This window comes from Excalfactoria chinensis, chromosome 13 (genome assembly GCF_039878825.1).
Source record: "Excalfactoria chinensis isolate bCotChi1 chromosome 13, bCotChi1.hap2, whole genome shotgun sequence".
Taxonomy (NCBI): Eukaryota; Metazoa; Chordata; class Aves; order Galliformes; family Phasianidae; genus Excalfactoria; species Excalfactoria chinensis.
In genome coordinates, this window is record NC_092837.1 from 6,083,818 (window position 1) to 6,152,333 (window position 68,516).

Below are 68,516 nucleotides of genomic sequence, written 5' to 3' on the forward strand. Positions count from 1 at the left end.
CTGGTCCAAAGCATTTGTTCCATCTACCTGCTTGTCTTGCAACGCTTTGGACACCAGCAAGTCAAAGAGTCAAGGTCTGAAGCTCAGGCACAGCATGCCTTGTGCCAGTGTGTTTTCCACTGCTGGAAACCCTTACGGTCTTCACCTCTCATTACCAAACATGAGTTCTGTCATCAGCTGCTCCAAACACCTCTACAAGTCACTTTGTGTTAATTATCGCTATTTTTAGTCCACTTTCTTTTCCTTAACTTTAACTTCAGTCCTATGTAAGCACTAACATGGTCGGAGCAATCCAAGCTAGCCTGCTTCCATGTCCACAGCTCTCGGAGTCATCTCCTGTCTCAGCTCTTGCCACATCCCAGAAAAGGCTGACAAGCCCTCCAGTGCTCTGTCCTCCTCCAAAGACATGATCACCATGGTGGCAGGTCACAGGGAGCCCAGCTGGGCACGCAGACATCGACGGCATTGTGGGCAGCAGTGCACCTGTGCCAGGACTGGCTACCTGTGACATAAAGATGTGGGATGCGGCCTTCAGGTCTTCAAAAGCCTTTGATCAGTGACGGGGTTAAAAAAAAAAATAAAGAAAAAAGAAATAAAAAAAGAAAAAGAAAAAAAAAAGAGGAATAGGACAAAAGCGTGGAAAAATGTTAACTTGTAATATGTATTTTTACTACACTTTTCTTAAAAATAGAGTAACGGTCAAACTCTTAAAGACATTGACATTTTTTTTCTCAACAGGAATCCATATTTAACAGTTTTGGCTTTCATTAAATTTTGCTCTTTGGTACCTGGATCTTTTATTTACCAGCTATATTTATTTTAACTCTTTTTTTTTAATTTGATTTTCCTTTCTTTTTCTTTTGTCACTTCTGCAAAGGATTTTGCTTTAACAAACTGAACGGTGTTTTTATTTTCACATTCTCTTTTCGACACTTTTATTGGCAATTATTATTTACACAAGAGTGAAACTATCAGCTGGAATTTTAGCACCACGGATCCATGATCCATTTTTCATACCTGTCCCATGCTGTTTTGTGCCAGTGCTGGATGTATGGAAGTGAAAATGATGTTACCCCTCAGGCAGTATTACCCAACCTGAATCAAACAAAATTTCCTTGATTATTGCTGTGTCTGACTTGTGAACAGCAGCCAAATAAACTACTTCAGGTTGAAATTGGGAATCTATCTAATATTTTCCCAAGAGCCAGGAAGCTGAACATTCACTGGGTTCAAAGTGAAGTATTTTAATTCTTGTTCAGAGTTCTATGAGGTTATTTTCTGAGGAGGGCAATTCCAGGATTTTAGCTTGTTTTTACTGAGGGAAGATCTAGTCAGCTGAGGGAGAATTCAGAACCAGCACTGGTCCAAAAATCCATGCCAGGATTGGTTTTCCTGGGAGCTGTCATGCTGTTTCAGAAGCTCAGACATTCAAGATGTTTCTCACTCAACTGTCATGCAATTAACCTGCTTAATTCCTCTTTCAAAAGTCTGCTGAAGTGGGAAATAGAGTGGGATTTAAAGCATCGTGGACAGCTGCCAATGCTAACTACTAACTAATGCCAACTCTACACTAGTGCCACGCTCTGAGGTAGCCCTTGTTGTCACAAATGTGGAAGGACGTCCCTTCCCCATGGCACCATTCCTGCGTGTTGGCTGGGGAAGCCGAGACACCCAAGTGCCTTCAGCCAGGCATCTCAGCTCACCCCGCAGGGCTGTGGTTATAGACTCGAGGTCTCCAACATTCCCAAGGGGGTTTCACCCACTGGTAAGTTTAAGGAGGAGAATCAGCAAGGGTCAGAATTAATGGAAATGGGTTGTGAACCTTCGGGCTTCAAAGCACAAGAAACTCCAAATCAAGGGGCCTGAGAGAGAAGTTTTCCATAGGCAGACTATGCTGCATCAATCCATTTTGGTCTTCCACGCTTGTTTGGACAACCAGTACTGTATGATGAGCTTGGACCTCATCTCAAAATGGTCTCCTTGTTTCTTTAGTGGTTTGCTCTTCATTCCCAGTCAGGCTGCAAATATGCACAATAAATTTTCCTTTATCTCTTGTCAAAAGCAGGACAAAATTCCCTTTCTGCAAAAGCAAATATCCCTTATGAGAAAGTCTCCAGCAAAAATAAAACTATCTTCAACAGCTGATGAAACAAATAACACTGTATACTGAACAGACATATCACCCAATCCATCCTTTTGCTATGGGATCATAAACTAGGCACCAGGGCAGAAGGCTGGGATGAACCAAAAGGATTTGTCTCAACTTGTTTGTGTATGCATATACCTGTCAGCAAACACAGCAAAAATCTCTCTCTTGTCCAAACTCAGTGAAGAGACAGGGCAGGGGCACATACAACAACATTTGCTGTAACCCAGTGGTCACCATTAAATGTCTTGATGCATGATTCTAATACACTGGTTTAGGACAGAGTCACAAGTCAAAGCTCAGGTGACCCGTCATAGTGGGGTGTGGATATTCTTCTCCTACATGGCATGGAGATTGCTCTGAAGCTGCACCTTGGAAATAGGGTGGATAGGTTCAGGCCTTTTCTATCAGCAAATGTACCAGATTTACTGCAAATACGTTTCAGAAACTTGTGGCCTGTTCTTTCATGATTGTTGTAGCTGCAGATATCTCTACATACTGCCTCTATGTTACCTATGAGCTCAGATCAGTTTGACAAACATTACTGCTGGTTCTGTGGCTTGGCAGCCTGCTGCTGGTGCAAGACCTCATGCCTGCATCCCTGGTAGCCAGTTAATCAATTAATAGAAAAACCGTGATGACACTGCCATTCATGGCAGCCCACCTATCTGCAGTAGGGCAGGGCTTTGCAGGGCAAAATCCACATGCAGATCCCAGTTCAAAAGATGCTAGTGCCAAAACTGCTTTTGCTCCAAGGAAACTGTTGGTCATGTTGCTCCAGCACCACCCCTTATATCTCCATCCCCATCTCTCCTTCCTTAGTCCATCAGTCCCACCTACAGGACTGCAACATGCAGTCGGCTGTACTATGTATGCACATGGTGGTGGTATTCTTATGGATAGCTCTGTAACACTACATAGACAGCACATGAAGTCCTTGGGATGGGAAGAGAGATGTGAATCCAGCTCTGCCTAAGGCAGAAGTGATCCCACAGTCTATCACACTGCTGGGCAGCAAGGAGACATCAGTGGAGTGATGCACACTTCAATGGCCCGGCTGCAAACAGAGTTGGGAAAGGGTGGCAGAAGGTAGCAATGGCTGTAATAAGCACATTCCATATCTACAAATAGCATGTGAAACCTGGGTGGGAAATTAAAAAAATGGCAATCCAAGACTGAGCTGTGTAGCAGTCCTAATGCCAAGGACCTCATCCTCAACAACAAAATTCTGGTAGAAATGAAAGAGAAAGCTGAAAGAAAGAGAATACAGTATTTTACTAGCATAAGTAGGATGGATTTACAGGAGTCACAAAGGAACGGTGACCCCATTTCTCTGCAGGAATACATCTTCCAAGTCACTCAAAGAAGGGCAGAAGGACACAAGAGGGGACTCCTCACAGCTTAGGGCACACAGCACTGCATCCACCTCCATCCTGTGCAGAAAACAAGTCAAGGTGGTGCACACACTCCCAGGGAGTCATCACTGCCCCGAGTGCTCCCAGCTCAGGGCATCCTCTGCACTGGGCTGGTACCGAGGGAGCTCCTGGCCATGGGCAAAGGGAGAGCTGTCCCCAGAGCAGGGAAATACAGCAATCCTCACCTCAGGGGATACTGAGAAGTGTAATTAGCCAGTGTTTGCACTAATTGGGTAACACACACACATATACATACTCATAGATTAAGAGAAGCTTTTGATGGCCCAAATTAGCTGTCAAGGTACCTCTTCATTCCTAAGGATCAATATTGTATAATGTAACAGCACAGAGTGTGTTCATTACTCCGCAGAGCTGGTTTAACATGCTGTCTGGATCCCTTTGGCAGCATTTCCTCCTCGGTTTGAGCTGGCATCAGAATTAATGGCATGTCGTGTTCTGTAAGTCCTGACTTTTTAGATGAAAGGTGCACAGTGTTGTTCGCATCAGTATTACAGCGTAATAAATCGATGCTTTCCTGTTGGAAGGGATTCAGACAATTTCACAACTTGCTCTCAGGAACTCAAAAGATGACCTATCTGCCAATGGGCCGCTGGAAAACAAACAAACAATAGTAATAACAGTTGCAGTATGCTGTGAGTAGGGCTCTGGAGCCAAATATCAATCCCAAAGCTCCACCAGGCCCTGTTGCACAAGGTAGCGCACAGCTCAAGGAAGCGATTTCTCACCACCAGGAAGTTGTGGGGCAGGGACAAAACCTGATCTCATTCACCAAAAAGGAGCAGAGACAAAAGCAGAGTGCCAGAGCTTCCAGAAAAACAACAGGAAAGGGGAACAGGAGCAGAGACCGAGCATGCCAGAGCAGAGCAGCAGCAACCACTGCTGGGCACTTATTTAATGACATCTTTACAAAGTAAACCATAAATTCCTCTGATCGCAGGAGCTCGTGTGCAAGACGGGGAGAGGCTGAACTTAAAAGAAAAGCCGTTTTGCTGCCTCAGATTAGCTCAAACTGTGTGACAAGCTTTCCCCACTTCAAAACCAATGTTGTTAGCTTCAAAATCTGCATTATTAATATTTCAATGTAAGTCCCATCAGGAGCTGCCAAAAGAGCTCTCCTGGACTTGTGACAGCTCATCGTGTTTGGTTCTAATCATATATGAATGCATGAGTTAAGAAGACATCATTAAAAGTACATTAAGTTTAATTATGCTAGCAGCCACAGACAGTCGGAGCATTGGCTTAATGCAGGATGCATAATTACATCAGAGCAAATCCATGGGATTCATATTTGTTAAAGAAAATGCTGCTGGTCTGGTTGTGTCACTACAACGGGATCGAGTTAAGGGAATGGCTTTGGGGGCTGCTCCCACCCAGCCCTCCTCGGTACCCCTGCACACTGCTGAGCCCTGGTGCAGCTCATTGCACACCACGCTTCATGAGAGCATCACAAAGCACCAAGGGGAGGAGGAGGGGTGCTGCCGGGCTGTGGAACCAGCCCAGGTCTCTGCAAGGGGCTGTCAGGGCCGAGCAGCTCATAGACATGGGAGTGGATGCGTGGATGGAGTCACAGCCTGGTGCAGAGGGGATGGAAATAGACACTCCCAGCATGGCCGCTGCCCTTCTGTAGGTTCCAAGCACTGTTGGCTGCAAAGCAGGTCCAGACAATTCGCAAACAATGAAACAACAGAAAGAAAACAATACAAAAAGAAACAAAACAAAACAACCAAAGAGCTTCAGCTTCTCCTAGGGCCGTTGCAGCTCCCTCTGCCAACATAGCAGGAAGCAGCAGGGCTGTGGAACAAGGAAGGTGACACATCCTCACAGCCAGCAGCACAACCTCACAGCCCAACTGCTGCTTTTCTCTGCAAAGCCAACAGCTGAGCCCCCCACCCACTCACCCCATCAGTGCTGGGAGCGCATCCCTATAGGAGATGTTTGTTCCTGAGGTTCCACCCAGCCCTCTAACATCTGCCCCAATGCTGACCACAGCTGCTGTTGATGCACTGTGGCCCTTCGCTGCCTCCCCTCCGAGGGGTCAGAGCTGCCACTGGGAAGCTGTAGCACAAAGGCACAGCAGGGCAGGGCAGATGGGCAGGAAACATGACATAATGGAAAAAAATCTTGATGGAGCAGAAGTCTCCAGCAGCCAAAGCTGGCTGCAAATGGACAGCAATTACTGGGTAGAAAATAACAGATTTCTAGGAAGATTTCCAAATAAAGTGCCCCTGAACTTAGTTTGGAGGAAATCTTTGTTTCTGTTTAGCTTGGGTTTGTTGTTTGTTTGTTTCTTTTCTTTTTCCCTTTTTTGAGAGAGAGAGAGGCAGAAGATCCCCACCACTCAGCCCACTTTATCCATGCCCATTTCCATCCTGGCTAACTGCATTCCATCCTCACCCTGATCACACAGATGGGGGTGGCATCACACAGGTGAGGCTGTGCCATGGGACAGGACAGGACAGGACAGCACCCCGGGACCCAGCACCATCCTGCACAAAGGGGCTGGAGGACCCCTGGGTCTTAGTTGCCATAAAGGTGGTTTCCATGCTCTCTGCTTTTCAGGGGTTTTAATTGACAAAAAAGGTCATCAGCATTTCTAATTTCAATCTAATAAACATGGGGAAATTCCGGCTACAGGCTGTTGTGATTTTATTTCCCATTACAGTGAGCTGAATTGAAGCTGTTTGCCATCATAACCGTGGCTCAGCTGAAAGGTGGGAAGAGATGTGGCACGGACACAATAAAACTTTCTTTTTCTAAAGAAACAGTTGGTTTTAAAGTGAATGGGCACACTCATGTCTTTTCAGCTGGGGGAAGGAATACACGGATATTGAGAGAGGTTTTAAAGCAATCCAACATCATAAGGTTCTTTAGAGAAGGCATTGATCTTTCTCAATGGGCAGCAATTGATACGTTCAAAGTGAGCTTTGTGTGCGTGCATGTTTGTCCCCACACAGGTGAGCACAGTCTGTTATCTGAAAAGAAAGAATCAAAAAAAGCAATCAAAGCTGAGCACAAAGAGCAGCTCTTCGGGGAGAGAAGTGTCAGGACCTTTGTATCCCCTATGGCAGCTCCCTTTGGTGTGTTAATGCTACCATAAGAGGAAAGAACAAACCAGGTGCAATTAATTGTGCTTTCAGAGGCAAACAGCCAATCAGCCAGGGCTGTGCACACTGAGGGCTCATGGGGGATTATAAATTAACCCCTCTGTGGTTGGTTTGTTGTAGGTTCATTTTGGGAGGAGTTGTGGTGAGTGCTGTAGTGCTGGGAGCCTCAAGCGGTCACTTCCCAGGGACCTACAGGCTCTAACAGCACTCTGCAACCCTAACGGCCACCTGCAGAATTCAGCAAGCTGCCTGAAATCTCCGTCTATTCTGCAGCATGCTTTGGTGAGATCCCAACGCAGAATACCTTTCTGTGAATGGACTTTGTGATGATGTGAGTCAGTGCCAGGTGAGAGGAAGGGTCTGTGGTCTGATGCTGTAAGGCAGGCGGTGGGATGTAAAGGCATTCACTTGCCTTTAATAACTCAGGGAGGAGAGTTTCTCTAAGATCCCAGATTATGGGATTTGCTGGATAATTCCATCAGCAGGGAGAAGTTCCTCAGCTGTTGCCAGAGAGCTGAGGCTGCTGTGTATAAATAATGGGATGGTGATCAGAAAGGGTCAAAAGGTATCCTTGCTAACTGCTGAGTAATGCACCCGGGGCTTCCCAGGAAAGTGGTGCAGTGGTGGAGGTGTAACTTCTGGTAACAGTACTGCGTTGGGTAGTGCTGCATGCCAGGAAGAACGAATCTCATTGTGTCTGGGCCAGGAGGAAGAACTGTGCTCATGCCAACAGTCTGCAAATGGGAGAAACAGCACTGAGTGCTTTTCCAGAGCCAGACCGTGACAGACAGCTGTGATTTGCTTTGTTTGTCTGTTTTTTCTCCTGAAGATGCCCATGTTTCTGAGGGAGGGAGGTGTGGTAGGTTTTAAAAACATTTGATTCTTGTGGGGGAGCTCGTTAGCTGAGAGGAAGACTATAAAAGAGAAGTAGTCAGTGTGAGACATCTAAAGAGAAGATGATGAGTTGTACTGCAAAGCAACACTGGGTGGAAGAAAAAGGTACGTACAGTTTTCTGCAGAGGATTTTATCTTGCAATCTCTGTTAAATCCTATGAAAAATGTCAAATCCAGGGGATAGAAAAAGCGCTGAGTCATACCAAAAACATCTGGCCAGGCACCATGCAGGATGCTGACCTGAAATGGGACAACTGGGAGGTCAGTGGTGCAAGAGATCCTACCCAGGCCCAACAGTGTGGCACCGAGGAAGGGAAGAATCTGCAGCTGTAATGCTTTGAGCAGACCTGTGGGGCTGCCCCCATGCTCAGCCTGCAGGCAGGAAGGAGGGGGTTGATCGTAATATAACTTGAATAGGAATAAAAAGTAGATTTTTGTGACACTTGGCTCAGCAGCAGCGGGGTGAAGAAGGGAGAAGATATTGGGTATTGTCTGGGTTGGTTTTTTTTTTTCATGCATCTGTCATCTCCCTGCTAGAGACTGGTTGGTAACTGCTGCCTTCTACAACTCTGATGTGGATTCCACAGTAAGGAGCGGGCTGTTTCCTGCAGTGCCCTAACCTGTACATTGAGGAGCAGCTGCATTTGCTGGAGTCTTTCTGAGTGAGTCAGTAAGTCTCACTGCTGTCCTCATGGTACAGGGAGGTTCATCAGGTCTGGGCCAGGTGCTGTGTGTCCCGGATGTTCCCCTCACCATGGTCACAAAGCCCTCAGTGATTCTTGGCCACTGGTGATGAACAGATGTTGTTCAAAGTGAAAGTCAGCCTGGGAACCAATGGGAGACCTGGGTGCTCCTCCATGTCTCAGGTCAGTGTTCAGGGAATTCCTGAAGCTTCCTATGTCTTGCCTGTCCCCATGGGATTGGGGTAACCTGGGAGATGTGCAGTTGCCAGCTCACAGGGGATCAATGGAGCAGGAGCCATGTGGCTTCCTCATGTTCAGCTACAGCTGGGCAGTGGTGGGCCCAGACATCCCCAAAGACCCTGTCCAGCTGTATTTTCCTTAGTTGTTCTGAGCCACGTAGCAGAGGGCTGGTGAATATTGCATGGAATCTGCTGTCACCTTGCACATGGCAGCAAAAGCTCTCCCAAAGGAAAAGAGGAAGATTTTGTACTTAACCACTTGGTTTTAAAGCCAAGTTTGGGTCCCATCAATAGGAAAAGTCCTGAAAACACCTTCTTGATCTAATTTGCTGTTAGAGCCATTGAGAGCTTTCTCTTCCAAGATGAAAGTGGGATAAAAGCAGCTTCAGGACACAACTCAGTATGGTGAGCTTCTACCAGGAGTTTGAGCGAAGCCTGACTATGCAGTCAGCAGAAACAGCCTCCAAATGACAGGGGCCAAGCAATGGTGATAATTGTTCTCCCAGCAATAGGGTGATGCCATGCATTTAGGCTTCAATTAATTTTCTGGCTCTAAATGAACTGCCTCCTACCTCTTTCAGCAATTACATCTTGCTAATTGAAAATAGCATTCATCTTATCTCTAGAAGAGGACTGGACAAAAGTAGGGCAACAAAATCTGGAGTGAAGGTATCATGAAGGAAGAGGGGGAGGGGGGGGGGGAAGGAGGGAAGGGAATGAAGCTAAGGGAGGAAGGCAGCCAGAATGGCTGAAGGGGCAAGTCCAGATCTTTGTTTTCTTCTATCAATTTAGGCTGTCCTGGTTCAAAACAGGGTGTTCTTCCTCAAGCCTCATTTCCCAACGAAAGCCCTTTGGAAAGGAGATCCTTTCTGTGCTGCAGTGCTCAAGGAACGATCCCAGCTTCTTACCTCTAAAGGAAGTTGCAAGCTCCTTAAGAGAGAACCAGCATAGGTTTGAGTTTTATGTGGTTTGTTTTTCCTCAGTCTGGTTACTTAAAACTCCTCTGAGTTTTCTGCCAACAGAACCTAATGAAGTAAGACTTGAAGAGACTGAGGAACAGGCGGCTCTCTGGTTTTCACCTCCCTGTCTAAGAAGTGAGGAGAGAATGGGCAGCATTAACAAGCTGATAAGCTCAAATTGATCCAGAGGGAGAGAGGTGGGTCCTGCTAATCTCAAGGCTAAACTGCAGCCTTTGGGCAGCTCTCCTGATCTCTCCAGCACCTGAAATTCCTGTACGATTGTAAAGCAGGGCTGATGGCCTTCATTTCTGTCCCCTTATGGCTCACCTCAAAAGTGCATTTAAACAAATCTCACAGCATTTCCATTGCTTTTCTGACAGATTCTGACATCTCTTAATCTGGGGCTAAAAAGTTTTCTTTTGTTTTTGCTCCTTTCCTTTAATACTAATCATTCCAGGATGGGAGGAGGCAGTTGTACTGGAGCGGCTCTTCATTTTGTGCACAGCCAGGTGAAACACAAACAGTGACAAATTGATGATGGAGTGGAACACATTAGCGTGAAAATCCTCAGATGCCTCATAAGGTATTTCCTCTGAGTCTGCTGAAGTGATAACACTACTGCAAGTGGCTTCTCCAGAAAGGAAATAGTCCCTTGTTGGCAATCGGTTTGATTGGATTGCGGTGAAGCTTCACATCAGTACTGAAATACAATCTGTAGAGCCAGCAGAAGTGTGTTAGGAAACAAGGAGAGGATTGCTGTGCAAGTTGTCTTTGCCTGGCAGCACGGGATGAGCTGGGGGCTGGCACCAGAAAGGACAGCAAGTGGAAAGGTCTAAGGAGTGTACTCTGGACCTGCTGAGAAACCCAAAATGAAACCATCTCTAGTTCTCTCCTTGCCCCCTAGTGTCCATTCACGTTAAAGATACTGGTTCATCCCTGAGATTAAAGCAGTATTTGTGCCTCTTGTGCAACTATCAGGTTTTTTTTTGGTAACTCTCCAGGTGGATCTTTGATCCCTTAAGAAAACAGAGGAGAATACGTCTGCCCTTCAGCCCCGACTCATGCAAAGCTTGTGTGAACCATCTGAATGTCATGTCCCCAACCACTTGGGAGCACACACCATGCTCACCCCAATCTCTCACACCCATGGATATAAGCCTCTCCTAATCAGGTGAAAGCAGTCGGTAGGCCTTTTGTTACACTTCCAGTTCTAGGATTCAAGCAGCTTTTAATTCCCAAGTCAATTTAGCTTGGGGCAAGAATCAATTGTGCTACCCTGGCTGGTGCATGCAGCAGCCCACAGTGCTGCTCTGCCCATCAGCTGCTGCAGGAGATGCGTTGGGAGCTGCAGGCAGGAGCTGAAGAAATTGAGGTGTTTGATGTTTGCTTGTTTATGTATTTAGCAGCTGCTGTCTCCACAAGAGCCCCTTTCTGCAGAGGAATGATAAGCCATGCTTGACTCCTGCTTGCCCACCCCTGCTGGCTCCTGTTTGCTGCCATCTCATCAGCAGGCACCAAAAAGCCCCACTTCCATCCCTGCTGGGCTGCCCTCCCTGCCCTGCTCTGAAATGCTGCCTGAGTGTTATGGGAACAGCACATGGAACTGCCATGCACAGGAAGGAAGAGGGGAGCAAGCCAAGGGAGCCTGGTAAGTCCCCCAGAAACCCACAAGGCAGCTCCAGAATGACACTCATATTTGGAGTGTGAGAAGCTGCTGCAATACGTACAGTTAAGTCAACATGCTCGCATGGCACAGATCTGTGGCTAAGTGTGGGTGCAGCACATCTGGAGCTGCACCAGGGATGAGTGGGGCTGCTCAGATGTGCTGGGCTCCCATCTCAATTTGGCCACAGATGGGCCGGTGGTCATGGATAGAGCTCTCTGAATTGCACTGTGTGGGAGTGGGGGCTGAGAAGGACACGGTTCCTCTTTGAGAGCTATAATTAACGTTGGGAAGCTGCTGGCTGCTCTGGCAATCCCAGTTATCCACGTTGTCTGTGCAGTTCACGTATCCCTTCTTAGTTGAGCATACTTATTATTATCTTTATTAATTACGCACAGCAGTGTGCTTAAAGCGAGGCGGTGGGGTGGGGGGGTGGAATGGCCAGCGTTTTCCCACCACGGAGAAGCAAAATGTTACATTTTGTACTTGTCGAAAGCAAAAATCCTTCACTTCAAGACGTGTGAGATGCATTACTAATTGCACAATTATTTTGTTCCGCGGCACTTGCAAGAAAGAACTTGGAGTGCTTTCAGCAAATTCTGGTGTTGAGGAAATAATGAATTGGGTTTTTTTCTTTTTTTTTCTTTTTTTTTTCTTTTTTTTTTTTTTAAGGTACTAAATTAAGTGCTCTTCCTTCATGAGACCGTCTTCCCAAGCTTTGTGGAGCTGTCTTCCCAAAGCTTTTTGAAGATGGAAGAAGCGTGCTTCAGTAAGGTGTGGAGGTCAGCATGGCCCTGAATAAAGGAAGGGATGAGTGAATACGGCTCATGTGCATTATTTCCTTCTTATGATTTCCTTTCTGTAACGTGGAAAGAAGCCAAAATATTCAGGTACTCACAGGGAGGTGAATTTTGAAGGTATTCCACTGGGAGTTCCCCAAAGCCTTCCTGGGCTGCATCCTTCTCCCATCGCACCATGGCTGGCAAAGTGTGATCTGTGGATCTCTGTAAGCAATGGCATTGAAAACAGCTCGTTCTGACTCTCCATCCCTCTGCCACAAAATGCACCAAACCCAGCATCTGGGGCAGACTTGGATCTATGTTCTCCCTGTGCTCCAGGCTGTTGGGTAACTGGTAGCACACAGGAATGAGGAGAGCATTGTTGCTTAACTGAGCACAGAGGCTCAGGTGCTTGGAAACCTCTTCTGGATTAGGAGGGGAAATGAGTCTGTTTCTATGAGATTGATCTGTGGGCACCAACAGAGTGTTCAGCTGGACTTCTATGAGAGAGCCAACAGTGAGTTAAGTGTCAGCCTGCTGAGACACTGGACAAATGGGGAAACACAATGATGGCATCTCTGCATTCCACCTTTTGGTGGCTGTCAGCTGTGCTCAGCCAGCTCCTTGCTGCCCTAAAATCCATGGCTTTGCTATGGTGACTGTGTGCTCTGGTTTGGTGCATCGTTTTTTTTGCTTCAGTCTGCCCTGAAAATGAATATAGAAATTTCACAAGGAACAACCTTGCTGAGTGAGGCAGCCTGGTGGGAAGTTGAAATATCTGTACATCTCAGGGGAGGTTTAGGCCAAAATGCCTGTAACGAGTTGAACTACCCCTTGAAAAATGATTGCAAGAGCTGGATGTGTGAGACAGGCAGAATGAAGAGCCTGCAAGTAAACAGGGGGAGGGAGCATGTTTTCAAGTGTTTTATAATAACTAGGATTCATTTAATCCTGTTTACATTTACCTTTGCGCATGAAATTCATAACCATGGTTTGCAACCAGGCACGGTGGTGGTGATATACAAAATCTTATTAATGAAGATGACGGGAGGATTTGGGACGTGGAACGAGGGGTGTTGTGATGGAATTAACACCCGCTGCTTTTCATCCCTTCTAAAAACAAATTGCTTGTCAAGAGACTCAGTGGGGTCCAACTACAATCAGCACTCAAGGAAAAGAATTGGCTCACGCAGGCTCCAAAATGTCCTGGCTCTTTAGGTTTGTGGCCAGTGGGCTCTGCATTGCCAGTGTGGCACTGCTCAAGGTCTTTTTCTCTTCTCTCTTTTACTGCCTGATTCTAATTCCTGTGTCTCTTTACAAACTCTTGTTCAAACTTAAATATAAAGGTCTTAAGCAGACAGATTTTTAACCAGCTTTTGTATCAGAACAGAAACAAGGAGCAACAGATTTCTGGCTTGGCTAAGAGAAGTCTCACTGGTACTTGAGCCTTATGGACCATTTCATATTAATAGAAAGGGACATTAAGTGCTATCATCCTTCCTATAGATGTGAAAGAGCAGGACTCAGAGAAGCAACTTGTTACTACTGCTCTGTGCCAAACCAGAAATATAATCTCTGTCTGGACAATATCTGCTGCAGTATGGGGAGAGGGATCCGTACAGAGACTTCTTTATTTCAGGATTCAGATTTCTCTTGTTCTTTTGTGGTCAGCAGAAACAGCCACACAACTAACCTGTGCCTTTCTTCATGCCAGGTGTTGAGTAAGCAGCTGTATTGAAGACAGCTGAATGCTGAGGCAAAGAGGTTTCCCACTGCTGCCTGGATGGATGGTCCTGTCAGTCCTGTCTTGGTCCCAGGGGATGGTCTCCTGCACTCTCCCTTGTGTGAGGACTGCATGACTGTACACATTGGATCCCATCACTGTTCATCTTTGGAAAGGAGGTAAGGTAATGAAGAGCTGAGCCCAGAGATGTATCTTGGGCAGCTTGGGGTAGCAGGCTGTAATTGAAGGACCCTGCTGAGCAGCCCTGCAGTGATCTGAATGTGTCACCTTCCTCCCAGCAAAACATGGGAGACTGTGGTTGGGCAAAAGCACTGGGGATGGAATGAGTGGCTGTGGTCCCCATGGTAGTGGGGTCCCAAGGTTATGTGGACCCATGCCTGCAAACCCAGGGGTGAGACAGCCCAGGTCCCCCACAAACAGATGGGAAATCAAGGCTCAGCTGAGCACAAGCCAGGATGCCAGGCCAGCTCAGCAGCAATGTCTTTTCACCATTTAAAAGCATCCTGCAGGAAACAGGAATGAGAGCTTATCTCCAAGAGCTGTCACTTCCCCATGCTGCCTTCAGCTCAGTGCTACCGTGAAGTCAGTGTGGGAATGTAACCTTTATGGGGAATGGTAAGTTGTTGCAGCTTTCCTAGTGTTTAATGTTCTCCATTGATTAGTTTCCATCTCCCTGAAGGGAGGAGGGTTTGACTGTGAACCAGAGCTCAGCAGTACCCAGTGCTGTGGGTGGTGGTGAGCTCTCAAGTGAGAAAACTGGCAAAGGAAAAATGCAGGGAGTGACTTTCAGAAATGAAGACAAGGGAAGGAGCGACTCTCAGAAAGGATATTTCTCCTAATCTGGACTAAAAACCCCACTGCCACTTCCACAAATCTCTTACTGTCAGAGGCGCACAGAGTGTGACAGCTTATTTCAGCTCCAAGCTGTGATTGCTACACCTCCCCGGTGCTTCCCTCCCTCCCTGCCCATCCTGTGCCAAGTGCTCGTTGGTGGAGGATCTGTGGCCTTGGGGCCGTGACAGCTCTGCCCTCCCTTCTGCACACAGAGATGTGGCACAAAACAAAGAAGAGAAGCGAGAGGGGAGCGCCGAACCAAACAGCAGTCACAGCTTTTGTTGTGCTGAGTGTTTTGTGCCAGCTTAGACAAGGTAACTATAATAATAGCAGCAGATAGTGGAGGAATACTGAGTATTAAGAAGCAGCTTCGTATTAATCTCAGCTTTATTATTTTGAGCAGCAGCGGCGCACCTCCTAACGCCCTTATCTTTTTGGGTGCACCTGGAACTGTCAAAGATTTAAACTTGCAAATCCAAAGCTTAAACAGTAAACAGTTTGGCCTCAAACAGTCTAGAGTCGGGGGTTGGCATGTGTAGAAGAGAGAGGCTTGGGGGAGCTTGTGGCTTTGTACAGAGCTGAAAGGTTTGTGCCTGCTGAGCAGCCTGCACGGTGGTGCATGCAGGGAGCTGCTGCTCTCTGAGCCTTGATCTGCAGGGTCACAGCCCTGGGGAGCCACAACCAGGAGTTACCCACCATGGGCTGGTGTGCCCCTCACTCTGAGATGGGATGGGAGAAGGGAGGATTTGCCCAGTGTTCGGGGGATGCTGTGTCTGGCTGTTCAAAGGTTAACTTTTAGCCAGGATCTTGCAAGCTTTTGGGGGCTGTTTGTTTGGGTCCCTGAAGATTTGTGCTACTCAGTCCATTTTTTAGCTATTCGCAGCCAAACAGAGCACTGTTTATCAGAAAGCAGAGAGCTGCTGCAGCAATTCCCTGACCCATGAATAAGATTTGATCAGCAGATGCCTCCTTTCAGCACTGAGCACTACTTCCATCTATTCTGTGCTCCTTTAAAGTGCTGGTTACGAGCACTAAGCAAACCGTACTGAAGCACAGACCCTCAGAGGACCTGAGCATAAACCCCCTGTGCATGCAGGCCTGGCTTTAAGGTATCATTTGGAGTTCAGCAGCAGGTTAATCTGTCTGTAGCACCAGATCCACTCCCAGCTTTTCTTTGGAAAGGGTTCACATACTTTCTACAGGCTCAAAGAGCGAGAGAAAGCTCCAAATCCATCCACATTAATTTACTTTTCTTCCCAGTTCTTGACTGCTACAGTACTCCGCAGCCTGAGCTCTCATTTGTCAGCATTTGGGGCTCACTGGCAGCTTCTCAGCTCCCATCAGCAGAACAACACAGTCACCCCCAGGAGCCAAAAGCAGCAAACTAGGAGGGGCAGCCGCAGCCATACACACTGCTTTTCAGTAATAACCCAATTTACTTTAGGGTTTTCTTATTTGCCTCTCTCTCTCTCTCTTTTTTTTTTCCCCCCTCTATAAAGATTTATGGTGAGGATGGTGCCCAGCTGCATCTGAGTGCAATAATCCTCCTGCGGTTGGTGGAAACCAAGCAGCTATTCCTTCAGCTTGTTAGCAGTCAGGAAGATGGAAGGAAGTGGGAGGAATCTGGAGGGTGAGGGTTTCGAGTGCCTCACTCATCACTGCTGAACCCCGCGCTATTTATGGTGCAATTATCACTGCAGACAGACTCCTTTATCATCCAGCCAATATTCTGGGTACAAATCCTATTGCAGCACAGCCACTCCATACATCATCCAGGCACAGCAGCAGCCAGGTGAAGAGGTTCGGAGCAGTGAGCAGCTCTGCACAAGGTAGGGAAGAGGGAACCGGGCTCCTGCCTGCCCTCAAGTGCCCCACTTTTTCTTTAGGGAGGAAGTGATGCATTTTTCCTTCTTCACGCTGACATCTCTTCCAAAGGTTGGCTCTGTTTCTCCAGGGAAAAGTAGGTCTGAGAGAAGGCTCCCATGTAGCTCACACCTCTCTTGGTTGGTCTGGGGCAAGGCTGGAGCAGCATGGGCCATAAACAGTGCCAATGAGGCTGGGATTCTGGAATAAGATTGTAGTGTGGATTCTCTGGTGTCTTCTATGGTAAGATCACGCATCCTACTGCCAGGAACCTGCGTTAGTAAGGCGTTGGTGAAGATGATCTCCAACCCCTTGAACTCTGACACTGTGATTCCCTTCCCCTTCTGTTTCACTGCACGTGTCGGAACCTTGGTTTACCTGGCCACCCCTTCCCTTGTGTCAAACATTGGAGTTAGGGAGTGGGAGCCAGCAAGGATGCAAGCAGCTGGGTCGTCAGGCTTCCTGCAGAACACACACCTGATCCCAGTACAGCACAGATCAGCCCCACTGTGGGAGATGGACTCGGGACACCCCACCACCTCTCCTTTGTCACTGCAGGCTGCATTTACTGGGATAAACCTTAACACCTGCAAGGAGTGAAATTCTTGAGGCACAGGGCAGTAATAACCATTGCTCACAATGCTCACTTACTTTCTAATTGCTGAAGACTTCTTTTCCACGTTCTCGGTGCTTGAAAAGGGAAGAAAGCATCTAGGAAACGTAATTTAATACCCCAAACGTGCTCACTTAATTGCAATCCCCACAAGCCAGCCACACAAAACTAAACAAATTCGATTAATTTATTTCAATTTGCACAAGTCTCCCTCTCAGACTGTAATTAATGGAGGGAAACAATTAAGGTAAACACAGCACAGCTGAGAGAGCTGTTCTCGCTAGAAGTCACATTTTATTTTAATAGCGCTGTATTTATATAAGAAGTTCCACACTTTTAACAAGTTTCCCATTACCTTGGTGTTTAATCAGCGCTGTAAATATTTTGCTTCAACTGAAATGGTTTTTGTGAAGCCATAAATCAACGGGGAGGGAGAAAGCAGGGAGGGAGAGTGTTGCTATAGGAGGAATGGGGAGACACGGGCTGCGGCTGGAGCCTTAGGTCTCAGCATCCTGACACTGTGTATACATACAGCCCCATATAGGCTCTCTCCCTACATGCTGGCACTGAGCACTGAAAAGCAGGAATGATGTGATCCATCTGTTGTTGCTCCGAAGTGCCGTTGCTATAGCATGAAAAGAAAAATTGATGCTGCTTTTCCTCCTTTCTTCATTAACCTTTAGGTATAACGTGCTCCCGTTTCAGTGCAAGCACGGCCTTACCAGAGAAGATTTTAACTCCAACAATCTCATGTTGATTTTCTGCTATCTATCTCAGTCTAATTAGTTTGGAAATACGCCGTTTGTTAAAGAAAGACGAGGCACAGCCTGACACCTGCTGTATTAATTACTTGCCTCTTTAGCTAATTGCTTGCCCACACTGTTTGTTAGGGAAGTTGTCACTGTTGTTCAGAGTTGAAGACTGAATGGGAAGGAGAGCTTTGGAGGGGAGGCTGCAAGAGATGGAATGGGGCAGAGAGGCAGAGGGCTCGGTGCTAACGCTGTCTCAGAGCTCTCCGGGGGTGAATTCCTCTGGTACAGGATATGTCCCATCAGCTGAGGGGTGCAGGATGGGTGGGATGGGAAGAGAAAACACCAGTTTGGAAGAGTTAGTTGACTTCGAGCAGCGCGGAGCCTCTTCCATCCGCCTCGTTCAGCCTCAGCGCGCCCCCTGGTGGAGCAGCGCGGCACTGCACGGCATGGAGCGGCGCACGGCGCTGGTTCAGGTGGTGTCGCTGTTAACCACTATTTCAGACCCTCGTCCTTTTTTACCCCTTGCTACCATCTGCCCCCTGTTCACCGTGTCCCTCTAACTTGGCCCCAGTTAACTTGGCCCTCTTCCCAAGTCCCCAAACGTCCCCGTTGCCACCTGGGATGCCCCCAACTTCAACCAAAGAGCAACTCAGAGGCAAACATCACCACCGACAAAGTCATTTTATTTCAATGATGATGAAGAAGAAAATAATTAAAAGAGAAGTCACTGACACAATCACAAAGGCACTCTAAGTGAACTGGAGCAGTTTCCACGAGTCCCTCCCTGTAGCACACCATGCAGATGTGGCTCCAGTGCCCATCACAGACATAGACCAGACCCACAGAGTGACCCGTGGTGTCATGGGGTGACTCAAGCCACCCCGCAGAAAAAGGCACTTCTCAAAAGCCGGTGCCACTCCCGTCCCTGCACACAGAGCCACGGGCTCAGCATCCAAGGGGCAGAAGGATGCTGGGAGTGATGTGCAGCCCCAACCCACCTCCTCACCCTGCCATGTACCAGCCCCGAGATGGTGCATATGGGAAAAGCAGGGATAAGGTGTTCAAAGAAATGTTAATCCTTTGACTCATTAGGTGGAAATTAACCCCAAATTTCACCTAAAGCCACTGAAATTATGAACAGGACTTGAAAATCCCAAAACTTTGGGCTTCCCTGCCTGGGGAGGGTGTGTAATTTTTTCCCTTTATTCAGAGACAAGCAGCAGTCAGGCACTTGCAGACAGGCACTTGCTCCCCTGCATGGGGTTCACAGCATCGGCCACTGGTTTCCCCTTTGACTTCAGTGTGTGCTGCTTCAAATCCTACATTCAAGGATCCGACCTAAGCTCCTTCATTCTAAGGAAGCTGAAAGTTCACAAAGAAATGCTGAACCTGGTGAAATCACACTGCTTGAGCGGCAGAAAGTCACAGAAATCACTGCTGGGCTTCATTCTTCCATCAGTATTTCAGAGCCCATCGATAATTTAATTAAACTTTTCTTCTTGTTCTCATTGGAAATTAGGCTAAACACTTACCCAGAGGCTGAGCTTTCAGCTCCTGAGGCTGGAGAAAAATCCAACAGAGCCTCCTGGTAGGTGCCACATCTCCCATGACTTTATATCTCCTGCCCCATGGAGTGGGAGCACTACCCAAAGCCCTACCTTGTCTTTCAGAGAGGAAGAGCCCCAGCACTCAGTCCTCTGCCCTAAGGACAGTCCTCCACAAAGCAACTCAGTAAGAGATATTGTCTTCTAAAGGCACAACCCACCCTTCTGGCATGGTCCTCTCCCGTGGTATGGCAAGTCCACATCACTCCAGTGTCACCAACCACCGCATAGGACCAGCATGGACGGCATTGAGTCACTGCTGACAGCAGCACTGATCTCACTAAGGTTGCTTTTGGTAGGACTCAAACCACAAAGAAATGCATGAAGAAACCCCAAGGGGCTGCATTCTCCCACTCAAAGAGGTTGGAGGATCAGACAAGGCCCTGGGGGCTGTGCTCAGGTGAGGGCTGCAGCAGGGCCAGGAGGATGCGCTGCAGCTGGGCCAGGCGGGCGTGCAGTGAGGTGCTGGAAAAGAGCCTGAGCTGGAAAGATGGGTCAAGGGGAAGGATGGAGATCAGCCACCAGCACCAGGTTGGGCCGTCAGCAGAAGCCTGGAGAGGAGAGAGGGAGAGTGCTGAATGAGAAAGAGTCATTTAGTAACCACCATCATCCAGTCCATCCACCACTAATAATGCCCAATAAACCACATCCCTCAGTGCCACACATTTTCCATGAACCAGACATCTGTAGAACCATAGAATGGCCTGGCTTGAAAACGACCTCAAAAGCAGTCGCCAACCACTAGACCAGGCTGCCCACAACCACAACCAGCCTGGATTGATGCACTTGTTTTACAAAAACAAGGTCAAATACCCCCATTAGTTCAGAGTTTTTGTTGCTCTTTTTATGTTTTAATAATAAATATTAAAAAAAAAAAAAGACAAAAATAAGTTCAATGAGTTATATACATTAACTGCATTATATAGCTTGCTTATATGCATCCCAAAACAATTCCACTTCACCCAGGCAATATAAAAGGTTGGACAACCATGCCCCAGAGTATCTCTGCCCCCACAACATTACCTGGATGTCCTCTTCCTTCTCTGGCAGTGGTCCGTGCTGCAACAAAAGGTGCCTGGAGGCAACATCCCCGTGCTCCCAAAACCTCTGGGCCAGCTGGTAGGTGCTTTCATGAAGGCTTTGCAGCTCCTGCAGCTCCTCCCCAGCCACCTGGGTGGAGGGAAGAGGAGAGCAAAGGAGGGTGGGTGAGGATCACGGTGCCCACCAATGGTGCCCCCCCACCCTGGTCCTGCCCTCACCTTCTTGTCCTCCAGGTACTCAATGTCAGCTGTGTTGTAGCCATCTCTGTGCCCACGTCTCAGCACCCGGAACCGGCGCCCACCGATGGTGTCCACCAGCGACCTGCCATCCGCCAGCAGCTCCAGCTGCCGGATCTCCAGCATGCAACCATAGTCTGCAAAGCTGGAGGAGACAGGGAGAGGAACAGGGTCTGAGCAGGGTGCCGACATGCAAGATCTGCTCCTCCTGCATGCAGCAGCTCCAAGGATAGACGTGGTGCAAAAATCAGAAATTAACTCTGCTAGCACCCATTTCAAGAGGGCAGGGAACAGCGAGAACTCCCTTGAGTCTGCCTGATGCAAAAATGGCTTAGCCATTTTTCAGACCCACAGGTCTGACTGAATAGCAATAAAAAGTTCACCAGAGGCCATAAGAAGTTAGTGATCCCCATCTCTCTTGAGCAGGACTTAAGCCCCAGAATGACTTGTCCTGTAAGCATAGGAGTTTAATGGAGTCCTTGGGGTAGGAGCCCAAAGGCTGAGCCCACCTGAGACCAAGGAAAACGTAACAAAAAGAAGCCCAGTGTGCTGCTGCAGCTTGTTATGGGCAGAGAATGAGAAGGATGGTCACTTTAAAGGAGATGGAGGACACAGAGGAACAGTGCAGCTCAGAGATACCCTCCCCACAGGATGCCCACAGAAGGCAGCAGCCTTGCCCTGGTGCTCACCTTTTCCCATTCTCATATATGCACATGCCAAACCTCCTGGTGCCGGTCTCCTGGCACCGCCGGATCATCAGGCGGTAGCGGGGCTCAAAGATGTGCAGAGGGCAGGCGACACCAGGGAATGACATCGTGCACACAAAGATGGGGATGTTCGTGGTCAGGCTGAAGGAGAAGAGGGGAGACTGCTTTAAAAACCCCAAGAAAAAAAAATAAAAACCAACAGAGGCTCTGGGTCAGCTCCTATGAACTCACAGAAAGTGATGCTGTGCTACAGACCACTGTAATGCAGTCCTAGAAATGGGACATGCCACCTGAAAAGCCCCTCTCGCACCCAACACACAAGGCAGGTCCCTTACTTGGAGAGCTCAGCCATCTCAGCCCGGTGCAGCTCGCGGCGCTCAGCCAGCTGTGCAGGGAAGGCAGCCAGCATGATGTCCTGCAGCAGCAGTGTGGGGCTGTAGCTCCCTGCCTTCAGGTACTGTGAGAAACAAGAGATGGGTTGGACAGAGCAGGAGGGGAACCCTGGGGCTCTGAATCATGCTCACACAATAGGAGCTGAGGGTAATTTCAGTTTAGAGCTGTGAAGGTCCATCTGGGAGGGGGGGGCCATGCAGTGGGGCTGTGTCAGCCCCAGGATCCATCCCACAGAGCATCCTGTCACTGACACTGATGTGGTCCATCCATGTATGACAACCTAATTTCCCCCGAAGGGCTCATCTGAATATCTTTTCATAAGAGATGAAGTCAAACCCCCAGGCTAGCAGGCTTTCCATCCATTTCCATTTTTTAAAGTAACTAGCATTAACTTCCTTCTCTCTCTCATTCTCAGTCCTATTTACAACCTCACTCAATCACTGTGACATCTCATGGAAACAAATTTCCTGGTCCTAATTATCAGCTGTCAGATCATTCCTGTATGGGCAAAGCTGACACCCCTGAGTTGGGCACTGAGCCCCCTCCCACCTGTCTGTCCCTATCCCAGGAAGGGGGACCCCCCACCCAACCCCCAGCCCTCACCTCTCGCAGGCTCTGCTTGCAGAGTGGGCAGTTGGGCCGGTGGTCCAGGCAGCGCTCCAGGCACTCCTTGCAGAAGGTGTGTCCACATGGCGTAGTCACCGGCTCAAAGAACATCCTGCAAAGGAACCTCTGTCACTGGATCGAAGGGGAAGGAGCATGGTGATGTCCAGGAAGAAGGTCAGAGGGCTGGGAGTTCGAAATCCAACTTGGGTTCAGCTCCACAAAGCATTTACTGCATGTTGATGCAAGCAAGGATGGAACAGCAGACACAGCTCCCAGCCACCCTCCAGCCCCATACCTGCATCTCCTTGGAGTCCCCTTGCTGCAAGCAGGAGGCTTGAAAAGGGCCTTAGAGTAAGATCTTAAGGGATTTTGCTTCCAGCAGGATTGAGGGGTTTCCCACATCTCCTCCTACAACTTCAAGGGGAATCTACAGTGATGCTGCAGGGCCAAGACACAGCTGGAAGCTCTTTCACACTGTGTTTCCCAAGCCCAGGCAGCACACAGCTATGCAACTTGCTTTCACTAAGACTGCGTTAGCTGATCTTTGCTTGCAACTCTTGCTAATTAAATGTAAATATTTATTCCATTCACCAGCAGCCTGATCACTTGCACAGTGAGTGAGATGGCAACTGTCCAAGAAGGTCTGAGCTCCCTGTCCCTGGGGGTCCCTGTGGACCCCCAGCTGGTGTGCAAGTTCCCTCTTAACTCTTATTTTTGCCAAACCTGTGGCTTCACAGCACTGGGGACTGCATTTGATATTAACAGAAGAAGAAAGACACAAACCAGGGAGCAGAACCAGGCAGGTGCTACATTCGGTCTGATTTTTGCATGATTCTATGTGGAGCCAGGAGTTGGATTCAGTGATCTGTATGGGTCCCTTCCAACTCAGGATGTTCTATGATTCTAATTCCTCATTCAAAAAGCTCTGCCAATAGAGAACTCACCGAATGCAGAGAGAGCACTCCAAGTCAGAAACACTCAGCAGGTCCTCAAGGGGCAGCAGTTTACTCATAGCTGCTGTTTCCTCTTCATTAGCTGGTGGCAAAAAGAGAGGAGGAAAGGATAAGACCTCCTGTTTCAATACCGAAAATTAAGCTTTGCCTTCTGACCTTGTTCTGAGGTGTAAGGAACCAACTCTTACACAAAGTGCTTTGGAGTTTAAAAACAAAAACACTGGGTGATGCAACACAAACCCAGCCAACAGCCCATCCATGTTCACCCACAGCTCATATATCAGGATGGCGGCATCTCTTCCCCTTCCTTCTGCAAGGAAACTGAGGCACCAGAAAGAGAAGCAGCCCAAAGAAGCCACCAGATGGAGGTCTGCCACAAGGGATCACCACTGCTTTAGGGACAAGGGCACGGTGGTGATGGGTCAATGGTTGGACTAGATGATCTTAACAGTCTTTCCAACCTTAAGGTTTCTATGATTTAGGCAAACTCAGATGCCTGCTGTTCTGCACAAGATGACACTCACCTTCCTGCCTGTCCTCCCTCTGTGCCACAGCTGCTGGCGTTCTCCATTGCCCCACAGCTGTCCCCAGGCTGTGCTCAGACGCCTCGTCCCCACCACCAGCCTCCAGCTCCTCCTCCTGTTCCTGGGCACAGCAAGGAAAAAGAGCAGACTCAGTTTTTTTCTTAATAGCTCCTAATGGTCTGGATTGTTCTCAGTTGTGTTTACTGAGTGAAAAAAAAAACTAACACCATTAAAACTGAATTTGTTAGGGTTGCTGGGTTTTGGCTTTTTGTTTGTTTGTTTTTACTGTGACTTTTTATGTGACTTTTGTGTTTTAAACAGGAGCCTGAAGTCTTGTGAAAAATACTGCAGAACAAAACTGGGAGAGGGCTGGAAACCAGGAGGAGCCTCCTCAGCTCTCACCAGCTGCTACCCAAACATGCCCACAAGTATGGTTCTGCACAGCTGCCCTTTACCATTCCTATCACTGGGAAACCTCAATTTGGGATGTCCCAAAGGGATGCCAAGTCCCATCGCAGCCTATTACCTGAGCTTGTGTGGAGGAAGATGCAGGGCCCCCTTCATCCTGCTCTTCCTGGGGACCTGTTGAGCCCCAGTGGGCAGCACATGGCTGAGGAACATCCTCCCATGTCAGGACCTGCAAGGAGAAATCAGGGCTCAGCAGGGTGCTGGAAGGAGGTGTGTGACCCAGAGATCCCAAAGCATACCCTGGGCCACTGCAGCATCAGGGCCACTTGTCCCAGTGCTGGCTGAGTTCAGCAAGCTTACATCAGGGCATGCCCTTGAGCAATGGGAGTGCATGGGACCCACCACTCTGCAGACCCACGCACCTTCTCCATCTCTCTCTGCGCAGGCTGGAAGTGGGGACTGAGCATCAGGCAGTGCTCCCATGCCAACAGGGCTTCGGCTCTCTGTCCCATCTCCAGGAGCACCTTCCCTTTCCTGTAGAAGCCCTGCAGAGCACAGAAAATCTTGTGCTGACTACAGGCCAGCAGCCAGCTGAGAATGTGTCTCATGTGTGCCCCAAGCCCTGATGCTGGTGGATTCATTCCCACCTTACAGAGACCTAGTGAAGGGATAAAGGGCTTCTGCCTTGAAGCCACACAGTGATAGCCAACATGTGCAAAGAAGCAGTCAAAATCCCAGGTGTGATGTCTCTGAGGGCATCGCAACACTTCGCCCAGCCCCAAGCTGTGATCCTGCACATCAGCATCCTTTACATCCTCACCAAGTGCATATGAGTAAAGATACTCCCATTAACAGTGCAGAGAGTTTGTGTCCCATATTAGCAATTAATGGATTTGGGTAGTATATTTCTGAGCAGGTTGAAGCCAATAGTTGTGAGAACTCAGGATTGCCCGTGTACATGTGCTGGAGTCAGCAACCAGTAAGTGGCAGGATTAAGATGTATGTGGGTTGCTCTGAAAGTAATGCTTCCTATCTATTTCCATGGAAACCACAACAGATACAAATAGTACAGTAACAGTATTTGATAGAGCAAGTTCTCAGCTACAAAACACTATTTTTCACCACCACTAGCTATGCATTTTCACCAGTGATGAACAAGAGCTTGCATACTGCAGTCATTTAAATCTACACCAGTGGAGGTGATCACTGTCACTGTTACCACTGCTGAAATGCTCCACTCACTGCCACACTGTACTTGACTCCACTGGTTGGGCTCCATAAACATTCAGCAAGCACCAGTGAATGTCAGAGGGTGCCAGAGGCCTCTGCCATCAGGGGTCAATGTAAAATAATAGGAAGCATTACTTTTGGAGCAGCCCTCATAGATGAAATTATCCACATCTGTCCCTACAGCTAAAATGTCCTTTGCCTTCTGTGACCAGCAAAGGGGAAATTCCCAGGGGGAGAAGAAAAGAGAGACATCACTCAGCTGTGCAGTGAGGTGAGGTCCCCAACACCACCACACCCCCAGCTGCCCTCCGCTCACCTTGCACTCCATGGGCTCAGCCCTGCACACAGCCTCCAGGTCCTGCAGCGCCTCTGGATACCGCTTCAGGGCTGCCAAGGCCTCTGCCCGGCACAGACGCAGGGATGTGTCCTCTGGGGCTGCAAAGAGAAAGGTGGGTCCTGGTGCCGAGAGCCCCTGTAGCACCACTGCTGTGGGGCTCAGCTTCAATCACAGCGTGATCTGGGCCATTATCCATATTTTTGGGATGCTGAATGTGCTCCCCATGGAGGCTGTCACCATGAGGTTCTCTGTGATGGAATTCAGGGCAATGTGGCACACAAAAAGCCAGCAGCTGGGGACTGCTGTTCCAAAACACTGCAGCTTCCTGGAGCCGCCACTGCTATTCCCAGGCAGAGGCAAACCCAAGGGTGCAAGGAGGACTCCCATCCTCCCCACCAGGTGTCTCTGAGTTCCCAAGTCCAAAGAAAGGCTGAAACAGGAGAAAGGAATTAGGGCATCCAGGTCTGTATCAATACGATACCACCAATGGGATCTCAGCACCAAGGGGTGTTCGCAAAACAGCACGTAGGGCTGTCCAGACTGGGCTGCAGTCGGAAACCACATGCTCCCTATGAGCCTACGTGCATGTGTGTGTGTGTGCTGTGATCAGGACCTCGGCACACAGCACTTCAGGAACTGGCTGTGCTGGAGCTCAGCCTTCCACACAGGTCTGGGGATGAGATACTGCAGCTCCTAATGACGTGCAGAGGTGAAAACATGAGTACAAAGTCCAGGGGCTTATTTTCCACATCAACAAGCACATTCAAACATTTACAGACTGTCAACAAAGCGACTGATTTAGCACCACAAGTAAGACACGTAAAATCAGGCAGCGAGTTCTGCATTTCTGTGCCGCTGCAGCTATTTTTGCTGTATGATATCACCAACCATCAGGGATGTGAGCCAGCTGGCAGCACAACACCCGAGGAGCCCTCCCGTGTTACACCATCCACAGCACTATTCAGTTCACTTTGTCAACCTGCTACCTCCTGTTTTTCTATTCCCTTTGGCCACATGGTGTCCCACAGGGCTCTGTGCAAAGCCCACAGCTCCTGCCTCAAGCAGCACTGAGCCCCAAAGCACTACTTGTATGGCACAGCAGCACCTGCACATATGGGTTCATGGGATCTGCCCCTGATCTCTATTTCCTCATTGCCCCAGCCTGGACTTCCTTCCCCAGCTAACAGAGAACTGAGCACACAGCAAAGAAAGACCAAGCACTGAGCTTGCAATATTTTTGCTCTTTCTACTCACACAGCGAATTGCAAGACTAAAGTCAGCCCGTAACACAATGAGTAACAGAGCACTGTGCACATGTGTTTGCTCTGAACAAAGGGCACACAGGACCAAGCAGTGCCCTGGGAGGTTGCATAAAGGGACCGCAGCCCACTTGCTCCCTGCTGTCCCTGTGCTTAGGGGTACACCACACCCCACACCTCTAGCACTAATCCCACAGCAGGTGATGAGGAGGAGGTGCTATAGAAACACTGCTCACTCCGAGAGGACCTCCATGTCTCTGCTCCCCAGCCTCCCAGCCACGTTGTGTAACCCCACTTGGAGCAGCATCACTCTCCAAGAAATCCACTTACAGACACACAGTAAAGCAGAGCAACCCCCCTGGGCCTGATCCCAGTCCTGCAGGTGAATGCCTCCTCAGTGACAGGTGCAGAAAAGGATCAGGGGGTCCTGCTGAGCACTGGGTGTGCTCAGTTTCTGTTCCCAATTAGAGAAGTCTCAGCTGCTTTCCACCACCCCTACCACTCAGGTGCTCTAATGATTCATGGGATGCTCTGGGAAGCTGTGGAACTCAGTTTTGTCAGCCCAGCTATTAATGAAAGCTCTTTCATCTCCAGCTGCTGCTGATACCTAGAACACACAGCAATGGGACACTAAGCCCCAGCCCTGGGGACAAGCAGCCGCTACAGCCCTGGGAAGGCCATGTCCCTCTGCTGCCAATGGACTTCTGCAGGTGTGGGGATGACCCAGAAGCAAAGCCCAGCAGGTGTTTCTGCCCTCCTTGTTCCTTTCCAACACTTCCAGCCCTCCTAACAAGCTCCCCAGGTGCCCAGCCCCAGATGTGTTGGCACAGAGGTCACCATGGTGCAGGGACAAAATTACCTGCACTGTTACCCACGTGCTCCAACAGCATGCCCTCATCCCATGCCCTCTTCAGCCCCCCAGGCCCCACACTGCTTACCCATCTCAATGCCTTTCTGGGCCATCCGCAGAGCATCCTGCAGGTCCCCACGAGCAAGATGACTCCGGATGCATGCTGCTAGCCTGGCCGAGCGGCTCTCCCTCTCCTCGCACTTCTCCAGCAGGTTACAGAGCACCACGTTGCATCTCACCGCCTCGACGCCCAACAGCTTCAGCCGGCGGTGGCACACGGGGCAGCGGGAGGGCACGGCCCCGCCGAGGCACAGCTTGCAGAAGGAGTGCCCGCATGATACGGTCACCGGCTCCCAGAGGAGGAGGCGGCAGGACGGGCAGCGCAGCAGCTCCGCGCTCCCGGGGGGCTGCGGGATGGGGCTGCCTTCCCGGGGTGGGGAGGATGAGGTGGAGGAGTCGCTGCTCATGGCTACAGCCTCCGAGCGCAGTGATATCCTCGGGGTCGCATAACCGAGGCTCAGCCCGTTCTGCCCCGGGGCACCCGGCGGAGCTCTGCGGTGCCGGAGCTTAGCGGTACGACCCCCCCCACGCCGAATCTAGGGCCGCCGGGATCGCCATTGGCTGTCGCCGCCGCCGCGCCGCCCCGCCCCGGCCGCGTTTCGTAACGGAGCCGGCGGCACCGGGGGCGGTGCCGGGAACGGCGTGGGGGGACCCGGGGTGGTCCGGCGTGGGGCATCGCGGGGCAGCCTGGAGGTCTTGGGGGTCGGTGTCCGGTATCAGTGCCTGGGGGGTCCTATATCTGTTCCTTGCACCGGGGTGCTGGGGGGGCTCCGGTGTTGGATTCTGGGTATCAATGTTCTGGGGATCACCCCCAGCCCACTGGGAATGTATCTCCGGAATTGAATGTGGGGAGGTTGGGGTGCCTCGAGTGTATCTCTGCAGACCCCACTGTGCGGACCCGTCTCTGCGGGATGCTTTGGGGAAAAGGGGCGACCCTCCGGTGCGGGTGGGTTTGCAGACCCAGAGCTGAACCAGCCCAGACCTTGTGATGTAAAATCCCTTTCCCGGTCCCACGCTGAGGTGACGACAGCTCTCCTATTGCCGGTGCTGGGAAAAACAGCCAAAAGCAGCTTAGTAGATCAGACTTTATGTAAGGATGATGCACATTCCCCACCGGCTCTTTTGTCTGTCCCTAAAAGCCAAACAAAGGCAGGAGCCGGCTGGGAGGGATGCTCAGGGAGGGAGGTCACCATTGGGGCGGGAGTGCTGGCAGAACCAAGGGAGGGGCTGGCAGAGCATGGGGCTGCAGAACAGGTTTGGTTTCAAAACCTGCTGTGATTTCATTAAACAGCACATGAGTGCTCTGAAAAGTTCAAAACCTAGTTAATTACTGCCTGCCTGCTCCGAGGGCTTTATATTTTGTGCAGGATTTCTGCAGGTGGGGCAAGCTCAGGCCCTGTTCAGCAGCAGTACCCCCAGGTCCCCTGCCCCAGAGCTTTGTTCAGGTTGGATATTAGGAACAATTACTTCTCAGAAAGAGTGGTGATGCAGTGGTACAGCTGCCCAGAGAAGTGATAGGGTCATCATCACTGGGAGTGTTTTGAGAACCATGGAGATGTGGCACTGAGGGACCTGGTTAGTGGGCACAGTGAGGGTGGCTGGGGTTGGAGCACCTGGGTGTACTTACCCACCTCTTGTTCACCCCTGGAGCAATACCTGTACACGAGCCATGCACTGAGGGTGACTTTAGCCAACATGACCTACATGTCAGCATTGCGCTCACAGAGTGCTCCCATCCCCTGCTGGTGTGGCTCAGCCTGGGAGAAAGCAGCAGCCCTTGGCTATAGGGAGCCGGTGACCGGTGAGGGTGGCAGAAGGTGACCTATGCTGTCCCCAGATGCTTCTGCTCCTCCTGAGTCACACCAATACCTTCGCATAATGCACACAAAAATCCATCAGCAACAACACACCGATCTATCAGAAACCAGGCTTGTCAGCACCAGTGCAAGGATGGATTGTTTCCTTCATTCCAGTGAATGCTGAGCAAGTGCTGAACTCCAAATGCTTTTGCTGTCACTGGGGTGTTTGTGCTGACTCAGGACAGACTGCAGTAATAATAATAAGAGGTTTAAATACTTAATGTTAACCATTCTGCTGGCTGGACATTGTGTTTTGCAGAATGCTGTGGCAGGGCACTATTTGCAGAGCACGATGGGGTGCTTTTCCCTTTAAATACTAAAGGTGGGACACTTGTTTGCTCGCTTTTAGCACATAAATGCTTGTTGCAAGTGGCGGCATTTGTTTCTTTCACACATCTGGTGTAAAGGAGTGGCACGGAGGTGGCAGCACTCACAGCTGGAGCACACAGAGCTGTTTCTCTGGGCAGGAACGCACACTACGCACAGGGTGACCGAGCTCCACACCTCTCCTGCTATTCCCATCACCTCCTGCGTGGATGAGACTTCCTTCAGACCTGAAAATCCTGTTGTGCAGGGTGAAACATGTTTCCTTGTTTCCAAAATGCCAGGAGGAAGCATCAGCGTCCCAGCCAAGAAGTAGCAAAGGGGCTGCAGTACAGCACAGGGATCCAGCACAGCTGGATAGGAGCCAGAGCAGCCTGCCTAGGATAAAGTTCTGGGCCTGTGTTTCTGAACCTGTGCAGCCCTGTTCCTACCTGGATCCTGGCTCGTCTGCATGCAGCACCCTTCGGAGTTGGCCCAAGGAATGACTTTGACACCTCAGTACGTGCAAACAGCACGCAGGGATCATTTGCATCACATGCCTCCCAGCATGTCAACAAGCACAGCAGCCTCTTGGAATTTTTGCCTTCTTTGCATCATCCCGTTTCTCTGTCCAGGACATTGTGCAGATGCCAAGTTTCTCTGTTTGCAGCATGCAGTTCAGAGCCGGCTCTGCTCAGTGAAGGGAAGGAGGGAGGTGGTGCTGGAGGTGGCTGTGCTCCCGGCTGTAACACACACCTTTCCTTTCAGCTCTCTGCAGGAACTTTGTGCCTTCTTGCTCTGGTGGCTGCAGCACTTTGCCACACTGCTCTGTGCTGACTCGGTGCTGAGCAGACAGCAGTCACATCTATTACAGTGTTGTTCCTGAGCCCCAATACTCAGCTGCTCCTCGATAAGTAGGATCAGCTGTAAGCAAGGTTGGGGAGCTGAAGAAAGCTTTAATATTTTCCTTTCTGAGTCACACAGGCTGTGCCCGGGGCATCGTTGTTCCTAGAGGAACGTGTTGGCTGTCACATGGACAGAGCAGACAGTGCTGAGATGTAATGCTATCCCAGTGCTCACGTAACTGGGCTTCTGCCTGGTGTCCTGGAGGCAGAAGAGGAAGGGGGGGGGGGGGCAGATCAGTATCTGGCTTGTATCATTCATACAGACATCTTGGCAATGAGGTGGGCAGAGCATTGTCACACAGTCTCCTAGAAAGTCCTATAAAAAACACACAGAGATGCCCTTTTCCATAGGCACAGATGCAGAAATGCTGAGGTCAGAACTGTCCCCGTTCTCCAGGTGGTGGCCCTGGGATGTGTGGCAAAACCACGGTGCGGAGCACCCATGGTGCAGTCGTAGTGCATGGTTACAATCACATCATTGGTGTTGCAGGGACAGCTGCAGCTCCTCCATCTGCAGGAGCAGCATTCCTACCCGTGCCTTCTGCCCACGCTGTTTTGCCCCCTGGTCTTTGGATTCCAGATGCCCACACAGCACAGCTTTAGAGGGCTCAGGCTGCTGTTGCTCCTTGGATTGATCACCAGATCTGCTGGAGGAAATTGCAGGTGTTCCTTTGCAATCAGCCCAGCACTGCTGCTTTGTGGATGTTATGAATGCACTGCAGTTGGGTTCGGAGAATAAAGACCCCTCTTTGCTTTCCTGAAAGAGCAAACATGGGAGGCAGGAGAAGCTGTTTGCAGGGGAGAAAAGAAAAGAGTGCTGTGCAGGAGTGCAGGACTGGTGCACTCAGAGCTGTTTGTATGAAAAAATAAATCCAGGCACTGCAGTGAATAAAGCTCCAATGGAACTTCCAGCTTTTCATTATAACATAGCAACAAGCCATTTACATCTATTTAGAATGAGAGGACAAATTGCAGAAGAACTCAGCACAAAGTCTCCAGGGAGCAGGAGTGGAAGGAGAAACTCACCCTCCCAAAGTACCCTCTGCTTGCGAGACGCACGTTCTGATGTGGTTTTCCTTTTCCTATTATTTAGCCCAAAAATAGAAGGGTTGGTCTGTAGGAAGCCTCTGCCCGGCGCCCTGCAGGGATTACCAGATCATAGCAGGGCTGCAGGAATCGGCTTTTCTGGGAAGCTCGGGATTTCTGACTGTTTCCACTGCTTGGTGGAATGAATAAAAGCTGCTCGCAGTTTTCCATGGGGAAGGTCACCCAGGAACAAAGGAAAGACTTCTGTTTGATCTGTACCTCGGAGAGGCTCGTTTCCATACAGGACACTTTTATGTAACAACACGCCCTCGTTTGCTGAATGCAGCCCCGATGTGCAAGATGGAAAATTTCAGAGCAAAACAGAAGGTCAGAATTTCTGATCTGAAACCTTTCATATTCAGAGAAGAATAAAAGGAAAACCCAAACCAAACCAACAGCAACAACAGCACCATAATGTGGGGGCAATTCTGCAATAAATCACATGGAAATCCATCCTCTCTCCCTGCCCAGGATCTCATGGTAGCTGTGCTTCTGCAAGGTTCGTGCAGGGTCCCTTCAGCTGCTCCCTGAGCACAGGCTGCACACCTCCTCCTCCTGCTGCCTCGGGGAGGTTATATAAAGAGGAAAAGATGTGCGTAAACAAGGCTTGCTTAAGTAACTCCCTGGCTGCTGATTTCTCTTGCTGTCTCCTTTTCCTACTCCACCCCTCCCTGAGCTGGATGGACACGATGGGCACTCAACATGACTCTGTCCACGCTCTTCTCCTCACCATCCAATGACACATCCAGGGTTGAACCTTGCAGATGTTTTGAGCAGATTTGGTGGTTAAACACCGCAGTAGGGACAGGTTTGGTGTCCAGCAGTACTTGGGAAGTGCTCGGCCATCACATCCATGGGCAAGCCCTGAGGTCATGCTGGGGGACATCTCTCTGTCCCCAGCCACTGCAACACATGGGGCCATACAATTCACTCTGTTTAAGGTCCTCAGCATTCCCAAAAGCCAGATATTTTGCTTGCCTTTTGCCTCCTCCAAGAAGAATTATTAAAGCCCTTGATTCATTTGGCTGGCATTGATGCTTGTGCTGTAATCCCATTCATGTCACCTGGATGCAAACCAGGGCTGAGACATAATGAGGAATTAGAGACCATGGGTGATTTGAAATGGTTTTCATGCCTGCAGCTTTCTGGGGAAACCTCATGGCTTCAAACCAAGGCAGCACACTGTGATGTGCAGGGCACAATGCAGAGTAAGGGATGGAGAACATTTGGGGCTCCTTTGGTTGGCTCACACAGCCACTCGCTGGAGCCACTTTGCCTTGAGCCACAAAACAGGTGTTGCATTTGCACAGATCTCTGTGCACTGGCCCAAGGAAGGGCCCATAAAACACAGTGAGACTTTCCCTGTCTCAATACTCACCAGCACTCAGCCATGCAAGGATGTGCACACACTGGATCTGAGCACATGAAGCACTGGAATCTGGGGCAGCGCGAGGATGGGAACTATGAACATTAAATCCCAGAGATTCCCATCCTGTGGGAGCAAAGCCCGAAGGCACTGTGGGTGTTCCACGTTTGGAAGTAGTCTGTATCCCATGCACGAGTCCCACGTAGTGACATACAGGGCACTGCAGCCTCCACTGCCCTCTGGGGCTGTTTTACATTGAGGTGTCCTTGTTCTCCTGACCACAGTGCACTTAGGCTCGGCCTTCCAGAACCCACTTTAGCTGCTGGGTTGGTCTGTTTGTTCTGTCTCCATGTTTTCCCTTTAATCTCAATGCTGGTTAATTAAGACAACATTCCTCAGCATCGCTCCTGCTGTTTACTGTGGTTATACAAGAGCCAGCCACATTTGTTCCGAGAAAACAATACTTAAAGCCAAAAATTCTGCGGTTTCAAGTAAAATCCTCCACGACGTTGACTGCTAAACCCAGCTTTGTCTGAAATCGGCACCATTGAAGGCATAAGGTCGTTCTGAGGAAGCCATACCCAACGCCCCGCGAGTTGTTACGAAACCCCCGACCGCTGCCACTCGTCCCGGTCCCGGTAGATGGCGGTGAGAGCTCATTTTTCCCCTTTTTCCCTGTCTCTCCCAGCCACGGCAAAGCACCAGGCAGCAACACGCTCAGCATCCTGGGCTTGGGGTTACTTTTTTCCCCCTGTGAGTGCTTTTGGTGCGGTTTCGATCAATAGGAAATGCCATTCAGATGTAAGAGTTTCTCTCCATCCTTTTTCACGACCTTGACCAAAACCTGCTCCCCACCACCTGCCTTTTCACACCTGTTTTGGGGACTGACAGCTCGCTGGGATGAATAAATAGCATCTCTCTTTGGGATCCAAATGCTTTTATTTGGCTACCAGTGGTCAGCCCATTTCAGCATCCCCACCTCCTCGGTGTACTCAGCAAGTCTACTCTTGGGCTTCCTTCTCATCATCCTCAGCATGGCCCTCGTCCTGGGGATGGAATAAGAAGAAAAGCAGCACCATGTGAGAGGAGGGCTGGGTGCCTCCAGGTACTGAATGCCCCCCAAAAGGAGCATGTGTGCAGTGGTTGGTGTTGGGAAGCTCATCGTGGGGCACACTGGACACTTACCTTCTCTGTGCTGCTGCTGCTGCTCCTGTTGTCACCATCCCCAGCTCCCTGCAAAGAGGGAAGGACAAGGGTCACCAGAGGCCCTGCTCCCCCATTTGCTATTCAGGATAGGGAGAAGTTACATGGGTAGAAAGAGCCAGGCTGTCAATGGAAAAGCCACGCACACAGTCTGCAGGTGGCTCAGCATCAACCACCAGCTGTGAATACAACAAGTCAGATACCACTGCCCTTCACAGACAGGATATAAACTAAATCTTTGGAGGCTTTCAAAGTCCTCCCACTACTGCTGTACAAAGCATCCATCCCCATGCCACCGACACCCCTTTCTGGGGCTGGCCCCATCCTACCACACACCCACACCAGCATTCCCATACCTCGTCCTTTTCCTCCTCTGCTTCCTGTTTCTTCTCCTCTTCCTTCTCCTCTCTCTCCTTTTCTTCCCGTCCAAACCCTACAGTGGGCACAGGGGGAGGGTCATTAATGGCAGCACCCCCAGAACGGTCCCTCCTCAGCTCCCATCCCACACTCACATTTCAGGATCGTGGACATTTCACCACAGCCAAAGGGTGCTGGGGCACAAAGTGGTCACACCTATGGCACACAGAGGGAAAATCATGTTATTTTTTTCAGGGATGAAAATTCCTCCTTAGTCTCCACTATTTGTGGAGACCGAGTGTGCAGGGAGGTACTCCCTTACTCCCCTTACAAACCCACCTGGGAGCAGGTGGAAACCACAGGAATATTCCAACCATTTTAAATTAAGGGTAAATAAGGCCCCATGCTTTGTGGTTCTGGAGAAGCTACAGATGAGAGACATCCCTCAGGGATGGGATGAGAGCAGGAAGGGAGATGGAGGCAGCAGCAGTAAGAAAACTCTGAGCATTGATTAAGTGCCTGAGCAGTGACAGACGGTGAAGAAAGCAGCTCGGAAAAAGGCAAACAGATTTCTTTAAAAACAGCAAGAACAAACAGAGCCCCAAAACCAGCACTTGGCAGCTTAAACCCTCCTTGTCAGACACAAAGAGCAAAACTGGCACTTGTGGCAGAGGGAAGGCAGCAGGGCAGGGAGCAGGGCCATGCTGAAGGCGGGGGCACCAGGGTCGGCCCTCTGCCCCAGCACACTACAGAGTGGTCTCTGCTCATTGCTGGTGGAGGGAGGCAGGAGGTGAAGGCTTTCATTTAATGTTTTTAAACCCACAAAATGACACTGTCCATGGGCAGCGAAGCACAAGGCAGCCTCTGGGCTGATAACACTGATCTGTGTTTTCCATACCTGCTCCTGGAAGCCGCAGGCAGAGCGCAGGTAGGGGCTGACAAAGGCACAATCAGTGCAAAGGTAAAAATCTAATTAATAATGAATAGCAATCTGCTTCCTCTCCGTAATTAAGAAGTGCAGCTCCTAATTGGAAATAATTACTTTTTAATCTAAAATCATTAAAAAGAATCAAACATTAGCAAAAGGAAAGGCAGCCCCTGGGAAAGTGCAGCCGATTCCCTGATCCTGGGTCCCATGCACCCAACAGCAGCTCAACCCCAGACCCAAGGGGCTGCTCCTGCTTTGTGCCTCTATGCCAAGCGAGCACCCATCATCACAGCTGTCTGGGGCTCCAAGGCTTAGATGGAGCTGTGAGCTAAAGCACAGGCAGGTGAAATCCAGCTGTGCTGAGCTGCATATTTCCCTTTGCAGCTGAGCAAAGAGGGAGGTTCATGGAGAGCAGAGCATCAGGAAACAAAGCAAGCACTCTTATCTCCATCACATGTGATAGTCTGTGTGGTCCCAGTGCCTCCAGACACAACTGAGGAGGACTGCAGCCCTTCCCAGAGAGGACAAGGCACTATGTCCCATCTCCATCCATGAGACGCCCCTGAGCAAAGCTGACTCAGGGCTGCTCCTTCCTCACCCTGTGTGTTACCCCACACTCCCACTCCTCTCCTCCAGCCCACAGCATCGATAAGCCAGTCTGCAAATGCCCACAGTGATATCAGATACGAAGGAAAGTGTCCTACCTGGAGCAGGAAAGTTGAGTGGGCTCCTCGGCACCTGGCTAGCAGCGGGCAGCACGGATGCTATTTGAGGATTGCGGTCTCCTCCCCAAGTCCCACTTTGGGAGCAGAAAAACTGGCTCTGCAACCTGCCCCAGACAGCACATGACACTGAGAACATGACCAGTCACATTCATACCCATAGAGACTGGCAGATATTTCTGCCTCCAGCATGGGCAGTAGCACTGAACCTGACCTTGTGCAAGCTCTTCAGGGCACTCCATTGGGAATATACCAGGGGCTGAGCCCTATCTGATACAGAGGATGGAACTTAGGTTCTCCTTAGAGCTAGAGGGCAAGAACCTCCACCACCAGGTCTTTGCTGCCCTCTTCCCAGAGCACCACAGCCCAGGCAGGGCTCCTTCTGCTCGTCCTTGCTCTTGGCTTCTGCTCCAACATATCATTAAGCAAATAGCTGTCAGCAGAGAGCAGTTACCAGCAAGTCTAAACACTTGCATAATGTGCTTCCCCTCTAATGCAATGCCCTCGTTTCTAATAGCACCAATATGGGATAATAACAGCAACAATAATGTCAAGAAGGGCTCACGTACCTGAAAGCTGATTTGTTTTCTCCACCTAATAAAAGGTATTACCTCTCCCACAAGATTTGCCCCATTTAAACCCTTCAAATCTACAGCAAAGTTACTCCCACAGCAATTACAACAGTAATTGTAACTCATGGGCAAGCTGACCCTGCAGTGGAGCTACAGCCGCACAGAGATCACCCGCCCCAAAAACCTGCCCATGGATGCACCGAGCCTCCTGGACTTACTGGAGTCCATGCTGGCCCCAAATACAAAGCATGAGTCCTCCCAGCAAGGTTAGATCAGAAGAGGTAGGCAAGGCACACAGAGATCAGGGCCAGGATGAGCACAGGGAGCATGGCATAAGGTCACAGCAGGGCAGGGAGGATGCTTAGTGTCAGGATCAGTTGGAATCCAACCCTGCATGTCCAAACAGCTCCCACCATCCCCTGATGAGGATCCTCACCCACAGGCATGGTGCTTGACCTTGTTTTGAAAATGGTGACACTATTACAGCAGTCACTGCTCCCTGCCTGCCCTGCCAGGCTTGTGGTATGATGATGGGCACCTCCATCATCCTGCTGCCAGAGCCAGCGAGGGCACAGCCCTGGCATTGCTGCAGGGACACACAGCGCCAACCCAGGGCTGTGGCTCCTGCGGGTTTCCACAGACAGGCCAGAGCCAGCAGCATCTTGTATCATCAATCTGGTCGGTACCATGTGATGGGACATCAGTGGTTCCAGCACACAAAGCACACCTGAGCTTTGCTCTCAGCCTACAGCAAGCAGCCAGCATCAGTGCAATGAGCAGCTGTCAAAGTGCAGAGCTGCACTCCCAGAAACATTAATTAGAGCAGGACTGGGCATTTATGTCCTCCCACACTGGATCTGATTACTGTGCCAAGCAGCCTTTGGCTACAGAAGACCAATCTTTCCTGCTGAAATCACATCACTACAGACAACTGTTTATTTACGCTCCAGCATGCGTACCTGGGGAAGAAATGCCACAGCCTTCCTCCTCCTGCCACAAGCTCTCCCCTTCCTGCTCCTGAGTCAGAGCATTTAATTCATGCTGTAGGTGATTCAGGACACCTGGACACCCATCCATTCACTCACAGCCATCAGCACCTGCTGGCACCAGAGCTGCTGCCACTTCCAAATGAGCAGGACAACCGCTCGCCCCTCCTGCATCAGAGGTTTTGCTGCTGCTGAACGTGTGTGTGTTAATAATGAAAAGTGAGTCCCTGGGAATGTGGCTGGGCCAAGGCTGGGAGCACGTCGGGAGAAGCGAGCCTTTTTCATGTTTTAAACCTTTCCACAGCAGCTGCCAGGAAGCAGCTTTTGCAGCTGCAAGTAACAGAATCTCTCCTAAGGAAAGAAAATAATTGTGGAGGGTTTTTCCCCCCCTCCCAGCATCTCAGCTAACTCTTATCTATTCTCAGCCACCTCTCATCTCTCTGAACACCACCAGAAGTGCTCAAATCACTGCCAGCTCTCATCAGATTCACAAGCAAGTCAAGGCTGAGCAATAAGACCTCCAGACAGTTGGATGGTGAATTCTGATGCATCCTTTGGGTAGCGAGATTTCAACAACTGTAACTATTTCTGCTGGCAATCCACTGCGGTCCTTGCAGAGGGACACAAGTGAAGCTGCTGCACCGCTGGGCGCTGGCTGTTCTAACAAAAAGCAGGTGAGCGTGTGACTGAAAGAACCACCACCTGCATTGTTTAAAGAAACACCAAGGGGAGGAGGTGATTTGTTTTAATCATTAAGTACTCACACAGAAGCACCGCAGGCCGGCGTTAAGTAGACAACCTGCAAAAAAAAGCCAAACACCAACAGAAACAGAAGTAGGTGCTGCTTCATAAAGCCTTCAATTCTCATCATTTTTTTCCCTCTTCTGACATTTCTGTAAATCTTGGCTGTGTGGCAGGAGCCAAGGTGACATTTTGTGCCGATGCAGTAATTTAGAGCTCAGATATGGGAGCTCCCACACCCCAGACTGTTCAGAGCCTCATTCCCTATGAAAGGGTGCCCTGCCACGAGAGGCCCCAGCTGCCCTTGCCCCACAGCAGCACACAGCCCTGCCCCAAAGACCAGCCAGGGGGTGAGGAAAGGCGGAGCAGCTCTTCCCTGCTGCTTTCCTGCCCTGACCGCCTGAAACTGTCATCAAAACAAATCCCTTTCTAGAACTGCTATCAGTGTAAAGAAAAAGTATATAATTTATTGCAGCACAGATGTGTTTTTTTTTCTCCAGTCACACTCCTTTCAAGTCTAACATTCTTTCAAAAGCAAAATAAAATGCTCAGAGATTTGATCAGCCTAACCAGGACTAAGGCAAGGGCTTTTCCACGCTCATAAAATCAGAGCAGCGTTAGCAGAGAGGTATATTAATACAAAGAACATCTCTCTGCTGCACAATAGAGCAGAGAAACACCGAGCCTTTGGTACTGCAGAAATCTGCAAGGCCTGCTAAAACCCAGAGGATTTTAAAAATAAGATCTGAGCATCACTCTTAGCAATGAGCAAATACAGAGGCAGGTGTGACACTCAGTCACCTCTGGTTTGTTATTCTGGACTTCTTTAAGTTTCATTTAAGCTGTGCATTTCTGCTCTTGTGATTCCAACAGAGGCTGCTCCCTCCCAATGGGAAAGCTCAAAAGATGGAAATTGTAAGAAGGAACAAAGCAGGGAACTTTCATAGCACAAAGGAACAGATACGATACGTGGAGCAGCTTCTGAGACAAATTAGGACTCCTGCTAACAGAAACAAATTGCTTCCTCTTCCCCTGCTTTAATATATCTTCCAAGAAGGAGCATTACATTATAGTGTTTTTTACACATAAATTGGAAAAAACAACAGTATCTGAGTCTAAACAGTCTGTGGCTGACATATCAAGTCGCATTAAAAAGGGGGCATCCTGCGGCTCAATTCTCTCATTAGATTGCTCAAACAAGAATCAATCCCTTTTAGCCGGTTCTCATTTATTGCTATAAAGTAAAGTACCCACATTCCTAGGGCCAGATCAGCATTTTTCCACTTTGTGCTGAGGCAAGCATTCTGCAAGAGAACGAATACCAGCACCCTAGTGAGCCCCAGTCCCACATCCCTGAGCCATTAGCAGACACCTTCAGGAAGATGGGGCTTCTCTTCTGCAACAATGGCTCAACAAGGAACCCTCCTCTGTTCCATTCTTTCCAGTCTTGAAAAATAATCAGGGGGGATAATCAAAAATCTTTGCCTTCTCTTGTATCTTCTACCCAGCGTCCACTTCAGCTCCAATGCTGAGCATTCAGAAGCCCAGTTATGTGTCTCTGACTTAAAAACCAACCATGACTTCAGCTAGCTCTTAAACTGCCAGCTGCTACTCTTTTCTCCAGCATTGTCTCCACAGTCTAGAGAGCTTCTCCAAAGAGCTTGTTAACACACACAGCAGAGAGACTTCAATTCACTCCAAGCCTATGGAAACGGGGATGCAGTCTGCACTTGAAGTCTGTCACATCATCCACCAGCCTGGACTATGCTAATCACATCCCTCAATGAGCTGTAAGAGCTGTCATTGTCAGACTGCACTTCATCATTGCTCTTGCAGTAGCAGTGATCAGTTCATCTTTTTCCCTTTTAATATCAGCCATTACGTCATTCTCCAGCATGGAAAATACGAAGCGAGAAGGTCAAGAAGTTCTTAATTAGATGGGTTTTTATTGCTGTGATAGTTCCATTCTAGCCTCAATAAGAGAGAGCTGCAGTACAGGCAGCAAGAGCTGGAAGGCATCTTGGATGTAAGAAGCGCTGTTTGAAGCCTATGAAAATGATTTAAAAAAGAAAAAAAGACACATGAATAATTATGCTACCAGTCAGCTTCACTAGCCTCGTACTCATTTCAAACAGCATTGATTAATGTACGTAAGAAACAAAACCCTATTGCTTATTGGGTCTTTGCAGCTTCTTTCTAGAAACCAATTTAATATAAGTTTTTGAGGGGTATTATGTTACTCAACAAAAAAGCAACTGGCTTAAAAGCTGCTATACAAGATAAAGTGTGATCCAAAGGTAGGATAATACTTTGTGTAAGAGATAAAAAGCATTTCTTCCTAAGAGAAACATAAGCACACTGCGTCAGGAAGGAAGAATACACCAACAAACATCCGTTTCCCACCCCACCTCTGAAGTTCAGAAGCACTGAGGACCGACTTAACAGCTGGGAAATGCTGGGACTCCTCCATGTTGATTTATGAGGTTGTCTAAGGTTTGAATTCAAGCATTCCACAAAAGTGCTAGAAATCCAGACATCTGAACAAACTACTCTGCAGCTTCGGACCCATAATAACTGTCCGCTGGCACCCCCCCCCCAACTAAGCTCACTCTTCACTCTTCATGTCCTGTGAAGATCTACAGGCATTTATTAAAATCTGTGAGTTATCAGACGGTTAAGGAGAATCTTAAGACTGCAGGTTACACAACTTCACATGCAAAAGGACAGTGAGGTGGAAAAAACAGTGTATCTATTTTGTGAGTATTAGCTTAAAGTTTTAACTTCAGCATAACTGACCTCCAAAAACACTCCGGTGATTAAGGGATTAAGCACATCTGCCTTCTCTTTGACCTGCAGAGACCAGACATATATTATCTCGATTGAAAATTTTATCATATTACTTCAAGCAAAATAAAGCTAAACCCTCTATAAGGTTACAGTCATTGTTGCTCCCTTGACAATATGAAAGCTAAGGCACAAGGTGCAGACGATCTGCCCTGCAGCATGCAAATAAGAACAAGGTAATCCACACACATTCAGTGCAGACCCTCTTCAGACAAACTGCAGGCAGTCAGAAAGTTGAGAGGTAAAGATACAATCTTCAATAACACCTAAATGTTTTGTAATATCTACAACAGGATCACAAACCTTATTTCCTTCTGTCTCATCAGTATTGCCAGCACCAACCCCCACTGCCATTCTGTGCCAGGCTGAACAACTCTGGTGGCATTCAAAAGCTCAGCGTACATTCAGCTGCCACAGTCTATAAAAAAGTAATCTAGGAGACCAGACTACAAAGCAAAAACCTGCATACAGAAATGAGGAAGCACAACAAGTGCTTTACGGTGAGGATTCCAGTGCTGTGCTTTAATCAAGTAATACATCTCATCTCTAAGAACTATAATGCAATCCTTACCCCTGCAATCGTTAAGCACGTAGTAAACTCTTTGGAGAAAGATGATAGTTCCTTACACAGCACAATTGTCACTCTGTGGAAGAACAGTGGAAAGCTATGTAGTAAATACAGTCTGCAAGGAACAATTCTCTTTTAGCATTCATGTAAAACACAAATACCTTTTTTCCCCACGCACATAAAGTTAAATTAAACCAAAACTGGTACACAGCATTTCAACAGTTTATGAAGACCCAAAAGTTCCCCAAAGAAACAGGGGAAAAGAAAGGTGGAAAAATAAGTAATTAAAATCGCAGATGTGAGAGAGCTTTCAGAGAATAGACACATCTACTCAAAAAGGAACAGTACTAATTTGCCTTTATTACTGACAAGTACCATTTTCTGAAGTAGAAAGTAGTGTGCAGTTCATACCCTTTACCAACTAGATCCTGCTGCAAAGCAAAATCCCCCATGCATTATTTGTATGGTCAGGCTATTAACTAGTGCAGTAATTTTACAATATCATGTACCTAACAAACTACATGACTAGCAAAGGGGTGAGTACAAGTCACTTTTATACAGCTGTTTTTTTTGTCACATTTAAATTTCCATCTATTAACTAGCAGAAGTTGTTGGGGAAAACATTCCTCTTGGCTGTAACAGATTTTGAGCAGGGTTTCCTCTTTCTTATTGATGTCTTCAAAGTAGATAAAGACAGTTGAATTACACTATAGGTGGCATCCCTATTGTCCAGCAGCAAACACCCATGCAGAATTCAAGAGCTCTGTATCCCTTGGAATTGCAAAGAAGTATTAAGCAATTTAATCCTAGTTTATTACATGCTAGACATTTAGGAAGAGATCAACTTACTGTGAAAGGGACTTGGCTCTGTCTGTGGCAGTCACCTCCTGTTTTTGACCATGCAGAAACAAAGCTGCAGTTTTGTGGAACGTTTCAATGGAGTATGCTGTCAGTTCAGCCAGACTTCTTATGGCAAATGCATGAATATCCTGCAAGAGTTAAAACAAACAAATAAACAAACTCCCACATCATACAAGAACTAGCAGCCTTTGTTATTTAAAGCAAATAAATAATACAATGCACTATCTGCCTTTTCACATCCCCAGATCCATGCAGAAATAGAAACCTGTTAGTTCCAATAATCACAACTCTAACTCAGTAGCCAGAAACACACTGTGGTCAGATACAGTCTTATTCCATTGGTCAGTTACCTCTACTGATTTTTTAACATCATGGTCACCACCTCCAGGTTCTACTTCCTGGTTTTCTTCGCTCTCTTCTTCCTCTTTAGGAAGACTGCTGTTGAACTGTGCTATCCAATCATGAGCAGATGTCCTCACCTGTATGAAGATAATGATGAAAACGAAGCCCCACCACACACCACAAAACACAGACTGCTCAGTCTCCCTAAGGGAAGGAAACAGCTACATCAAACAACCACAGTAAACTATCCTAGTGCCTTCTTGACTCTGTAGAAGGTTGGCTGCATGCACATAGTAGAAGACATTCATTACTCTAACACCAGGTGCTGGGATTTACCAGCAGGGCCATGATTAACAAAGAAGCTTCAAAAACATGTCTGCAGAATGCTGCTGCCACTTGGTGGATCTGAAAGGTAGTGAAACAATGGCAAGAAGGGCCTACCTTCTTCATACCAGCTCCTGAACATAGTAAAACCAGCTAATTTGTGTCAAGAGCAGGGCTGCAACTCAAAATGGTAGGTTGGTTTCATTGCAGTGGCTGATAGCTTACTGCTAATTTTCTTCACCACCAGATATTACTGCCCAGTGATTGGGCAAAGACCCGCTGATGCCCACTGATTCTGAGCCACAAATATCACAGAACATGATTTTGCCCCATAAAATAAAAATGTCCATTTCTTTTAATTCCAATTGACAAAGGGTCTAAAACACAGCTTGTCTTCATGCCTTTTCACAAGCAAAGCAGGACTGAGAAGCAGGTCTTACAAGAAATCTCTCCAGCTCTTAGAGAAACAGAAACAACTCACCATGATCAGCTTACTTGGCTTTGTGGAGATACACAATTCTGAAAACAGCTCTGTTATTTCCTTGGTGAACTCCTCATCTCCTAGAGGAAAGAGAAGGCTAAAGAATCCCCAGAAAGGATAAAGGAAACAAGCAGGTCTTTAACGCACAACTAGTTCTGCACAAGTCTGTCGGCTGTCTCCTACATTTCTTCCTGAATCATCAACTCAGACAAGGATGCATCACATCTGGTCTTTTAAATATAATTTATAATGTAAGTTATGAAAAGGTGGAGACACCAGTGCCAGAAGATTAGCTTTTGCTCTCTCAGTCCTGGTTCTTTAGCTAAGGTAATTCAATTTTTACAAGCAGGCAATCTATAACACATCAAATAAACACAGCATTTTACAATGCACTAAGTTGTGCTTTACCTTGGAGAGTCTGAAATATTGCTTAAAGCCTACAGTTCTCCAGTTATATATGGCAGGGCAGATGTTAACAGTGGGAGAGAGGCTGTGAGATCCATCACAGAAATATAAGAGATACATTAAATGCTAAATGCTAGCAAGTGCAGGTGTGAGCCCTCCCTGATGAACCATTCAGGTAAAAGAAATGCAAGAAATTTACATTTATACCTGCATAATCTTCAAGAATCAGATGGCTTCTCTGTATGGAGACACCTGTAAGTCTCTTGGTCCCCTGGCTCTCACTTAAAAAATAAGAACTTTTGCTCTCCCCTAGGTTAGACAACGTATTCAAAGTCTTTCCTTCATGAACAGAGAAACACAGTGTCTCTTTGCATTATGAATACTGGCTCAAGGTCAGTTGTAAGAACAGACCAGAAGTCAAGTTAATCTAATCCTGCTTTGGCAAGAACTGAACGATTTCTGCTACAGAATTAATACACAGAAGCCTTCCAATGACAAAGGGCATTGCTACCAGTCATGCTCCTGGCCACAGGTGGCTTTAGAATTAAACATCTAGAGAAAAAATAACTGTGGCACCACATCCATTGCTAGCACTCTCATGACTAGTTGGTTCTGCATCGAGAATTTCAATTAGAACCAGCTTCTCCTTCCAGAACCCAGGCTTTTTACCTTTCCTTTCTTCCTCTTCTTCATCAAAGAATTCAGCTAAAGAAAATGCTTCATTGAGTTGCTCCATTTCCTCTTTCACTGTGTCCAACTCTTCTCCAGAGAGGGCATTTAGACCCAATTTCACCTAGTTAGGGGCAGAACAGCCAAATGAAGAGTTATAAGTCCAGAAAGAAAAAGAAACAAGATGGAAGACGAAGTACTCGTTTACATTGCACGTAAAAACATTACAGATCAATACTAATGAGAAAGTGGTATTTTCCTACATGAAGGTTGAAGAGGAAAGACACGTTAAGTAACAGTAGATTAGTATGGAGTTGTTAAAATGATTCCTTTATAAAAAAGTGAATGACTTCTGAATGCATTTGCTAACCAGTCCTTCTCCTTACCCTGAAACAGGGAGGACATGCTCTTGCTGTGCCTGCAGTACTACTCTCCTCCAGTAAATAAACACCCACTTGATAAGGTGTTGAAGAAATGCAAGAACCAAGATTGGTTAGACAAAGTGAATGGCTCTAGGAGCTGAGGACAGGACAGAATGCTCTCAAGGAAAACAGCAGATCATAACGCAGGAGTCAAAGTGAAGTTGTACAACCAATCATTTTCTAACAAGTTTTGAGCACTTGATTTTGCATGTATGTACATACATCTCAGATCCTTTTTTTTCCTGCTCAGCTGAACTCAAAAACAGAAGGAAAATTGCTCATGGCCATTACCTTTGATTCACACTCTCTAGAAAGCATCTCTAAGGCCTCCAGATGCGAAAGACCCTGAAACTCATCAAACAGTAACCCATAATGGGCTTTCTTCTCTGTAGTCATGGTAACCTCAGTAGCTGTCTGCTGCTCTTCTTTCTCCTTTGCCTCTCGTAAGACCTGAAAAAGAAATGCAGAGGACTCAGGTCAATACCAGAAGATACAGAACTGGGTAAAAGAAAGCTTTAGGTTCAATAGTAAGAAACAGCTGCTTAATGATAAGATCACAAAAGAAGAAAAAACAATGAGAAACCAACAAGCTGATATGGAACAGCTGTACCTGAGATAACGTAGAGGTTCTGTTCATTAGGCCCTTTGTTTTTTTGAATCCAGGGTCTCCCTCAGCTATCACATCCATTGTCTTTTTCCCAATGAATTCCAAGGCATCTAGACCTCCGGTAATAACACTTTTTCCCTATGAAACACATTTGGATATTGTCAGTGAATAAAAGTCACACAAGACCATATAGCTGAAGAAATGAGACTGAAGCCATGCTATGCTAGACAAGCCATATCGATCCTTGTCACCCCAGGATTCAACCCTATTCATCAAAAATAGAGTAAGGACAAGGAAAGTGCCGTGATACATTATCAGTCAACAGTTTAATACAACACTCAAACCAGCTACGTGGATCTGACAGGAAATATTATTATTCTGTGAAGGAGCTGGTTCTCAGCACGCTGAAATATTTAGCTTCTGACATTCCAATCAGAAAATGCTACACATGCGAGCTTCAGTTGCTAAACTCTTAGAAAGCTTGCTTCTGCTTTTAAGGCTTGAACATCTGCAGCTATTTCAGATTCATGGGAGAACTGACAAGACAGCAGATCACAAAGGCACTGTTTCTACCGGTACTGGACTCTTTGAAATCTGTTTCTCACGGTCACAGGAGCAAGCTGATTTCCAAGCAATTTGGGCTGGGTTCATGAGTTTCTGAAGAGGAGAATGAGTTCACCTCTCAACAATTCTCTGAAAATAGTCCAGGAATGAGACTCATTTGACTGAATGCTCTAAAGGAAGGGAGCATAGATAACAGTACAGAGGTGACATGCATGGGAATGCATGCATTACACGGTTCACCACTGGGCATCCATTTTGTATATCAACACTTTATACACAACTAACAAAACTAAAGACAACCTGCACACCAGTGGCATGAGACACCAATTGAAGGTTGACATATTCCCTTTCTAATTATCTCACAAAAGCCAAAATTAAAAGTTTCCAGATATGATGCTTCAGGCAACGGTCTCAAATGCATATTCTCCTGCTTTCCCAACTCACTCACTGTGCTCTGAACAGCAGTAGAGATGGTTGATAGAACTCCAAAAGCTCCAGCAATAGGAAAGGAACTGCCATCACCAGCTGCATCTGCGCTGTTAGCATTGGGATTCTCACTTCCTGCATTAGAAGATAGAAAATTAGCCTCCTCGCTCCCACAGAAAGATCTTTCCAGCTTCTGAGTGCACAAAATTAACACACACAATGTGTCAGCCAGAAGCAGGGTCAGAATTGGGATTGTTTTCCTATCCTCTTTTCAGAGCTAACACCAGTAAGCAATGTGCTGGTTTTAGCACTTTGGTATCTACACCAGTATGAGGGATAGAAGCAATGTGATATCATCTGGGGACTGATTATATTGAAATTTGTTTCACTGTTGTTGTTACGCAATCAAAACTGACCTCTCGTATCATCTCTGGTCTCTGAAGAGATTTCACTAGGGCTGGGGATCCCAAGGGTTGTTTCTGCTTTTTCTATGACATTTGAAATACCTTGACCTAGAGAAGACAGCAGCACTACTTCATCCACGTGGTATATTTTATTCCTCATAAGAACAGAAACAGCATCAGATACGTACATCATTTTTCTACTATTCTGGCTTATTCCTGTACAAAACAGTTTAATCCACACTAAAACATACCACTATTCAGACTGTTTACTTTCCACTGTAATTAATTATGATTTCATTCAGGTTTTAAATCAAGTTGCAAAGTTATAAAACATCAAATTATTCAAAATCTCAAAAACTTGGTAGTTCTGGTTGAGTTCATCTCCTTAATCTCACTGTACTTTTTGGTACATGTTTTCCCACTACTTGAACAGTTGTCTTGGCATCTTCCAGTACTTGCTTCTACAACAGAAACCTCATTCTCAAGAAAAAAAGAGCTCACAAGCTCCTGAAATGTGAGGTACGGTTAAAATATTTAGCAAATACCAGAAGGAGACTTACCAACAGTAGCTACAGTAGCAGATGCAGTTGACAGAAGGGATTTCCCCCAGCTTCCCCAGTAGCCCCATCCTGACTGAGATGCAGGAGGTTCTGAAACCTTTAATGAAGAAAAGCAGAAGAGAGCGATTCAGGTAACAAGAAGAACATACTCAGGCTCTGCTGGGTAACTCTCACAGTGCTGCTTCTTTTCGAATGAACAGCAAAGTGAATTTTCAGAACTCTTTTATGCACGAAGCCATGAAACTCCAAATCACATTATTCAGACTGAGCACAAACACACACCTTGGAAGTTTCAGCTGTGGGCTTCTCTGGGCCAACAGACTGAGTTGGGGCTTTGGGTTCAGGTCTTTTCCGAGTCATAGGCACAGGTTGTCTCTCTTCGTTGCTCTCAGTGCTGCCAAGTTCTTCCACCTTCTGCTCGTTCTCATCTTCATACGAGGAGGTTTCCTCTTTCAGATTTTCGCCGTTGTCTTCTTCAGACATGACTACAGCACCCACAGAAAGCAAAGCAGATAAAATAACCTCTCGCTTTCATGCTGTGACATGAGTTCAAAAGCAGCACGCCTGTGCTTTAAATAATTAAGTGCAACTCTGGCAGAAATCCCACCTTGTTGCCACACGTACCTGCACAAACAGATTATGTTTTTAAGGGAGCTTGTACATTGAGTTAAGTCTGACCAGGAGAAATATCACACCTGGAAGTTTAAAGTCCCACAGGAGCAAGTGGCCCTATCTCAGCAACACACCCTCACTGCAAGAAATGCTGCCAACTCTGAAAAGCAAACGAAAGACACAGCAGGTGATTAAATACGTTGAATACAAACAAACAAAAACCTCAGCACCATAATGTAATTGAATGGGACCTACCGCTTTGGAAGGGGTTGGATACCAATGGGGACAGCTATTAGGAAGCAGGCAGGGAGGGAGACAAGCAGCTGGTTTGCTTTTATACATATAAATATATATACTTATATATACTTAGGGCTGAGATATTTCGGGGTGCTCAAAGAGAACACGGGCTGTGCCACCACAAACGGGAGGACTCGGTCTCTGTACCCAGCAGGGCTGGATGCCCCGCACAGCGCTGTCCCCACGGGGTCCCTGTGCTCCCCCAAACCCAGCGGCCTCCCCGCTACCCAAGGAGCCCCCCAGCCCCATCGGGACTCCGCACCCCCAACGTCCCTCAGCAGCGCTCCCAGCCCCACAGGGCGCCGTCACGGTCCCAAAAGCCGCACCGAGGCGGCCCGCAGAACCCCAGCCTCACCGGCCGAGTCGGGCCGAGCCGGGCCTCCAGCGCCGCGCTCCCCCAAACGGGCGGACTGACCATCGAGAGGAGTTACAGAGAGGCACCAGCTGGCCGATACCGGAAGTGCGACGCACCCGGAAGAGCGACCGGGGAAGCACATCCGGGTTGATTGGCTGGTGGTGGTGTTTGAGGTGAGGGCTCGGATCGGGTCCGTTCGGGTCGGGCCGAACCTCCCAGCGCCGCGGTGACGTCAGGTTTCCCTTAGCGACCTCAGAACGCGGGGAGAACGGTGAGGCAGCTGCTGCCGGGACGGCTCGGGGCCCGCGCCTTAGCTCCGTGTTTCGGCGTAGAGGTGCGGTGAGGAGTGCGGCTTGTAGCGTGACGTCAATCCCGCATGACGTCATTCCCGCATGACGTCATTCCCGCATGACGTCACTCCCGCCTGACGTCATTCCCGCGTGGTCCGACCTCACTCAGCCAGCAGCCTGGCTGCCCGCCGTGCTGTTGGTGTGTGTGTGTTTGGAGCCACGTAGCTGTTCATTTCCAGTCTGTGCCCTTGATTGCTTTGAGCACTCAGCAGGAGCACGCTTGTTCTCACACACCCCATCGTGGAGTCTCCGTGCAGCACATCTCCAGCAGCCAGTCCCATCTCTGCCCATCCTGCCGGGCAATGAGGCCCCACACACCCAGGTTTCCTATGCCTTTGCCCATTGTTTTTCCTCGGAGCTGATTGTCTTTGCTCCGTCACACCTGGTTGAGCTGTAGGTGTCTGCACGCTGCACTGGAGTCAGACCAGACAGTCTTTAAAGGCCGCTCCCAACTCGAACCAATCTATGATCCTGCTTTGCCCCAGTCACAGAGTTCACACCTTCAGCTCTGTGTCAGATGTTTCTCCGGGTCTGAAGTGCAGCCCGGGCCACATAAGACATCCCCACCCTCTGCACTTCAGCCCAAGCTGCACTCAGAGTAGAGCCTTCCCGCAGCAGTGATCAGTAGGTACCATTCGGTGCACGTTGTCACCAGTTAACTTGCTTGGAAACCATCTTAAAGCCAAAATACATTCCCACAGTGTTTGCCAGGGGTGGTGGGAGGATGGAGCAGACTGTGAGGTGTATCTCAGTCTATTGCTTTGCATTTCTCCGTGTGTGAGATGATATTATGATCACTGAGTGCAAAGCGGTATAACTTGCAACCTCTCGGGCCCCAACCTTGCAATGCTTTATAAGTGTGTGCAATGTTAAGTACTCTCAGTGTTTCCACTGACCTCAGTGGGACTCACTTAGAGTGCTTTAGGTTAAACGCAAACATTTTTTCAGGATAAGTGCCAGAGATGACTCATAGAAGCGTACGCATGGTGGATTTTGATCCTCTCACTGCTATTTGTTGTTACAACTTCGAATCTCCTAAAGCTTCGGTATGATGAGCTCAGCTCCAGGTTTCATTGTAACGTAGCCAGTTTCTATTGTGCACATTTCATCTTGCTTAGGTTTAATGCTGTCTTGAAGCATTGTAACGTTGGCACTGCTCAAGCTTTATCCTTCTTGGATCCTTTATCAGCTCCAGCAGCTGTTTTGCATGAGTGTGATGGCTGAAGAATACGGATTTCGCAAATCATTTTCTTTCTTTCCCAGCATTCAGCAATGAGAGATCGTTGTCTGCTTAACAATAATGGCTTTTCCAAAAGTGAAATGTGACAAACAATTTAGAATAAATCAGACCTCGAGGAGTTTAATAGTAAAATTCAATGACCCATCACCAATGTTTTATACATTATGCAAGCTTAGTGCAGACATAGCAGAGAGCATATGCAATTACTGAAGATAATTATCTTATTCTTATGAGGGAAAATGTTGCTCGGTATTTCTTCTGTTAAATAATTGACTGAGGTTTCTAATGCCATTTTGGAAGGAACGTCGCAGACACTTGGAAATCTAATAATTTAAATTTAATAATTTAAAATGGCAAAAATAACACAGGCTGAGTACAGGAGGTGCTGGAATTGTTCCCTAATAAATCTAAAACATTATTAGTTGGGAGATTATAGTTTTGGAAGATTGGAAGCCGTACCACGTTTGATTGAATAATGAGGGACAGGGTTTGAGTTCACTTCATCTCTATCATCAGCCGGAGCTGCAGCAAGTCTTGCTAAGTCAGGTCAGATGTCAGCCATCCACAGAGCACTCACAGCCCACTGCCTGCGCATAAGGAACCTGTGCAATGTTACTCAAATAATCCAGTCTGTTGTGGGCAGCCTTCTGAGGGCTCTGAAACTCTCTGAAAACACAGAGATCTGAAAAAAGAGAACAGTTAAAACCCCTCCTTCAAACAAAAGGGTGGTGCTTGGTCAGCAGCAGTCTTAGTGATGTGTTTTCAGACCTGTGCAGTCCGTGGCTGGGATGCCATTCTCCAGAGGCAGCAGAAATCAGTAACGCTTCTTCCAAAGTCTATCTGGTGGCAAATGTGCATGAAAGAAATCTTGGTATTCTTTTTCTTAACTGTTTAGCTGTGGGAAAGTATCTTCTTCAGCACAGTGGTGCAATGGTTCTCAGCGCTGGTCTCATCTTCAATGAACAGGCAAGAGGAGTGGCAGAGAAAGGAAAGGAGAGAAGGAGGGCAGGTGAAGGGATTGCTGTTTACGGAGGAACAAGTAGAGGGCCTGGTTTCTTGTTTCCCTTGCAGGATTCAGTGGGTGAGTTGGTCAGTCAAGCTTGAAGGAGAGTTGGACGCAGCTGTCTCCTTTGCCTCCTCTGTGAAAATGATTTGGCAATAGCTGCAACAGAAATGGGTCAGATACACATTTCTCATCAGATGTCAGGTCCAGAGTCTGGTTTGACCTTCAACAAGTTATCTTGAACTGAAAGGATTCCAAGTCTGGCGAATTCCTATTCAGCAAAATTTTCCCATTCCTGAATATGCTTAATTTGTCTCTGCTGGAAACGCAATTAGTACAAATCAGCTATACATATTTATAGCAAATGATTTTTCGTAAGTGATGTGAATTCTGCCTGCCTTAGGCAGAGTATAGCTAGCGATTCTGGAAGGACAAGAACTGTCTGCATTATTTATTAAGAAAACGTATTCCTTTGTATTGTGATATTTATGAAATTCAACTCTGCTTGTGTTTGTTATTGCTAGATGAGAAGATGATGAATCTGAAGTCACACAGTCAGGGGGGTGAAGTCAGATGTTTTTTAAGACAGCATTTTAGCCTGTGGCTTGTATACTTTGTGAATAGTTTTCTACGGCTCTGGAGCGGTTTGGATGGAATTGTAACCTCAGGGAATGCGTATTGGATTCGAATTTCTTCTTGAATCAGGCTACCAGGAAAACTGATGACAGATTTGTATTAATGGTGTAATCCCATTTGGTCACAGGTTGGTTTTATTCTGGCTTTTAGAAAAGAAAATCCTCGTGTGCAGAGAACCTCAAGTTAAATTCTCCATCGTGATGTCTTCAGGTATCTTGTGCACACATAAATCTGTAGTGAGTTCTGTCCCTAGAGAAAATAATTTTTCCAATAGCTGTGAAATACGGGGCAGGATTTGGTGCGGCAAAGGTAATAAGCAAGGTGTGACTGCTGAGATGTAGCAGCATAAAGCAAAAGATTTTCAGTAGGAGTTTACTGTGCAACAGTGACAGCAAAAACCAGAATGCAGCGGCAGCAAAAGAGGTTGCCAAAAAAAAGGGAAGTGTGTTTAGACATCAGCGTCCTGTTATTCAGAATGGGACTTCCTCCTTTTGTAGGTAACTGCCACAGTAATTTTCCCTGCGCAAGAAACGAGGAACGTTTTGGTATTTAGACACCTAACATTGATTTTACCTTAAAATCAAGTAAGTAGATGTTCAAGTGCTAAAAATCAGATGTGTGAGTGCTTTGATTCCTTGATGCTTAAGGAAAAACCAGCATTGAAAAAACAGGGCGTGAAGGGACTTTGATGTCGGTGCGGAAGAAGGCAGAAATTATTTCCTCTCTCTTGGTTTTCTCTATTAAGAAAGCACTTTTTGCTGTTAACAAATGCGGAATCCTCTTTCTGACCCTGACGGTAGAGTTTGAGTAGTCTGTACAGTCTGTTCTTTTTTTAAAGCCACATTTCTCTTAATGACTTTTGTTCCTGATATTATTTATTGGGATGGGAGGATGAACATGTAGAGGTCTGAAGGTTGTGCTAATGCCTTCTTACCCTCATTTCATTACTGTGTTCTGAGCGAAGCCCTGATTAGGAATCTCTTGGCTGGCAGTTTATATTATGCTACTGGAAATTTGTTGCTGGGGATGACATTTGAATACACCATAAGCATGCTGACATTCATAAACTTCACTGTGTTTTCTTTCAGTTGGATTTCCACTTTCCGCTCACAATATTGATGGTCTTGAAAGCGCGTGTGGATCCAAGACGTTTTCTGCCACTGAACAAATTACAAACCTCCTCTCTATCTCAGATCCATACAGACAATTTAATATCTTATGACCTCATTTCTCCAAATTAAATGAAAAAGCATTTTTCTCTAACTTTCCATGAAGCTCAGCTATTGCCTGTTAATTTTGACTGTCAGTGCTGATCTTTCGATTGGATTTACACTGGAAAATGTAGCTTCTAATGGGACGCTTGCTTCTGAGTCTTTCAATACATCACTTCATCCAGTGCCTCAAGCTTTAGCAAGTTCCCCAGCACACCATGACATCATAGCCAAAGAGGGGACCAGTATTTTAATTGAATGTAAAGTGAACATCAGCCAATATGAATATATTCTTTGGTATAACTCCAAAGGACACCTGCTTCAACAGAAAGATGAAGGTGAGCTTTTCTGCTGTTTTATACCCTTGGGCATTCTGCTTTTATAGAGTACATGAAAGCCTCTGGAACTTTATCGTTTCCTCTTCCTATCCTCCCGATTTTACAGTTGGGAAATAGGAGAGAACAAGACAAAGCTCTGGCGTGTGGTGGATCAGGCTTTATACCCTGGTATATCCTGGTACAGTGCCCTTCTGCCATTTCATTCAAGAAACATCACAACATGCAGTACAGAAGATCTGAGTGCACATCCTACCAGATTGTAGCTGATAGTATTATTGCTCTGGTTCATATTATATCTTTTCAAACACATGAATTAAATACAAGTCTCCAAAATTATGACCTTTTCAAGCCGACAAGCCTTGCATTAATTTTTTTATGGGATTTTTTAAAGCATGAGGTAACTGATTATTTTCTGGTTTACGCACCAGTGAGATTGTGGAAACCAACACAGCTTGTAAATGGCAAGGCTGAAATGCATGCTATGTAACCCTTTCATACAGAGAGAGAAATAGTTTCCTACTGCCTCTTGTAGTTCTGTCCCTCCGATTTTTGATGATTAAAAAAACAAACAAAAAAAGGCTCTTAGAGATCCCTGTATCCTCTATTAGTATTAATGAAGGTCGTTGAGCTAATTGATAGGATCTTCTCAGAGGCCATCGTACTGCTTTAAGTATTCAGTAACCTCTTTGTAGTTATGGTGCCATCTGGAAATGAGTTCAGAGTAGGCTAATTAGAAGAGTGAGTTATGAAAACAGTTTTTCCCCCAAGTTATAAACCCGTAGGAAATACTGCATAAAGCTTCTTTTATTGATTTCTTTTTACATAAGTTTTGTGTATCAGCACTGCATGCTCAGCAGAAAGCTGTGTCTGAAGGAAATTCTGGGTCCTTTTGCCAGCTGAGCCATTTACAGACTGCGATCTTTTTCATGGGTCACCTGACTTTTGACTCAGAACATACGGAATATTAGATTTGATAGAGGACAGTCTTTCCACATAGTGAGTTACAGTGGGCGAGAAGTTCTGTTGAAGAATTAGGTTCCCTGTCAGATAGAACCAGTGATGCAAAAGCACTCCAGAAAATACAGATGAGGGAAAACAGAAGAACCGGAGTAGCAAATGCACAGAGTGATTTATCATTAAGCAGTAGGATGGCTAACTGAGTTAGGGCTTTCTGTGTCACAAGCATAAAAAGGAATATTTAATTCTTGTCCTACTGTGTTATGCTAGAAACAGAGTGCTTACTGTGAAGCTTGTGGAGCAAGCAGCGTGCCTCTAGTTCGCCTTGTTGTTTGTGTTTCATTTGCTCACTTTATTTCTTCTGAATCTCCAGGTGGACGGTGGAGGATTGCTGATAATTTCCTTAACATCACAAAGGTCAACTTTGCTGACCGGGGACGATACACGTGTGCAGCTGTTAGTGGTAACAACACAGTGTATTCCACCGTCACCCTGAGAGTCACCTTCACCTCAGGAGACATGAGTATTTACTACATGATTGTGTGCCTCGTTGCCTTTGCTATCACCCTCATTTTAAACATAACTCGTCTGTGCATGATGAGCAGTCACCTCCGCAAAACAGAGAAGGCTATCAACGAGTTCTTCAGGACGGAAGGGGCTGAGAAACTTCAGAAGGCTTTTGAGATAGCCAAGCGTATCCCCATCATTACATCTGCCAAAACGCTAGAGCTGGCCAAAGTCACTCAGTTTAAGACCATGGAGTTTGCTCGGTACATTGAAGAGCTTGCCAGAAGCATTCCCCTTCCGCCACTGATCCTTAATTGCAGGGCATTCATGGAAGAGATCTTTGAGGCCGTGCGAGTTGATGATCCTGATGAAGTCGGTGAGGCAGAAAAACAAACCCAAGCCTGTGGTACTCCAGCTGCAATATACCCCATCAACCCGGAGATCAAGCGCAGTGATTCGCCAGCCGTGGATTCTGACGATGGGTCTGTGAACGAGCAAGGCCAAGAAATTGCTGTTCAGGTGTCCGTCCACCCACAGGCAGAAGCGCAGAGCATTGACACCGTTTCTCATGACAGCTGCCAGTTTGCTCCTTCTGAGGAAGGCACCTGCTGAACCCAGCCACATCTGTCATACAGGAGCATGGGTGACTCTGGGATAATGTGAGGAAGGGATGTGCAAACAAGCTGCCTCATCTCCTGTGCACAAGAGTTGTTTTTTTTCCAAATTGCAAGGTGCCAGAACTACTACTGATGTCTGTATTTCCTGTCAGTGTTTCTCTGTGTTGATCTAACAGTTTCAAGTCCGTAAGAGAAGGCTGTTTGAATTATTGTTCAGTGGATTTTCTTTTTGAAGCAGCTTGTTTTACTTCAAGTATTTACAGAACAGGAATTCTTTATCATCAGCTCGTTGCTACCCTCTGATGCTTCTGATCTGTATTAGAAGTAGCCAAGCTGAGAAGAACAAGTTGCAATAAGATCTTTTCCTTTGTGAGCCTCTTCTTCCTTCACAAAGTGGAAGCAGAATTCCTTAAAGCCAATGTTGTTATCCCAATGAATTGAGTTGTGTGCTTCTTTTGAATTGCCTCACGCTGCGTGTAGCCCATCAGAACCACGGTGAGCTTGAATGAGTCTGTTTTGTGTAGTGTGCTTCTGTGTTGCTATCAAATTGTACTGTACTTAGAAAAATAATTGCACCGAGATCTACTGCTGAATTAAACAAAGTGCTGTAGCAGCTTAGAGAGCAACCAGGGGATCTCTGCTTTCTGTGCATCTGCAGAAAACTGGTGTGTACTCGAGTGTGTGGAAAGCAAATTGCTACAAACCTTGTCACTTAAACTTGGTGCTGATTGCCAACGCGCCTTACCCTGGTTCTGTCTTACAGAGTGGAGCAGTAGGCGGTACCACTGGCACTGGCTTTCTTTTGACTGCTGATTTTACTCGCTATAGAGAACCCAAAGTTTCACGTTGCATTTGACATTGTTGTGAGAAGAGAGTGACAGTAATTGTTTAGTGGCATAACTTAAATGGAAATGTGTCTATAGTTAAAGGTATCTCAGGCAGTTGTTTCTGAACTCTGTACAAACAGAGGGGAAAAAGCAATGCCACTGACTTTACTCAGGCTGGTGCTTTCAGAAAGTGGTGGGAGAGAGGGCTTAGCAGAGGGGCTGTCTGAGCTGCTTGCCAGCTCTTGTTCAGAGCAGAGTGGTTGCAGAGCATTGCCTTCTCCCAGCTGCTGAAGAGGAAAGGCAGCTGACATCCATACCTACACATGTATGTGCTGCACCACGGATCTCCCACACTGATCTTCCTCAGCTGTGGAGCTGCAGCCTCATGGAAGCCACAGGCAGACAAGAATTGAGTATCTTCTTTCACACATTGGTGCTGATTTTTTTTTTTCCCAGCATTTATAAGTTGTATCACTTCAATAGCATTATATATCCCATAGAGATTTAGTAGATGTAAGGGTTGTAAAAACTCCACAAATTAATTTTTTACAACTACTGGAACCATTCTGCCATATAATTTAAGGAACTTGGCAACAGGAGCGCCATTTAATTTCCCACAACTCTTTTTTCTTTTCCTTATTATTACAAAAATGGCAGTTGAACAAGTGATTCTGGAGGGCTGTTCAGGATTCTTAAGAGGATTTGAGTTTACATTTACATGAGTAAGCAGGCACAGTGGTAATAACAGGGTGGAGCCTTCTGTTGTAGTGCATCCTCCTGACAAAGGGTCTGAGCAAATTACATTTATCACATCATATCAAATGATGGGAAAGTGAAGCATCTATTACTATTTTAAAATACCTCCAGGAGAAAGTTCTGCTCACAGCCACCTGTAAATGCAGCCTACTTGGCTTTGGTATATTGGGTAAGAGCTGCGTTTTGGAGGAAGAATGAACACTGCTAGCCTTAGTTGCAGTACTGCTCTGACCAACTTGGTACCGTTGCCAAGACTGTAGCAAACTGCTTCAGGAGAGGAAAACTTGCTATAGACACAATAGATGTTGCCCTCTGCAGTAGCTTCTTGTTAGTTTCCATGGCTTGATGGCATTTTATGTCCAGGTGAGAATTTTGTGTAGTTTTGTGTAACCTGTCTTCAAAAAAAAACAGGTTTTGGTGATCAGTGTTAAACACTCCTGCGGATAAAGGCCTGGTTCTAGAAACCCTGCCAAGATGCTGCTGGCTTCACTTCTGTCCTGCAGTGAGCTCTGCAGATTTATTGCCTGAGCGCAGATCTGGGGGTCTGTACCACTTTGGATGACCTATCTGGAAGCTGATGGCCACAGGAGGGGGTAATCTCTTTTAATCTCTGTTGAGCCACAGGCCCTTGGCATTGTACCTGCTTCTGCCTGTTTTCTCAGAACAGCTCTCCTTGCTTCTGTGAAGCTGTCGTGTTCCTTGTGGCATTAGCATCTTTGACATTTCCCCCTCCCCCTCTACGCAATGTAGAGATGCAGCTATGAAATCGAAGCTCCGTTTAATTGCTTCCCTGGAAGCAGTTACGCGGTTGTGATTGACAGATGTCTCATCAGAAGCAGCAGCTTGCAGGCAGCAGGATGATCCTAGAGGTGCATCAGATGGGCGTCAGGAGAGGAGTTGCTGGATTAACTCAATCTGCTCTTTGATTGTTATTCTTTATTTCCATAGCTCCGAGTTCTCACTGAGTGCCGTTTCCTGGTGCCTTTAAATGGCATCCCCATTTCTGGTGGAGAGGAAGGAATCCTGCATCCAGGTCCCCAGAAATGCAATTGCCGTGCCAGTTGCTGGATAGTAAAGCCAGGTATTTCCCTGAATTATTACAGCATTTTGTTGCCCAAATTAATTCCATCCCTGGGAAGGAAGCTGTATTGCAAGGATTTCAGTAAATCAGTGGCACTTATTAAATGTAGGAACCGATCCTACCTCCACTGAATTCAATTAGAGCAGATTAGGAGCCTCAGCGTATTTTACAAACAATATTACAGGGGTTTTTCTGCATCTGAAAGCAAGGAGGATGGTGGTGTTATGCAGTCAATGTGGTTTCCAGGGCAGGAAACCTGACACTGGTTTCAAACAACTTGTGAACTCTTCTTACATTGAGTAGCTGTAGTAGCTGTGCGCGTAGGTGTGTTTGATGTGACTAACTGAAAATTAACAGTGAAAGATTGTAGAAGTGACAGCGTTTCTTACTTTTCATAGGTCAGGGAGACTCTACAGTGGTTCCTTTGGTTTAAACTGAATCCTTTGACAATCTCAAGGCTATTTTATCTCTTCTTTATAACTGCTTTTTATTTAAAGTAACATAAAATCTACTCATTAACACGAGAGTTCCTGAAAATAACTTTGTAGTGGTTATTTGTACGACATGGATTGTAACGTCAGTGTTTGATGTAACCGCGTAGGATTTCATACTTTCATAAAATGAATTGGTAGATTTGCAAAATAAATGAAAAACAAAAGCTTCGTTCTCTTTGGCTTTACTTTTTGATCAGTGAGGGGAGGTGAGCAGCAGGCGATGGGAGGTTGAATGCTGGTAGCCACTCTGATATCAGTGTCAGGACACTCTGCCATCTGATAGACAGTTCTGCTCTGATGCCTTTGGGATTGACGTTATCTGTGTCCCAGAGTCCCCAGCAGCATCTGTGTGGTTGCCAGCTGCACATACAAATGTGTACAGACCATTCAGCAAGGCCCGTGCATCCCTCAGTTTCACTTCTTCGGGATAAAAAGGTGATTGTGAAAAGCAGAGACCCTCAACTGCAAACGTTTATTTCCTGATCTTACCTCTCCTACATGATTGTATTGTTCTGTGCCTTTTTAATGTTGCTCAAAAGATGGTATATTTGGAGACAGCTTGTCTCACAAATGGCAACTTGGTGCAAACATGGGGTATTGAAAGTCTTCAAGTGACCAAATCCGCTGTTGTTTTCCTCCTCATTTCGGTGACCAGGCTTGGGTTCCTGTTGCACTGCAACAATTCAGAGCATACAGCTGTGCCAGAGGATGATCCCAAGGCCTTAATTGAGGAGCTTTCTACCACCAGTCACACCAGGAAACCCCATTTCCCATGTGAGTGCCTGACATTGTGTGAGAATGAATGTCTTCTGTATGGGCTTCTCCTGTAGCTCTGGGTGCCAGCCTGCAGCACAGAGTGAAAGTGCCCCTAATACAGTTCAAAAACTGCAATCCAACCTCCTCATCCAAAGTAGAGCTTCCTGAGACACCTGCCATAGTGAAGCCTTTGGAGCTGTTGGAGGGTGAGAGCAGACTTTGCCCACTCGATTTTTAAAGAGTGGTCTCTGACTGCTTCTCTCTGCACAAGGAAGATAATAGAATTAAAGCTGAATCTTGGAGATTTTCCTATGAGAATCATTCGCTTAAAGGAAGAATTATTGGACCCATACTCCTCAGGCTGGGTCAGTGTTGAGTCAGCATCTACTTTCTATCTCTGTTATGAGATACGCACGAATGAGAACGGTTCATTTTCTTAAGCTCCCGTAGCCTGACTCCTCATGATCCTACCCACGGTGAGGAAGCTCGTCTGCCTGAATGTAAAGCACTTTTCCATTTGGATAACAACAGATAATTGAAAAAGGAGCTGCATTAAGGACGATTGTACGTTAATGTTCGCTGCGTCCCCTGAAAAAGATCATTTCCCTTCCATTGCATCACTCCTGTAAGTGTATTCTCCTGGAGGAGACACAGCGGGAGCACCGCCGTGTGGTTCAACTCAGGCGAAGTGATGGCTTTGTTGCCTCCTCTCCGCCAGGTCATTTCACACCAGCTGGGTATCTCTTCTGTTCTCTTTTTAAATGGTATAGCAGCTCATTCAGATGTCTCCAAACACTGCCAGCTTTTCCGCATGCAGAATTGCAGCATCGCTCCAAAACCAAGAAAAAAAAATAAAAGAATGGTTTTGGTAGACATTGAAATGTGGGAAAAAAATCTGCAAAGGCAGAAAGTGCAGCTTTCTCACTGGTAGGACAGCGCCTATTCTTTGGTCACGCTTGGCGGCCGGTGATCATAATAATATCAGGCAATTAGGGCTTTCATTTTCATTAGGCTAATTAATTGTTTGCACAGCGCCCTGAATATGGAATCATTTTCCTTTGGAAGGAATAAAAGGATTAGAATGGCTGCATCCCAAGATGCTCAGAACGTATTTTATTTATTTTATGGGGGAAAAATTCTCTCGTGCCCCAAATGCAAACCATACACTCGAGCACTAATGCCTGCACTGGGACATTCACATCAGCGGAGACGCGCACAGATGATACATATGTCCATCCATCTGCCTCCACGCTCCATATGGCATCTGGGCTTCCTGCTGCATGCCGATGAGCCCGCGCAGAGGCTGGAGTTGTCTGTGTGCTGCCAGGTTTATGTGTCAGCTGTGTCAGGAGCTGGGGAGCAATGAGCAATGCCCTGGGACATGGGCTGTCCCAGTATAGTGATGGGCACCACGTTGGGATCATGTTGGTAGGCCGTGACACTGTGCTTGCAACCATACCAGAGGCCCTCAAGAGGTTTATGCTCCGAGTAAATCAAAGGCAAATGAAACCCAGGCGAGGATTTCATGAAGAAAGGTACCCAGTGGATGCCGTATTGCAGAGGCAATTGCTAGTTCTGTTTTTCAGTGTTTGTCCTATTCAGTGTCTCTCTGTGCTACCTATTATTAAACATATATTTCATATTAAATTGTTTCAAGTCTAACACAAGCTTGCAGAAAGGCAAGCGGGAAGTGAGGGGACATATCCAGCCTTCAGCTTAGGGGAGAGGCTCCCATCCTACCTGTGCTGGGTCATGCAAGCATCCCTGGTGTCAGTGCTGGCAGGCAAAGTCCCTGCCCTGGTCCTGTCAGGCCCATAAATGCAGTATTTTGGGTGCAGCATTGCATCATACGTGTGTGCGGTGCGGTGTGGGGAGCAATGCCCACAACATGCAAAGGACATGACCACACATTACCATCATTTCAAGAGCTTTTCTGCATCTCTCTTACTTTCCCTCAGGGGTGCCTTCTCTTAAGCTTTTTTCATGGTAAATATCCTGAGGTTCTTGCGTTGTCAATTGGCAAACCCCAACATTTCATATTGTTTTCCTCCAACTGAAGTCTCCCAAGTGCTGACTGAGGAGGAGGACAGCGGCCCGGAACAGACATGAAGGAGTTTGGACAACTGCCCTACATTAGAGGATGGGTTTGCTTTGGAAACCCTACATGCATCACACTTTGTTACAGAGAGTTGATTTCAACAGCAAATCTCTTGCAACAGGGTGTCACTTCTCTTCCATACATTACTTGAAATGCTTTATTAATTTGATGACCTCGTGGGCTCTGAGAAAAAGCCATTTATCAGTGTTTTGAGGAAAGAGAGCTCCTCGGAGCTAAAGGGACTGTTTTGTTGCTCAGATTTATTGGTTGGCTGACTTAATTCTCCATTCAAACACGATGATTTTTAGCTGCCGGGCAGTGGCCCTTTCAATGCAGCAGCTAATTAACTGCTAGAACTCTTCGTAGCGAGGCTGTTCTTGTGTTGTGTTGTGGGGTTGTTGTTTTTTTCTTTAATCCAGAGAAATAAAGCAAACACGCTCCTTGAGACACAGGTTGCATGGATACCGTATCAGCGCAGACACAGAGCCTTGTTGACGACTTTGTCTGACAAAGGCAGTAAGGCTGGCACCGTCCGCTGGTGGCATGGCAATATACAGAGGTAAGATGAGAAAACAGCATCCGACAACACAAGGAAGGAGAGGGGGGCAGAGCCACGATGAGACGGGATGAGGGGGAGCAGCAAGGGCTGTTCGTTGTGAGCAATGAGCTCTGCTCCCCAGAATGTTTCTGGGAGCAGTTTATGACCCCAGATCTATTTCATAGGGATGGCTGAAGGAGGGACAAGCAGCTCTAGAAGCTCAGGTGTGGGCGTTTCAGTGCTGGTTGTACTCCATGCAGTGAAGCAATGCTGCCCCACTCCTTGCTCCAAGCCTGTAGGTGTGAATGAAATATAAATCACAGCTGCAAGCCAAAAGCAGGGAATCCCTCACTGGCTCCATTGAGCCACCCCATCTGTCTTCATTCCTGACAGCTTGATTGCCTTTATCATCATCTTTAAATGCAGAGCCGCAAATACCATCAATGGTCATAAGGAACGGTGGTTCTTCCTGATGTACTTCAACCAGCATCCTCTGCAAGTGGAGACAAGTGTTTTTCCCCTGAGATTTTGGACTGTAGAGAGCAGAGAGCAGGAGCAGAGAGGAGCATCCCTGGGTGTGTTTTCAGGGAAATCTGGCATCACTGGCCTGCTCTGAAACAAGTGGAAGATGCAGAGAACTGAATGCAGGAGAAGAAAGCTCTGCATCCTGGAGCTGCTGATGGAGCTCACCTGGCCTTGGGCAACCAGGGGGAGCTCCGTAAGAGCGATGAAGTTACCTGGCAGCTTGTTTTCTAGGAGAACAGTGAGGATAGTTCTAGTGGAATTAAGTTTGGCTTGGAGGACATTGAATAGGAGGAAATGAAATTTGTGGGTCAGCATTGTCCAAAATAGCACCTTGGGATATGTGATAACTATCAGCTGCTTCATATCGCAGCTCTCAGCCACAGCTCAACATCTCCTGGTCTCCAAGGAAACCTCAGAGCGGGGCAGGACATGGGCAAGGTGTGGGGAGACTACAAGGATGCACCACATCTGGAGCCAATGGGACGCATCGATTCCTTTGGTCCCTTTATGCCCCATTGAAGCCACTCCAGCATGAAGCACACCTCTGGTCCATGAGTTGTGTCACTTTCCACATCACTGCTGATCTCCTGGAGTTTAAATAGCTGTGCTCTGCTTCCCATCATGCTGTCCTTGCGGGGCTGCAGCACACGTCTGCCATTACTTTCAGCAGCCCCAGGCTGGATGAGGACACACAATTTATTCAGCTGAAAGGCAGCCCAAGTCAAGGCCATTACATGCCATGCTGAACCCAAACAGCAGGAGCATGGGGATGGGAGCAGTGCCTGGAGATCTGGGCTGGAGCAGAAGGATGAGGTGGATGCACTGGGATGCTGCAGAGACCCGCTCATACGCAGCCCCAGTGGGTTACAGTGTGCAGGGGATAATCCAAAGCAGGATGGGGAAGGAGCTTCCAGCATGGATCTAGCACAAGCCCCGAGGCCATCCTCATTACCACTAGAGGCAGCTCTTGTTGTGAACACGGAGAAAGCAGCCTGGCACTCACAGGCACGGAGCTGTAGCTGGGCACGGCTCTGCATGGCCGAAGCACTGTCCTCCCCTGAGGCCCTGCAACCCCTCACCACAGCCTGTGTGGGGTCCCACAACCACTACAGGGTCCCACAGCCCCATGGGGTTCCATAGCCCATCCAGCTGTGAGTTTTCCCCACGGTACCAAATACAGCATGTTAGAGTGTGGGTGGGCAGCAGACCCCCAGCACTGCCCCCGGCAGCCCCAGCCTTGGCAGAAGGGTCTGTATGCTGGGCAGGGGACGTGGGACGTGTCCCCTGTGGGCACCCTGGCAGCAGGAGGGCAGGAGATAAAAGCCAGCAATGAAGGATTTGGTTTGTCCTTCTTTCTTCGTAGATTAACAGATGCAGCTTTGATGGAGGGATTTAGTGATTACAGTGACTTAATTGCATGGGGAAAGCATTTCCTAGTAATTCCTTATTTGTCCAGCTTGGCTAGCGGGGCACTACCATCACACTGCAGGCAGCGAGGACATGGGCTGGCACAGGGCATGGTATCACATGGCACTGCCCTGCACTCCTGCCAGGACCTCAGGACAATCCCAGACAAACGGCCAGTGCCCATGGCTGTGCCCCTGCCTGCTGCATGCCTTAGGGAGCCCTTGTGGGGCTGGGTCCACTTGCCCACCCTACCCTTGGCCCCTCAGCATGTGGGGTCTGTGGTGGCCTGGATGTCCCCAGCAGCTGCCTGTCCCAGCAGGGCTCAGCCTGGGTGATTTCCAGCACTGCTCTTTTCATTTCAGTGCAGCAGGAGAGGAGGCTTACGGTCGCCTTAAAGGAATAAACGATGCATAAAAATATTTGATCAATTAAGCCGAACGATTTGGCAAGCAAAGCTCCTGCTGTACCCATCCTCCTCACAATTGCCTCATTATCCAGCACTAAATCAAGCTGTCACCGTTTTGGTTTTCTTTTTTTTTTTGGCTTGGGGGTGGGGAAGGAGGGAGCTGCTCTCCAAAGCAGACAGCAGAGCTGGGCACTGAGTCACCCCAAGCATCCCTCCCCACCGCCCCCTCACTGCATCCCACTCCAGGCAGGATCTGCCTCCGTGCTGCTCCTCATTAATTTCATCCCAGTGATGGGAGTCCAGCAACAGGAGTGAGCCCAAGAGATAGTCAGGGAGGCCAGCCCATCACTGCAGCTTACATGTGCAGGGGGTTTGCAGGATTCCTAGGGACCCACTGCCAGCGCTGGGAATGGTGGAGATTCTCCTATGTCTCCTAGTGGCTGGTCTCACACTGCTCTCCTTTCTAGGTGAAAGCCTGTGGTTGCTGAGTGCCAGGGAGACAGTTCTCTTCTGTCCAGTTTGGGTTTCTGCTGACCACTGGATCCAAAGACACTGAAGGAAGATAGATAGATACACATGGGTACACCTGCGCATCAGATCTTGCTGTGAGCCTCAGCGCTTTGCTGACCTGGAGGACTTCCCCAGGTCCCACTGTTGTCTCAGAGCATCAGAGCATCAGAGCAGCCCTCGCTCTGCCCTCACTGGGAGACTGGGGTCCCTTCAAGTGGGTCCCCTCAACCCCAGCAGCGTGAGGAGCTGCGGGCACTGCATGCAGTGTGCATTGGTTGGCTCCAGTGCCCCCTTACTGCTGTCCAAACACAGGCTGCTCCCACTGCTTTTACCATCTCGCTAATTGGCTGCAGAGAGCAGACTGATGTTCCAATTGCAGCTACTTTTGAACTTCGGATTTGTCCTTTAAATCCAATTTCTACGAGATTCTCCCAGCCTCAGGGGGTGGCTGGGAATGCAGACGAGTGCAGAGCCATGAACCAGAGCAGTAAATCCCCACCATGCAGCACCCATTGCTCCAGGGGAGCACCACTCCGGTTGCTGTACAATTCCCCTGATGAAGCTCTCTGATGGAATCTGTGCAGGATAATGCCACGCCGTGCACTGCATCTCGAGCAAAGCATCTCCGTGATTCATGGAAATAATTGAGCTCCCTCTGCCTGTCCTCCACCCACCCATCTCAGTCACCTCTGCAATTTGTTTCTTTGTCTGTTCTTCAGCTCTGCTGAAGCCAGGAGCTCTTTGAGCCGCAAAGCAAGCTCTGGATCTCCTTACATCAGGACAAATAGCAGCTGTGGAAAAGCCAGAGCACCTCCAGCTGGGAGGGACTGGCAAGGTGGGACTTGTATGGGTAGCTGCTGTGATGTCCACCAGCAAGGTAGGGAAATCCGCACATGAATGGCCAGGGAGCAGCCCTAGGCAGCAGTGAGGGTGGAGGAGTCGATTGCAGGAGGGTTTCCTCTCCTGCACTCCTTTGCTCCACAGCTGTGTGCCAACATTCTGCTGAGTGCTGAAGGGACTAAGTGTCCTCAATAGGAGCACATAGGCTCAGCTCCATTAATTGTCATTACTTGGCCCAGATGATTTTTGTTAACACCTGAAATCTGGATCTTGGGCTCAGAGTTGATCTTTGAGGTCACAAACCCCACTGGAACCCTCTCTTACAACACCTCCAGGAACACATGGCCACCAACACAGAAACTCAGGGTTGCTGCTGGGCAAACCCAGTGTGGTGCTGGCTGTGGGGCAGAAAGGACGATGGCAAAAGCACAGTCTTAGAGGAGGGCTGCAGCTCTGGGTCTCTGCATTACTCAGTGATTTCAGATCATGGATAGAAATGCCCATGGAAAGTTCCTTATCAATAACCTGTTCTGTCACCCTGGCACTGCCGCTCCTGGGGTTACCGCAGCCTTGCTGGGGTCACCATGCTTTGGGACAGGAGTGGCTCCGTGCCACCAACTCACAGCATCCTGGGGGCTGGGATGGGCACTTCTCATTGCTCAGCAGTCATGCTAACAGCTTTCTGCTTTAATTACATGGAATTATGAGCGTGCAGCAGCACCGGGTCCTTCTGCGCAGCACAGAACATGTTGATCACCGTGCAGCGTGATGACATTTACTGCTTTTGATGATGAAGGCAAAGCCACACCAGGGATATGTGTCTTTTACGGTCCGACATCAGCTGCCTGCAGGTCCAGAGAGCTGTGAGCGGGAGGGGGAGAGCAGGAAGGCAAAATAAACAGATAAATCCCGGGAACATATGGCTCGTGTTCGGGATCTTTACGCATGAGGCACCCCACTTAATAAAAGTTTAGGACAGAAAAGCCAAATAAAATTGATAATCTGCCCAGAGAGGGTGATTCAGATGAAGTAAGCACATTACAAGAGGGTGACTGATTTACAGTTTTCTTCTATTTTCAGTTTTATGACTATTACAGTTATTCTTGTGAATATAATTCATTACCGTGCTATTATTCCCAGAAGTGAAAATCAAAGGTTTATCAGCCGACACCAGCAAGCATGAAATACGGCCCCAGCACGCGGCGCTAAGCCGGAATCAGAGCCTCAGTGCCAGCCCAGGAGGATGCTGAGAGCCCCCAGCCCCACGTGCTGCAGTGTGCTGAGAGCTACAGGGAGCAGCAATGAGCGATGTCCATGGGAGACATGTGGGCATGGACAGCCAAGTGGGAAAAGGAGGCTGGCTTGGTTACTTGGGAATAAAAACAAAACACCACATTATTCAGGTGATATTTGCTAGCAGCTTGGTGTGGAAGAAGAGGCACCGAATGAGAGGCAGCCCCACACATTCTGGGGGCTCCCAGCACATAAATGCCATTGCACAGGGGTATGGGGTGGGAGCTTGGAACTGTAAACTGAAATGGGGTGAATTCGGGGGAGAATTCAGGGGAGAGTTTTATTTTGGTGAGCAGCTATTGCTGTAAGTCATGGACTAAAATAGGATTTTATCCAACCTAAAAAGCAATCAACAGAGGAATGAAGTGTAATTTCAGCTGTTGCTCGGTGGTTATCTGTTCCGACAGCCTGTGTTTAACACAAATGCCATCATTACTGTG

At 47.7% G+C, this 68,516-nt stretch overlaps 4 protein-coding genes and 2 long non-coding RNA genes across 15 annotated transcripts in view; 3 read left to right on the plus strand and 3 right to left on the minus strand.

The window, feature by feature from the left end:
- The window catches only part of GRIA1 (glutamate ionotropic receptor AMPA type subunit 1), a 109,908-nt gene extending 109,115 nt beyond the window's left edge, over positions 1-793 (plus strand). For all 4 annotated transcript variants that reach the window (XR_011905169.1, XM_072347910.1, XM_072347908.1 and 1 more), the window contains one exon: positions 1-793. This exon is cut by the window's left edge and continues 2,138 nt beyond it. The gene's annotated coding sequence lies outside the window, so the exon portion shown is untranslated.
- Positions 794-6,822: 6,029 nt separating this feature from the next.
- On the plus strand, positions 6,823-11,941 carry LOC140258284 (uncharacterized). Of its 3 annotated transcripts, none has more exons than XR_011905230.1 (6): positions 6,823-7,032; positions 8,118-8,250; positions 9,295-9,658; positions 9,919-10,044; positions 10,865-11,109; positions 11,797-11,941. It is a non-coding gene; the product is annotated as an uncharacterized lncRNA (long non-coding RNA). The 3 variants fall into 3 exon arrangements; XR_011905231.1 differs by having other exon boundaries at positions 8,118-8,242; XR_011905232.1 differs by having other exon boundaries at positions 10,868-11,109; positions 11,797-11,906.
- Positions 11,942-18,371: 6,430 nt separating this feature from the next.
- On the minus strand, positions 18,372-28,467 carry LOC140258345 (LON peptidase N-terminal domain and RING finger protein 1-like). Its single transcript, XM_072348548.1, has 12 exons — positions 27,946-28,467; positions 25,728-25,846; positions 24,604-24,726; positions 24,300-24,410; positions 23,774-23,894; positions 23,241-23,331; positions 22,294-22,408; positions 21,633-21,754; positions 21,280-21,438; positions 20,573-20,735; positions 20,337-20,483; positions 18,372-19,864 (listed from the first exon to the last, which is right to left on the minus strand). Exons 1-12 carry the CDS (start codon positions 28,322-28,324, stop codon positions 19,685-19,687), a joined length of 1,830 nt encoding a protein of 609 aa, XP_072204649.1. The 5' UTR covers positions 28,325-28,467; the 3' UTR covers positions 18,372-19,684.
- Positions 28,468-34,359: 5,892 nt separating this feature from the next.
- LOC140258011 (uncharacterized) lies at positions 34,360-35,214 on the minus strand. The gene is made up of 4 exons (XR_011905164.1): positions 35,152-35,214; positions 34,996-35,072; positions 34,622-34,669; positions 34,360-34,482 (listed from the first exon to the last, which is right to left on the minus strand). It is a non-coding gene; the product is annotated as an uncharacterized lncRNA (long non-coding RNA).
- Positions 35,215-38,934: 3,720 nt separating this feature from the next.
- FAM114A2 (family with sequence similarity 114 member A2) lies at positions 38,935-49,813 on the minus strand. 3 transcript variants are annotated; one of them, XM_072347984.1, is made up of 15 exons: positions 49,687-49,813; positions 49,047-49,194; positions 48,705-48,907; positions 48,423-48,519; positions 47,875-47,970; positions 47,481-47,593; positions 46,472-46,606; positions 46,153-46,311; positions 45,440-45,563; positions 44,366-44,445; positions 43,569-43,697; positions 43,207-43,346; positions 42,361-42,433; positions 41,742-41,795; positions 38,935-40,992 (listed from the first exon to the last, which is right to left on the minus strand). In XM_072347984.1, exons 3-15 carry the CDS (start codon positions 48,903-48,905, stop codon positions 40,891-40,893), a joined length of 1,503 nt encoding a protein of 500 aa, XP_072204085.1. In that variant the 5' UTR covers positions 48,906-48,907; positions 49,047-49,194; positions 49,687-49,813; the 3' UTR covers positions 38,935-40,890. The 3 variants fall into 3 exon arrangements, with proteins under 3 accessions (XP_072204085.1, XP_072204087.1, XP_072204086.1); XM_072347986.1 differs by having other exon boundaries at positions 39,961-40,992; positions 49,118-49,194; XM_072347985.1 differs by having other exon boundaries at positions 39,961-40,992; positions 49,118-49,194; positions 49,594-49,723.
- Positions 49,802-59,847, plus strand: MFAP3 (microfibril associated protein 3). Of its 3 annotated transcripts, none has more exons than XM_072347988.1 (3): positions 49,802-49,859; positions 54,004-54,464; positions 55,795-59,847. In XM_072347988.1, the coding sequence occupies exons 2-3, from the start codon at positions 54,185-54,187 to the stop codon at positions 56,538-56,540; spliced, it is 1,026 nt and encodes a 341-aa protein (XP_072204089.1). In that variant the 5' UTR covers positions 49,802-49,859; positions 54,004-54,184; the 3' UTR covers positions 56,541-59,847. The 3 variants fall into 3 exon arrangements, with proteins under 3 accessions (XP_072204089.1, XP_072204088.1, XP_072204090.1); XM_072347987.1 differs by having other exon boundaries at positions 49,822-49,957; XM_072347989.1 differs by having other exon boundaries at positions 49,840-50,020.
- The last annotated feature ends 8,669 nt before the right edge of the window (positions 59,848-68,516 follow it).

Coding starts and splice junctions, on each gene's coding strand:
- LOC140258345 (XM_072348548.1), bottom strand. CDS start 28,324: ATGAGCAGCGACTCCTCCACCTCATCCTCCCCACCCCGGGAAGGCAGC. Junction 24,411..24,603: donor CGCAGAGAGAGATGGAGAAG/GTGCGTGGGTCT, acceptor TTCTCCTTGCAG/GTCCTGACATGGGAGGATGT. Junction 19,865..20,336: donor AGAAGGAAGAGGACATCCAG/GTAATGTTGTGG, acceptor TCTCCTCTCCAG/GCTTCTGCTGACGGCCCAAC.
- FAM114A2 (XM_072347984.1), bottom strand. CDS start 48,905: ATGTCTGAAGAAGACAACGGCGAAAATCTGAAAGAGGAAACCTCCTCG. Junction 43,698..44,365: donor AGCCAAGTAAGCTGATCATG/GTGAGTTGTTTC, acceptor ATCTTCATACAG/GTGAGGACATCTGCTCATGA. Junction 41,796..42,360: donor CGTGCTTAACGATTGCAGGG/GTAAGGATTGCA, acceptor TGGTCTCTGCAG/GTCAAAGAGAAGGCAGATGT.
- MFAP3 (XM_072347988.1), top strand. CDS start 54,185: ATGAAGCTCAGCTATTGCCTGTTAATTTTGACTGTCAGTGCTGATCTT. Junction 54,465..55,794: donor GCTTCAACAGAAAGATGAAG/GTGAGCTTTTCT, acceptor CTGAATCTCCAG/GTGGACGGTGGAGGATTGCT.